Below are 72089 nucleotides of genomic sequence, written 5' to 3'. Positions count from 1 at the left end.
TTTTGATTTGTTAATTTTCTGTCCAGTACTTCTTGACCCTGACATAATTAATACTGAAATTAATTATTCGGAGGCCTAAACAAAGAAGTTTGGCTAAAATCCCGTGATCCCGGGTCTGTGCCACTAGTCTAATTTCACGGGTCGTTTCCAATCAACCTGCCAAATTTCGGCCCATTTCGACACCGTAACGACAAATGACAAAATTGCCCTAGTGCGATTTTTCTTTGTTAATTTTCTGTCCAACACTTTTTCTACCTGACATAATTAATAAGGAAATTAATTATTCGGAGGCCCAAACGAAGGAATTTGGCTAAAATCCTGTGATCCCAGGTCTGTGCCTCGAGTCCAATTTCGCGGGCCGTTTCCAATCAACCTGCTAAATTTCGGCCCATTTCGACACCACCACGACAAATGACAAAATTACCCCTGGTACGGTTTTTCTTTGTTAATTTTCTGTCCAACACTTCTTCAACCTGACATAATTAATGAGGAAATTAATTATTCGGAGGTCCAAACGAAGGAATTAGACTAAAATCCCGTGATCCGGGGTCCGTGCCCCGAGTCCAATTTCGTGGGCTGTTTGCAATCAACCTACCAACTTTGGCCCGTTCCGGCACCGTCGCGACAAATGACAAAATTCCCCTTGGTACGATTTTGCTTTTTTAATTTTCTGTCCAGCACTTCTTCAACCTGACATAATTAATACCGAAATTAATTATTCGGAGGCCAAACAAGGAAGTTTGGCTAAAATCCTATGATCCCGGGTTTGTGCCCCTAGTCCGATTTCGCGGGCCATTTCCAATCAACCTGCCAAAAATTTCGGCCCATTCCGACACCGTCACAAAAAATGACAAAATTGCCCCTGGTGCGGTTTTGCCTTGTTAATTTTTTGTCCAGCACTTCTTCAACCTGACATAATTAATAAGGAAACTAATTATTCGAAGGCCCAAACGAAGGAATTTGGCTAAAATCCCGTGATCCCGAGTCTGTGCCCCGAATCCAATTTCGCGGGCCATTTTCAGTCAACCTGCCAAATTTCGGGCAATTTCGACACCACGGCGATAAATGACAAAATTGCCCCTGGTGCAGTTTTTTTTAATTTTCTGTCCACTACTTCTTCAACCTGACATAATTAATAAGGAAATTAATTATTCGGAGGCCCGAATGAAGGAATTCGGCTAAAATCCCGTGATCCCGGGTCTATGCCCCGAGTCCAATTTCACGTACCATTTCCAATCAACAAGCCAAATTTCGGCCCATTCCGACACCGTCGCGACAAATGACAAAATTGCCCCCGGTGCGGTTTTCCTTTGTTAATTTTCAGTCCAGCGCTTCTTCAGCCTGACATAATTAATAAAGAAATTAATTATTCGAAGGCCCAAACGAAGGAATTTGGTGAAAATCCCGTTATCTCGAGTCTATGCCCCGAGTCCTATTTCGCGGGCCGTTTCCAATCAACCTGCCAAATTTTGGCCCATTTCGACACCGTCGTGACAAATGACTAAATTGCCCTTGGTGCGGTTTTTCTTTCTTATTTTTCTGACGAGCACATCTTCAACCTAACATAATTAATAAGGAAATTAATTATTTGGAGGCCCAAACCAAGGAATTTGGCTAAAATCCCGTGATCCCGAGTTTGTGCCCCGAGTCCAATTTCACGGGCCATTTCCAAACAACCTACCAAATTTCGACCCATTCTGACACCGTCGGGACAAATGACAAAATTGCCCCTGGTGCGGTTTTTCTTTGTTAATTTTCTGTCCAGCACTGCTTCAACCTGACATAATTATAAGGATATTAACTATTCAGAGGCCCAAACAAAGGAATTTTGCTAAAATCCCATGATCTCGGGTCTGTACCCCAAGTCCAATTTCGCAGGTCGTTTCTAATCAACCTGCCAAATTTCAGCCCATTCTGACACCGTCGCGAAAAATGACAAATTTGCCCCTTGTGCGATTTTGCTTTGTTGATTTTCTCTCCTGCACTTCTTTAACCCGACATAATTAATAAGGAAATTAATTATTTGGAGGCTCAAACGAAGGAATTTTACCAAAAACCCGTGATCCCGGGTCTATGCCCGAGTCCAATTTCGCAGGCCATTTCCAATCAACCTTCCAAATTTCGACACCGTCGCGAAAAATGACAAAATTGACCCTGGTGGGGTTTTTCTTTTTTAATTTTCTGTCCAGCACTTCTTCAACCTGAAATAATTAATAAGGAAATTAATTATTCGTAGGCCCAAACAAAGGAATTTTGCTAAAATCTCGTGATCTCGGGTCTGTGCCCTGAGTCCAATTTCGCAGGCCGTTTCCAATCAACCTTCCAAATTTTGGCCCATTCTGACACCATCGCGAAAAATGACCAAATAGCCCCTGGTGCAATTTTTCTTTTTTAAATTTCTTTCCCGCACTTCTTCAACCAGACATAATTAATTCCGAAATTAATTATTCGGAGGCCCAAACGAAAGAATTTTACTAAAATCCCGTGATCCCGGGTTTGTGCCCCGAGTCCAATTTCGCGGGTCGTTTCCAATCAACCTGCCAAATTTTAGCCCATTTCAACACCGTCGCGACAAATGACAAAATTGCCCCTGGTGCGGTTTTTCTTTGTTAAATTTCTGTGCAGCACTTCTTCAACCTGACATAATTAATAAGGAAATTAACTATTCGGAGGCCTAAACGAAGGAATTTGGCTAAAATCCCATGATCCCGGGTCTGTGCCCTGAGTCCAATTTCGCGAGCCCTTTCCAATCAACCTGCCAAATTTCGGCCCCTTTCGACACCGCCGCGACTAATGACAATTGCCCCTGGTTCGGTTTTTCTTTTTAATTTTCTGTGTAGCACTTCTTCAACCTGACATAATTAATAAGGAAATTAATTATCCGGAGGCCCAAACGAAGGAATTTGGCTAAAATCCCGTGATCCTAGGTCTGTGCGCCGAGTCCAATTTCGCAGGCCGTTTCCAATCAACCTGCCAAATTTGGGCCCATTTCGACACCGTCGCGACAAATGACAGAATTGCCCCTGTTGTAGTTTTTCATTGTTAATTTTTTGTCCAGCACTTCTTCAACCTGACATACATAATAAAGAAATTAATTATTCTGAGGCCCAAACGAAGGAATTTGACTAAAATCCCAAGATCCCGGGTCTATGCCTCGAGTCCAATTTCGCAGGCCGTTTCCAATCAACCTGCCATATTTCGGCCCATTCCGACATCGTCGTGAAAAATGATAAAATTGTCCCTGGTGCGGTTTTTCTTTTTTAAATTTCTTTCCCGCACTTCTTCAACCTAAAATAATTAATAAAGAAATTAATTATTCGTTGGCCCAAACGAAAGAACCCGTGATCCTGGGTCTGTGCCCCGAGTCCAATTTCGCGGGCCGTTTCCAATCAACCTACCAAATTTTGGCCCATTTCGTCACCGTCGCAACAAATGACAAAATTGCCCCTGGTGCAGTTTTTCTTTGTTAATTTTTTGTCCAGCACTTCTTTAGCCTGACATAATTAACAAGGAAATTAATTATTCGAAGGCCCAAACGAAGGAATTTGGCTAAAATCCCGTGATCTCGGGTCTGTGCCCCGAGTCCAATTCCGCGGGCCGTTTCCAATCAATCAGCCAAATTTCGGCCCGTTTCGACACTGTCGCGACAATTGACAAAATTGCCCCTGGTGCAGTTTTTCTTTGTTTATTTTCTATGCAGCACTTCTTCAACCTGACATAATTAATAAGGAAATTAACTATTCGGAGGCCCAAATGAAGGAATTTGGCTAAAATCCCGTGATCCCGGGTCTGTGCCTCGAGTCCAATTTTGAGGTCCTTTTCCAATCAACCTACCAAATTTCGGCCCATTCCGACACCGTCGCGATAAATGACAAAATTGCCCCAGGTGTGGTGTTGCTTTGTTAATTTTCTGTCCAGTACTTCTTCGACTTGAAATAATTATTAAGGAAATTATTTATTCGTAGGCCCAAATGATGAAATTTTGCTAAAGTCCTGTGATCCCGAGTTTGTGCCCAGAGTCCAATTTCGAAGGTCGTTTCCAATCAACCTACCAAATTTCGGCCCATTTCGACACGGTCGCGAAAAATGACAAAATTACCCCTGGTGCGATTTTGATTTGTTAATTTTTTGTCTAGCACTTCTTCAACCTAACATAATTAATACCGAAATTAATTATTTGGAGGCCCAAAAAAGAAGTTTGGCTAAAATCCCATGATCCCGGGTCTGTGCCCTAAGTCCAATTTCGCGGGCCGTTTCCAATCAACCTGCCAAAAATTTCGGCCCATTCCGACACCGTCGCAAAAATGACAAAATTGCCCCCATTGAGGTTTTGCCTTGTAAACTTTTTGTCCAGCTCTTCTTCAACCGGACGTAATTAATAAGGAAATTAATTATTCGGAGGCCCAAACGAAGGAATTGAGCAAAAATTCCCTAATCCCGAGTCCAATTTTGCGGGTCGTTTCCAATCAATCTGCCAAAAATTTTGGCCCATTTTGACACCATCGCGACAAATATCAAAATTGCCCCAGGTGCGGCTTTTTTTGGTAATTTTCTGTCCAGCACTTCTTCAACCTGACATAATTAATAAGGAAATTAATTATTCGGAAGCCCAAACGAAAGAATTTGGCTAAAATTCAGTGATCCCGGGTCTGTGCATCGAGTCCAATTTTGCGGGCCGTTTCCTATCAACCTGCTAAATTTCGGCCCATTCCGACACCGTTGCGACAAACGACAAAATTTCCCCTGGAGCGGTTTTTTTTGTTAAATTTCTGTCCAGCACTTCTTCAACCTAACATAATTAATGAGGAAATTAACTATTCGGAGGCCCAAATGAAGGAATTTGGCTAAAATCCCGTGATCCTTCCCGGCTCTGTGCCCCGAGTCCAATTTCACAGATCGTTTCTATTCAACCTACAAAATTTCGGCCCATTCCAACACCGTCACGAAAAATGACAAAATTGCCCCTGGTGCAATTTTGCTTTGTTAATTTTTGGTCCAGCGCTTCTTCAAACTGACATAATTAATAAGGAAATTAATTATTCGGAGGCCCAACAAAGAAGTTCGGCTGAAATCCCATGATCTCGGGCCTGTGCCCCTAGTCCAATTTCGTGGGGCTTTTCCAATCAACCTGCCAATTTTTGGCCCATTTCAACACCTTCGTGAAAAATGATTAAATAGCCCCTGGTACGGTTTTTCTTTGTTAATTTTTTGTCCAGCACTTCTTCAAACTGACATAATTAATAAGTAAATTAATTATTCGAAGGCCCAAATGAAGGAATTTGGCTAAAATCCTGTGATCCTGGGTCTGTGCCCCGAGTCCAATTTAGCAGGCTGTTTCCAACCAACCTGCCAAATTTCGGCCCATTTCGATACCGTCGCGACAAATGACAAAATTGCCCCTGGTGCGGTTTTGCTTTGTTAATTTTTTGTCCAGCACTTCTTCAATCTGACATAATTAACAAGGAAATTAATTATTAGGAGGCCCAAACGAAGGAATTTTGCCAAAATCCCGTGATCCTGGGTCTGAGCCCTAAGTCCAATTTAGCGGGCCGTTTCCAATCAACCTGCCAAATTTCGGCCCATTCCCTCACCGTCGCAACAAATGACAAAATTGCCCCTGGTGCGATTTTTTTTTTGTTAATTTTCTGTCCAGAACTTCTTCAACCTGACAAAATTAATGAGGAAATTAATTATTCGGAGGCCCAAACAAAGGAATTTGGCTAAAATCCTGTGATCCTGGGTCTGTGCCCCGAGTCCAATTTAGCGGGCCTTTTCTAATCAACCTGCCAAATTTGGGCCCATTTCGACATCGTTGCGATAATCGACAAAATCGCCCCTTGTGTGATTTTGCTTTGTTAATTTTTTGTCCCGCACTTCTTCAACCTAACATAATTAATAACGAAATTAATTATTCAGAGGCCCAAATGAAGGAATTTGGCTAAAATCCCGTGATCCTGGGTCTGTGCCCCGAGTCAATTTAGGAGGCCGTTTCCAATCAACCTGCCAAATTTCGGCCCATTTTGACACCGTCGCGACAAATGACAAAATTGCCCCTGGTGCGGTTTTTCTTTATTAATTTTCTGTCCAGCACTTCTTCAACCTGACATAATTAATAAGGAAATTAATTATTCGGAGGCCCAGACGAAGGAATTTTGCTAAAATCCCTTGATCCCGAGTCTGCACCCCGAGTCCAATTTCGAGGGCCGTTTCCAATCAACCTGCCAAATTTCGGCCCATTCCGACACTGTCGCGACAAATGACAAAATTGCCCCAAGTGCGGTGTTGCTTTGTTAATTTTCTGTCCAGCGCTTCTTCAACCTGACATAATTAATAATTAAATTAATTATTCGGAGGCCGAAACGAAGGAATTTGGCTGAAATTCAGTGATCCTGGGTCTATGCACCGAGTCCAATTTCGCGGGCCGTTTCGAATCAACCAGCTAAATTTTGGCCATTCCGACACCGTCACGACAAATGACAAAATTGCCACTGGTGCGGTTTTTTTTTGTTAAATTTCTGTCCAACACTTCTTCAACTTGACATATTTAATGAGGAAATTAACTATTCGGAGGCCCAAATGAATGAATTTGGCTAAAATCCAGTGATCCATCCCGGCTCTGTGCCTCGAGTCTAATTTCACAAGTCGTTTCTTATCAACCTACCAAATTTCGGACATTCCGACACCGTCACGAAAAATGACAAAATTGCCCTTGGTGCGATTTCGCTTTGTTAATTTTCTGTCCAGCACTTCTTCAACCTGACATAATTAATAAGGAAATTAATTATTCGGGGGCCCAAACGAAGGAATTTGGCTAAAATCCAGTGATCCTGGGTCTGTGCCCCGAGTCCAATTTAGCGGGCCGTTTCCAATCAACCTGCCAAATTTCAACCCATTTTGACACCATATCGACAAATGACAAAATTGCCCCTGGTGTGGTTTTTCTTTCTTAATTTTCTATCCAGCACTTCTTCAACTTGACATAATTAGTAAGGAAATTAATTATTTGGAGGCCCAAACAAAGGAATTTAGCTAAAATCCCGTGATCCCGGGTTTGTGCCCCGAGTCCAATTTCGCGGGCCATTTCCATTCAACCTACATAATTTCGGCCCATTCTGACACCGTTGCGACAAATGACAAAATTGCCCTAGGCGCGGTTTTTCTTTGTTAATTTTCTGTCCGACACTGCTTCAACCTGACATAATTAATATGGAAATTAATTATTCAGAGGTCCAAACGAAGGAATTTGGCTAAAATCCCGTGATCCCGGGTCTGTGCTCGGAGTCCAATTTCGCGGGGCGTTTCCGTTAAACCTGCCAAATCTTGGCCCATTCCGACACCGTCGCGACAAATGACAAAATTGCCCCAGGTGCGGTTTTTCTTTGTTAATTTTTTGTCCAGCACTGCTTGAACCTCACATAATTAATGAGGAAATTAATTATTCAGAGGCCCAAACGAAGGAATTTGACTAAAATCCCATGATCCAGGTTCTGTGCCCCGAGTCCAATTTCGTAGGTCGTTTCTAATAAACCTGCCAAATTTCGGCCAATTTCGACACTGTCGAGAAAAATGACAAAATTGCCCTTGTTGCAGTTTTGCTTTATTAATTTTTTGTCGAGCACTTTTTTAACATGACATAATTAATAAGGAAATTAATTATTCGGTGGCCCAAACGAAGGAATTTGGCTAAAATCCCGTGATCCCGGGTCTGTGCCCCAAGTCCAATTTCGGAGGCCGTTTCCAATCAACCTGCCATATTTCGGCCCATTCCGACACCGTCGGGAAAAATGACGAAATTGCCCCTGGTGCCATTTTGCTTTGTTAATTTTCTATCTAGCACTTCTTCAACCTGACATAATTAATAAGGAAATTAATTATTCGGAGGCCCAAACGAAGGAATTTGGCTAAAATCACATGATCCCAGGTCTGCGCGTCGAGTCCAATTTCGCGGGCCGTTTTCGATCAACCTGCCAAACTTTCGCCCGTTCCGACACCGTCGCGACAAATGACAAAATTGCCCTTGGTGCGATTTTCCTTTGTTAATTTTCTGTCCAGCACTTCTTCAACTTGACATAATTAATAAGGAAATTAGTTATTCGGAGGCCCAAACGAAGGAATTTGGCTAAAATCACATGATCCCAGGTCTGCGCGTCGAGTCCAATTTCGCGGGCCGTTTTCGATCAACCTGCCAAACTTTCGCCCGTTCCGACACCATCGCGACAAATGACAAAATTGCCCTAGGCGCGGTTTTTCTTTGTTAATTTTCTATCCAGCACTTCTTCAACTTGACATAATTAGTAAGGAAATTAATTATTTGGAGGCCAAAACAAAGGAATTTAGCTAAAATCCCGTGATCCCGGGTTTGTGCCTCGAGTCCAATTTTGCGGGCCGTTTCCATTCAACCTACATAATTTCGGTCCATTCTGACACCGTTGCGACAAATGACAAAATTGCCCTAGGCGCGGTTTTTCTTTGTTAATTTTCTGCCCGGCACTGCTTCAACCTGACATAATTAATAAGGAAATTAATTATTCGGAGGCCCAAACGAAGGAATGTGGCTCAAATCCCATGATCCCGGGTCTGCGCCCCGAGTCCAATTTCGCGGGCCGTTTCCAATCAACCTGCCAAATTTCGGCCCATTCCGACACCGTCGCGACAAATGACAAAATTGCCCCAGGTACGGTTTTTCTTTGTTAATTTTTTGTCCAGCACTACTTCAACCTGACATAATTAATAAGGAAATTAATTATTCAGAGGCCCAAACGAAGGAATTCGGCTAAAATCCCACGATCCAGGGTCTGTGCCCTGAGTCCAATTTCGCTGGACGTTTCTAATAAACCTGCCAAATTTTGGCCCATTCCGACATCGTCGCGATAAATGACAAAATTGCCCCTGGTGCAGTTTTTCTTTATTAATTTTCTGTCCAGCACTTATTTAACATGACATAATTAATAAGGAAATTAATTATTCGGCGGCCCAAACGAAGGAATTTGGCTAAAATTCCGTGATCCCGGATCTGTGCCCCGAGTCCAATTTCGCAGGCCGTTTCCAATCAACCTTCCATATTTCGGCCCATTCCGGCACCGTCGCGAAAAATGACAAAATTGCCCCTGGTGCGATTTTTCTTTGTTAATTTTCTATCCAGCACTTGTTCAACCTGATATAATTAATAAAGAAATTAATTATTCGGAGGCACAACCAAAGGAATTTTGGTAAAATCCCGTGATCCTGGGTCTATGCCCCAAGTCCAATTTCGCTGGCCGTTTCCAATCAACCTGCCAAATTTTGGCCCATTCTGACTTCGTCGTGACAAATGATAAAATTGCCCCAGGTACGGTTTTCCATTGTTAATTTTCTGTTCAACACTGCTTCAACTTGACATAATTAATAAGGAAATTAATTATTTGGAGGCCCAAACGAAGGAGTTTGGCTAAAATCCCGTGATCCAGGGTCTATGCCCCGAGTCCAATTTCGCAGCTCGTTTCTAATCAACCTGCCAAATTTCGGCCATTTTCGACACCGTCGCGAAAAATGTCAAAATTACCCCTGGTGCGGTTTTGCTTTATTAAATTTCTGTCCATCACTTCTTTAGCCTGACAAAATTAACAAGGAAATTAATTATTCGGAGGCCCAAACGAATGAATTTGGCTAAAATCCTGTGATCCCAGGTCTGTGCCCCGAGTCCAATTTCGAAGTGTGGTTTTCCTTTTTAATTTTCTGTCAATCACTTCTTCAACCTGAAATAATTAATAAGGAAATTAATTATTCATAGGCCCAAACGAAAGAATTTTGCTAAAATCCCGTAATCCCGAGTCTGTGCCCCGAGTCCAATTTCGAAGGTCGTTTCCAATCAACCTACCAAAAATCGCACCTTTTCTATACCGTCGCGAAAAATTAAAAAATTGCCCTTGGTACGTTTTTGATTTGTTAGTTTTCTGTCCAGCACTTCTTCAACCATACATAATTAATATCGAAATTAATTATTCGGAGGCCCAAACGAAGGAATGTGGCCTAAATCCCATGATCCCGGGTCTGCGCCCCGAGTCCAATTTCACGGGTCGTTTCCAATCAACCTGCCAAATTTCGGCCCATTTCGACACCGTCGCGACAAATGACAAAATTGCCCCAGGTACGATTTTTCTTTGTTAATTTTTTGTCCAGCACTGCTTCAACCTGACATAATTAATAAGGAAATTAATTATTCAGAGGCCCAAACGAAAGAATTCGGCTAAAATCCCGCGATCCAGGGTCTGTGCCCTGAGTCCAATTTCGCTGGACGTTTCTAATAAACGTGCCAAATTTTGGTCCATTCCGACACCGTCGCAATAAATGACAAAATTGCCCCTGGTGCAGTTTTTCTTTATTAATTTTCTGTCCAGTGCTTCTTTAACATGACATAATTAATAAGGAAATTAATTATTCGGCGGCCCAAACGAAGGAATTTGGCTAAAATCCCGTGATCCCGGGTCTGTGCCCCGAGTCCAATTTCGGAGGCCGTTTCCAATCAACCTGCCATATTTCGGCCCATTCCGGCACCGTCGCGAAAAATGACAAAATTGCCCCTGGTGCGATTTTTCTTTGTTAATTTTCTATCCAGCACTTGTTCAACCTGATATAATTAATAAAGAAATTAATTATTCGGAGGCACAACCAAAGGAATTTAGGTAAAATCCCGTGATCCCGGGTCTATGCCCCAAGTCCAATTTCGCTGGCCGTTTCCAATCAACCTGCCAAATTTCGGCCCATTCCGACTTCGTCGTGACAAATGATAAAATTGCCCCAGGTACGGTTTTCCATTGTTAATTTTCTGTTCAACGCTGCTTCAACCTGACATAATTAATAAGGAAATTAATTATTTGGAGGCCCAAATGAAGGAATTTGGCTAAAATCCCGTGATCCAGGGTCTATGCCCCGAGTCCAATTTCGCAGCTCGTTTCTAATCAACCTGCCAAATTTCGGCCGTTTTCGACACCGTCGCGAAAAATGACAAAATTACCCCTGGTGCGGTTTTGCTTTATTAAATTTCTGTCCATCACTTCTTTAGCCTGACAAAATTAACAAGGAAATTAATTATTCGGAGGCCCAAACGAATGAATTTAGCTAAAATCCCGTGATCCCAGGTCTGTGCCCCGAGTCCAATTTCGAAGGGTGGTTTTCCTTTTTTAATTTTCTGTCTATCACTTCTTCAACCTGAAATAATTAATAAGGAAATTAATTATTCATAGGCCCAAACGAAAGAATTTTGCTAAAATCCCGTAATCCCGAGTCTGTGCCCCGAGTCCAATTTCGAAGGTCGTTTCCAATCAGACTACCAAATTTCGCACCTTTTCGATACCATCGCGAAAAATTAAAAAATTGCCCTTGGTACGTTTTTGATTTGTTAGTTTTCTGTCCAGCACTTCTTCAACCATACATAATTAATATCGAAATTAATTATTCGGAGGCCCAAACGAAGGAATGTGGCTTAAATCCCATGATCCCGGGTCTGCGCCCCGAGTCCAATTTCACGGGTCGTTTCCAATCAACCTGCCAAATTTCGGCCCATTCCGACACCGTCGCGACAAATGACAAAATTGCCCCAGGTACGATTTTTCTTTGTTAATTTTTTGTCCAGCACTGCTTCAACCTGACATAATTAATAAGGAAATTAATTATTCAGAGGCCCAAACGAAGGAATTCGGCTAAAATCCCACGATCCAGGGCCTGTGCCCTGAGTCCAATTTCGCTGGACGTTTCTAATAAACCTGCCAAATTTTGGCCCATTCCGACACCGTAATAAATGACAAAATTGCCCCTGGTGCAGTTTTGCTTTATTAATTTTCTGTCCAGCGCTTCTTTAACATGACATAATTAATAAGGAAATTAATTATTCGGCGGCCCAAACGAAGGAATTTGGCTAAAATCCCTTGATCCCGGGTCTGTGCCCCGAGTCCAATTTCGGAGGCCGTTTCCAATCAACCTGCCATATTTCGGCCCATTCCGACACCGTCGGGAAAAATGACGAAATTGCCCCTGGTGCCATTTTGCTTTGTTAATTTTCTATCTAGCACTTCTTCAACCTGACATAATTAATAAGGAAATTAATTATTCGGAGGCCCAAACGAAGGAATTTGGCTAAAATCACGTGATCCCTGGTCTGTGCTCCGAGTCCAATTTCTCGGGCCGTTTCCGATCAACCTGCCAAACTTTGGCCCGTTCCAACACCGTCGCGACAAATGACAAAATTGCCCTTGGTGCGATTTTCCTTTCTTAATTTTCTGTCCAGCACTTCTTCAACTTGACATAGTTAATAAGGTAATTAATTATTCGTAGGCCCAAACGAAGGAATTTTGCTAAAATCCCGTGATCTCGGATCTGTGACCCGAGTCCAACTTCGCGGACCGTTTTCAATCAACCTGTCAAATTTCGGTCCATTCCAACACCGTCGCGGCCAACGACAAAATTGCCCTAGGTGCGGTTTTTCTTTGTTAATTTTCTATCCAGCACTTCTTCAACTTGACATAATTAGTAAGGAAATTAATTATTTGGAGGCCAAAACCAAGGAATTTAGCTAAAATCCCGTGATCCCGGGTTTGTGTCTTGAGTCCAATTTCGCGGGCCGTTTCCATTCAACCTACATAATTTCGGTCCATTCTGACCCAGTTGCGACAAATGACAAAATTGCCCTAGGCGCGGTTTTTCTTTGTTAATTTTCTGCCCGGCATTGCTTCAACCTGACATAATTAATAAGGAAATTAATTATTCGGAGGACCAAACGAAGGAATGTGGCTCAAATCCCATGATCCCGGGTCTGCGCCCCGAGTCCAATTTCGCCGGCCGTTTCCAATCAGCCTGCCAAATTTCGGCCCATTCCGACACCGTCGCGACAAATGACAAAATTGCCCCAGGTACGGTTTTTCTTTGTTAATTTTTTTGTCCAGCACTGCTTCAACCTGACATAATTAATAAGGAAATTAATTATTCAGAGGCCCAAACGAAGGAATTCGACTAAAATCCCACGATCCAGGGTCTGTGCCCTGAGTCCAATTTCGCTGGACGATTCTAATAAACGTGCCAAATTTTGGCCCATTCCGACATCGTCGCGATAAATGACAAAATTGCCCTTGTGCAGTTTTGCTTTATTAATTTTCTGTCCAACACTTCTTTAACATGACATAATTAATAAGGAAATTAATTATTCAGCGGCCCAAACGAAGGAATTTGGCTAAAATCCCGTGATCCTGGATCTGTGCCCCGAGTCCAATTTCGCAAGCCGTTTCCAATCAACCTGCCATATTTCGGCCCATTCCGGCACCGTCGCGAAAAATGACAAAATTTCCCCTGGTGCGATTTTTCTTTGTTAATTTTCTATCCAGCACTTGTTCAACCTGATATAATTAATAAAGAAATTAATTATTCGGAGGCACAACCAAAGGAATTTGGGTAAAATCCCGTGATCCCGGGTCTATGCCCCAAGTCCAATTTCGCTGGCCGTTTCCAATCAACCTACCAAATTTTGGCCCATTCCGACTTCGTCGTGACAAATGATAAAATTGCCCCAGGTACGGTTTTCCTTTGTTAATTTTCTGTCCAACACTGCTTCAACCTGACATAATTAATAAGGAAATTAATTATTTGGAGGCCCAAACGAAGGAATTTGGCTAAAATCCCGTGATCCAGGGTCTATGCCCCGAGTCCAATTTCGCAGCTCGTTTCTAATCAACCTGCCAAATTTCGGCCATTTTCGACACCGTCGCGAAAAATGACAAAATTACCCTTGGTGCGGTTTTGCTTTATTAAATTTCTGTCCATCACTTCTTTAGCCTCACAAAATTAACAAGGAAATTAATTATTCGGAGGCCCAAACGAAGGAATTTGGCTAAAATCCCGTGATCCCAGGTCTGTGCCCCGAGTCCAATTTCGAAGTGTGGTTTTCCTTTTTTAATTTTCTGTCAATCACTTCTTCAACCTGAAATAATTAATAAGGAAATTAATTATTCATAGGCCCAAACAAAAGAATTTTGCTAAAATCCCGTAATCCCGGGTTTGTGCCCCGAGTCCAATTTCGAAGGTCGTTTCCAATCAACCTACCAAATTTCGCACCTTTTCGATACCGTCGCGAAAAATTAAAAAATTGCCCTTGGTATGTTTTTGATTTGTTAGTTTTCTGTCCAGCACTTCTTCAACCACACATAATTAATATCGAAATTAATTATTCGGAGGCCCAAACGAAGGAATGTGGCTCAAATCCCATGATCCCGGGTCTGCGCCCCGAGTCCAATTTCACGGGTCGTTTCCAATCAACCTACCAAATTTCGGCCCATTCCGACACCTTCGCGACAAATGACAAAATTGCCCCAGGTACGATTTTTCCTTGTTAATTTTTTGTCCAGCACTGCTTCAACCTGACATAATTAATAAGGAAATTAATTATTCAGAGGCCCAAACGAAGGAATTCGGCTAAAATCCCACGATCCAGGGTCTGTGCCCTGAGTCCAATTTGGCTGGACGTTTCTAATAAACCTGCCAAATTTTGGCCCATTCCGACACCGTCGCAATAAATGACAAAATTGCCCCTGGTGCAGTTTTGCTTTATTAATCTTCTGTCCAGCACTTCTTTAACATGACATAATTAATGAGGAAATTAATTATTTGGAGGCCCAAACGAAGGAATTTGTCTAAAATCCCGTGATCCCGGGTCTGTGCCCCGAGTCCAATTTCGGAGGCCGTTTCCAATCAACCTGCCATATTTCGGCCCATTCCGACACCGTCGGGAAAAATGACGAAATTACCCCTGGTGCCATTTTGCTTTGTTAATTTTCTATCTACCACTTCTTCAACCTGACATAATTAATAAGGAAATTAATTATTCGGAGGCCCGAACGAAGGAATTTGGCTAAAATCACGTGATCCCAGGTCTGTGCTCCGAGTCCAATTTCGCGGGCCGTTTCCGATCAACCTGCCAAACTTTGGCCCGTTCCGACACCGTCGCGAAAAATGACAAAATTGCCCTTGGTGCGATTTTCCTTTGTTAATTTTCTGTCCAGCACTTCTTCAACTTGACATAGTTAATAAGGTAATTAATTATTCGTAGGCCCAAACGAAGGAATTTTGCTAAAATCTCGTGATCTCAGATCTGTGACCCGAGTCGAACTTTGCGGACCGTTTTCAATCAACCTGTCAAATTTCGGCCCATTCCAACACCGTCGCGGCCAACGACAAAATTGCCCTAGGTGCGGTTTTTCTTTGTTAATTTTCTATCCAGCACTTCTTCAACTTGACATAATTAGTAAGGAAATTAATTATTTGGAGGCCCAAACGAAGGAATTTAGCTAAAATCCCGTGATCCCGAGTTTGTGCCTCGAGTCCAATTTCGCGGGCCGTTTCCATTCAACCTACATAATTTCGGTCCATTCTGACACCGTTACGACAAATGACAAAATTGCCCTAGGCGCGATTTTTCTTTGTTAATTTTCTGCCCGGCACTGCTTCAACCTGACATAATTAATAAGGAAATTAATTATTCGGAGGCCCAAACGAAGGAATGTGGCTCAAATGCCATGATCCCGGGTCTGCGCCCCGAGTCCAATTTCGCGGGCCGTTTCCAATCAACCTGCCAAATTTCGGCCCATTCCGACACCGTCGCGACAAATGACAAAATTGCCCCAGGTATGGTTTTTCTTTGTTAATTTTTTGTCCAGCACTGCTTCAACCTGACATAATTAATAAGGAAATTAATTATTCAGAGGCCCAAACGAAGGAATTCGGCTAAAATCCCACGATCCAGGGTCTGTGCCCTGAGTCCAATTTCGCTGGACGTTTCTAATAAACGTGCCAAATTTTGGCCCATTCCGACATCGTCGCGATAAATGACAAAATTGCCCCTGGTGCAGTTTCGCTTTATTAATTTTCTGTCCAGCACTTCTTTAACATGACATAATTAATAAGGAAATTAATTATTCGGCGGCCCAAACGAAGGAATTTGGCTAAAATCCCGTGATCCCGGATCTGTGCCCCGAGTCCAATTTCGAAGTGTGGTTTTCCTTTTTTAATTTTCTGTCAATCACTTTTTCAACCGGAAATAATTAATAAGGAAATTAATTATTCATAGGCCCAAACGAAAGAATTTTGTTAAAATCCCGTAATCCCGGGTCTGTGCCCCGAGTCCAATTTCGAAGGTCGTTTCCAATCAACCTACCAAATTTCGCACCTTTTCGATACCGTCGCGAAAAATTAAAAAATTACCCTTGGTACTTTTTGATTTGTTAGTTTTCTGTCCAGCACTTCTTCAACCATACATAATTAATATCGAAATTTATTATTCGGAGGCCTAAACGAAGGAATGTGGCTCAAATGCCATGATCCCGGGTCTGCGCCCCGAGTCCAATTTCACGGGCGTTTCCAATCAACCTGCCAAATTTCGGCCCATTCCGACACCGTCGCGACAAATGACAAAATTGCCCCAGGTACGATTTTTCTTTGTTAATTTTTTGTCCAGCACTGCTTCAACCTGACATAATTAATAAGGAAATTAATTATTCAGAGGCCCAAACGAAGGAATTCGGCTAAAATCCCACGATCCAGGGTCTGTGCCCTGAGTCCAATTTCGCTGGACGTTTCTAATAAACCTGCCAAATTTTGGCCCATTCCGACATCGTCGCGATAAATGACAAAATTGCCCTTGGTGCAGTTTTGCTTTATTAATTTTCTGTCCAGTGCTTCTTTAACATGACATAATTAATAAGGAAATTAATTATTCGGCGGCCCAAACGAAGGAATTTGGCTAAAATCCCGTGATCCCGGGTCTGTGCCCCGAGTCCAATTTCACGGGCCGTTTCCGATCAACCTGCCAAACTTCGGCCCGTTCCGACACCGTCTCGACAAATGACAAAATTGCCCCAGGTACGATTTTTCTTTGTTAATTTTTTGTCCAGCACTGCTTCAACCTGACATAATTAATAAGGAAATTAATTATTCGGAGGCCCAAACGAAGGAATTTGGCTAAAATGATGTGATCCCAGGTCTGTGCTCCGAGTCCAATTTCACGGGCCGTTTCCGATCAACCTGCCAAACTTTGGCCCGTTCCGACACCGTCTCGACAAATGACAAAATTGCCCTTGGTGCGATTTTCCTTTGTTAATTTTCTGTCCAGCACTTCTTCAACTTGACATAGTTAATAAGGTAATTAATTATTCGTAGGCCCAAACGAAGGAATTTTGCTAAAATCCCGTTATCTCGGATCTGTGACCCGAGTCCAACTTCGCGGACCGTTTTCAATCAACCTGTCAAATTTCGGCCCATTCCAACACCGTCGCGGCCAACGACAAAATTGCCCTAGGTGCGGTTTCTCTTTGTTAATTTTCTATCCAGCACTTCTTCAACTTGACATAATTAGTAAGGAAATTAATTATTTGGAGGCCCAAACGAAGGAATTTAGCTAAAATCCCGTGATCCCGGGTTTGTGCCTCGAGTCCAATTTCGCGGGCCATTTCCATTCAACCAACATAATTTCGGTCCATTCTGACACCGTTGCGACAAATGACAAAATTGCCCAAGGCGCGGTTTTTCTTTGTTAATTTTCTGCCCGGCACTGCTTCAACCTGACATAATTAATAAGGAAATTAATTATTCGGAGGCCCAAACGAAGGAATGTGGCTCAAATCCCATGATCCCGGGTCTACGCCCCGAGTCCAATTTCGCGGGCCGTTTCCAATCAACCTGCCATATTTCGGCCCATTCCGGCACCGTCGCGAAAAATGACAAAATTGCCCCTGCTGCGATTTTTCTTTGTTAATTTTCTATCCAGCCCTTGGTCAACCTGATATAATTAATAAAGAAATTAATTATTCGGAGGCACAACCAAAGGAATTTGGGTAAAATCCCGTGATCCCGGGTCTATGCCCCAAGTCCAATTTCGCTGGCCGTTTCCAATCAACGTGCCAAATTTTGGCCCATTCCGACTTCGTCGTGACAAATGATAAAATTGCCCCAGGTACGGTTTTTCTTTGTTAATTTTCTGTCCAACACTGCTTCAACCTGACATAATTAATAAGGAAATTAATTATTTGGAGGCCCAAACGAAGGAATTTGGCTAAAATCCCGTGATCCAAGGTCTATGCCCCGAGTCCAATTTCGCAGCTCGTTTCTAATCAACCTGCCAAATTTCGGCCATTTTCGACACCGTCGCGAAAAATGACAAAATTACCCCTGGTGCGGTTTTGTTTTATTAAATTTCTGTCCATCACTTCTTTAGCCTGACAAAATTAACAAGGAAATTAATTATTCGGAGGCCCAAACGAAGGAATTTGGCTAAAATCCCGTGATCCCGGATCTGTGCCCCGAGTCCAATTTCGCAGGCCGTTTCCAATCAACTTGCCAAATTTCGACCCATTCCGACATCGTCGCGAAAAATGACTAAATTGCCCCTGGTGCGATTTTTCTTTGTTAATTTTCTATTCAGCACTTGTTCAACCTGATATAATTAATAAAGAAATTAATTATTCGGAGGCACAACCAAAGGAATTTGGGTAAAATCCCGTGATCCCGGGTCTATGCCCCAAGTCCAATTTCGCGGGCCGTTTCCGATCAACCTGCCAAATTTTGGCCCATTCCGACTTCGTCGTGACAAATGATAAAATTGCCCCAAGTACGGTTTTCCTTTGTTAATTTTCTGTCCAGCACTGCTTCAACCTGACATAATTAATAAGGAAATTAATTATTTGGAGGCCCAAACGAACGAATTTGGCTAAAATCCCGTGATCCAGGGTCTATGCCCCGAGTCCAATTTCGGAGCTCGTTTCTAATCAACCTGCCAAATTTTGGCCATTTTCGACACCGTCCCGAAAAATGACAAAATTACCCCTGGTGCGGTTTTGCTTTATTAAATTTCTGTCCATCACTTCTTTAGCCTGACAAAATTAACAATGAAATTAATTATTCGGAGGCCCAAACGAAGGAATTTGGCTAAAATCCCGTGATCCCAAGTCTGTGCCCCGAGTCCAATTTCGAAGTGTGGTTTTCCTTTTTTAATTTTCTTTCAATCACTTCTTCAACCTGAAATAATTAATAAGGAAATTAATTATTCATAGGCCCAAACGAAAGAATTTTGCTAAAATCCCGTAATCCCGGGTCTGTGCCCCGAGTCCAATTTCGAAGGTCGTTTCCAATCAACCTACCAAATTTCGCACCTTTTCGATATCGTCGCGAAAAATTAAAAAATTGCCCTTGGTACGTTTTTGATTTGTTAGTTTTCTGTCCAGCACTTCTTCAACCATACATAATTAATATCGAAATTAATTATTCGGAGGCCCAAACGAAGGAATGTGGCTCAAATCCCATGATCCCGGGTCTGCGCCCCGAGCCCAATTTCACGGGTCGTTTCCAATCAACCCACCAAATTTCGGCCCATTCCGACACCGTCGCGACAAATGACAAAATTGCCCCAGGTACAATTTTTCTTTGTTAATTTTTTGTCCAGCACTGCTTCAACCTGACATAATTAATAAGAAAATTAATTATTCAGAGGCCCAAACGAAGGAATCCGGCTAAAATCCCACGATCCAGGGTCTGTGCCCTGAGTCCAATTTCGCTGGACGTTTCTAATAAACCTGCCAAATTTTGGCCCATTCCAACACCGTCGCAATAAATGACAAAATTGCCCCTGGTGCAGTTTTGCTTTATTAATTTTCTGTCCAGCACTTCTTTAACATGACATAATTAATAAGGAAATTAATTATTTGGCGGCCGAAACGAAGGAATTTGGCTAAAATCCCGTGATCCCGGGTCTGTGCCCCGAGTCCAATTTCGCAGGCCGTTTCCAATCAACTTGCCAAATTTCGACCCATTTCGACACCGTCGCAAAAAATGACTAAATTGCCCCTGGTGCGATTTTTCTTTGTTAATTTTCTATCCAGCACTTGTTCAACTTGATATAATTAATAAAGAAATTAATTATTCGGAGGCACAACCAAAGGAATTTGGGTAAAATCCCGTGATCCCGGGTCTATGCCCCAAGTCCAATTTCGCGGGCCGTTTCCGATCAACCTGCCAAATTTTGGCCCATTCCGACTTCGTCGTGACAAATGATAAAATTGCCCCAGGTACGATTTTCCTTTGTTAATTTTCTGTCCAACACTGCTTCAACCTGACATAATTAATAAGGAAATTAATTATTTGGAGGCCCAAACGAACGAATTTGGCTAAAATCCCGTGATCCAGGGTCTATGCCCCGAGTCCAATTTCGCAGCTCGTTTCTAATCAACCTGCCAAATTTTGGCCATTTTCGACACCGTCGCGAAAAATGACAAAATTACCCCTGGTGCTGTTTTGCTTTATTAAATTTCTGTCCATCACTTCTTTAGCCTGACAAAATTAACAAGGAAATTAATTATTCAGAGGCCCAAACGAAGGAATTTGGCTAAAATCCCGTGATCCCAGGTCTGTGCACCGAGTCCAATTTCGAAGTGTGGTTTTCCTTTTTTAATTTTCTGTCAATCACTTCTTCAACCTGAAATAATAAATAAGGAAATTAATTATTCATAGGCCCAAACGAAGGAATTTGGCTAAAATCCCATGATCCAGGGTCTGTTCCCTGAGTCCAATTTCGCTGGATGTTTCTAATAAACCTGACAAATTTCGACCCATTCCAACACCGTCGCGATAAATGACAAAATTGCCCCTGGTGCAGTTTTACTTTATTAATTTTCTGTCCAGCACTTCTTTAGCCTCACAAAATTAACAAGGAAATTAATTATTCGGAGGCCCAAACAAAGGAATTTGGCTTAAATCCCGTGATCCCGGGTCTGTGCCCCGAGTCCAATTTTGAAGTGTGGTTTTCCTTTTTTAATTTTCTGTCAATCAGTTCTTCAACCTGAAATAATTAATAAGGAAATTAATTATTCATAGGCCCAAACGAAAGAATTTTGCTAAAATCCCGTAATCCCGGGTCTGTGCACCGAGTCCAATTTCGAAGGTCGTTTCCAATCAACCTACCAAATTTCGCACCTTTCCGATACCGTCGCGAAAAATGAAAAAATTGCCCCTGGTACGTTTTTTATTTGCTAGTTTTCTGTCCAGCACTTCTTCAACCATACATAATTAATACCGAAATTAATTATTCGGAGGCCCAAACAATGAAGTTCGGCTAAAATCCCATGATCCCGTGTCTATACCCCTAGTCCAATTTCGCGGGCCGTTTCCAATCAACCTGCCAAATTTTGGCCCATTCCGACATCGTCGCGAAAAATGACAAAATGGCCCCTGGTGCGGTTTTGCTTTGTTAATTTTTTGTCCACTACGTCTTCAACCTGAAATAATTAATGAGGAAATTAATTATTCGAAGGCCCATATTGAGGAATTTGGCTACAATCCCATGATCTCGAGTCTGTGCCCCGAGTCTAATTTCATAGGCCGTTTCCAATCAACCTGCCAAATTTCATCCCATTCTGACACCGCCGCGAAAAATGATAAAATTGCCCATGGGGCGGTTTTTCTTTTTTAATTTTTTTCCCAGCGCTTCTTTTTACCTGACATAATTAATAAGGAAATTAATTATTTGTGGGCCCAAACGAAGGAATTTTGCTAAAATCTCGTGATCCCAGGTCTGTGCCCTGAGTCCAATTTCGAATGTCGTTTCCAATCAACCTACAAATTTCAGCCCATTCCGACACCGTCGCAAAAAATGACAAATTCCCCCGGGTGCGGTTTTGATTTGTTAATTTTCTATCCGGCACTTCTTCAACCTGACATAATTAATACCGAAATTAATTATTCGGAGGCCCAAACAAAGAAGTTTGGCTAAAATCCCATGATCCCGTGTGTGTGCCCCTAGTCCAATTTTGCGGGCCGTTTCCAATCAACCTGGCAAAAATTTCGGCCCATTCCGACACCGTCGCGAAAAATGACAAAATTGCCCTCGGTGCAGTTTTGCTTTGTTAATTTTCAGTCCAGCGCTTCTTCAACCTGACATAATTAATAAAGAACTTAATTAGTCGGAGGCCCAAAAGAAGAAATTTGGCTAAAATCCCGTTATCCCGGGTCTGTGCCCCGTGTCCAATTTCGAATGTCGTTTCCAATCAACCTACAAATTTCAGCCCATTCCGACACCGTCGCAAAAAATGACAAATTCCCCCTGGTGCGGTTTTGATTTGTTAATTTTCTATCCGGCACTTCTTCAACCTGACATAATTAATACCGAAATTAATTATTCGGAGGCCCAAACAAAGAAGTTTGGCTAAAATCCCATGATCCCGTGTCTGTGCCCCTAGTCCAATTTTGCGGGTCGTTTCCAATCAACCTGGCAAAAATTTCGGCCCATTCCGACACCGTCGCGAAAAATGACAAAATTGCCCCAAGTGCAGATTTGCCTTGTTAATTTTTTGTCCAGTACTTCTTCAACCTGACATAATTAATAAGGAAATTAATTATTTGGAGGCGCAAACGAAGGAATTTGGCTAAAATTCCGTGATCCCGAGTCTGTGCCCCGAGTCCAATTTCGTGGGCCGTCTCCAATCAACCTGCCAAATCTCGAGCCATTTCGACACCATCGCGACAAATGACAAAATTGCCCCTGGTGCGATTTTTTGTTAATTTTCTGTCCAACACTTCTCCAACCTGACATAATTAATAAGGAAATTAATTATTCTGAGGCCCAAACGAAGGAATTTGGCTAAAATTCCGTGATCTCGGGTCTATGTCCCGAGTCCAAATTCGCGTACCGTTTCCAATCAACCTGCTAAATTTCGGCCCATTCCGACACCGTCACGACAAATGACAAAATTGCCCTCGGTGCAGTTTTGCTTTGTTAATTTTCAGTCCAGCGCTTCTTCAACCTGACATAATTAATAAAGAACTTAATTAGTCGGAGGCCCAAACGAAGAAATTTGGCTAAAATCCCGTTATCCCGGGTCTGTGCCCCGTGTCCAATTTCGCGGGCCGTTTTCAATCAACCTTCCAAATTTTGGCCCATTTCGACACCGTCGTGACAAATGACAAAATTGCCCTTGGTGCGGTTTTTGTTTGTTAATTTTCTGTCCAGCACTTCTTCAGCCTGACATAATTAAAAAGGAAATTAATTAATTGGAGGCCTAAACGAAGGAATTCAGCGATAATCCCGTGATTCCGTGTCTGTGCTCCGAGTCCAACTTCGCGAGCCATTTCTATTCAACCTGCCAAACTTTGGCCTGTTCAGACATCGTCGCGACAATGACAAAATTGCCCTTGGTGCGGTTTTGCTTTTTTAATTTTCTTTCCAGCACTTCTTCAACCTGGCATAATTAATAAGGAAATTAACCGACAAAATTTCGAAGGTCGTTTCCAATCAACCGACAAAATTTCAGCCCATTCCGACACCGTCGCGAAAAATGACAAAATTGCCCCTGGTGCGGTTTTTATTTGTTATTTTTCTGTCCAGCACTTCTTCAACCTGACACACTTAATACCGAAATTAATTATTTGGAGGCCCGAACAAAGAAGTTTGGCTAAAATCCCATGATCCCGGGTCTGTGCCATTTGTCCAATTTCGCGGGCCGTTTCCAATCAACCTGCCAAACTTTGGCCCGTTCCGACACCTTCGCGAGAAATGACAAAATTGCCCCTGGTGCGGTTTTGCTTTGTTAATTTTCTGTCCAGCACTTCTTTAACCCGACATAATTAATAAAGAAATTAATTATTCAGAGGCCCAAACGAAGGAATTTGGCTAAAATTCCGTGATCCCGGGTATGTGCCTCGATTCCAATTTCGCAGGTCGTTTCCAATCAACCTGCCAAATTTCGACCCATTCCGACACCATTGCGAAAAATGATAAAATTGCCCCTGGTGCAGTTTTTCTTTTTTATTCTTCTGTCCAGCACTCCTTCAGCCTGAAATAATTAATAAGGAAATTAATTATTCGTAGGCCCAAATGAAGGAATTTTGCTAAAATCTTGTGATCCTGGGCCTGTGCCCTTAGTCCAATTTAGAAGGTCGTTTCCAATCAACCTACCAAATTTCGGCCCATTCCAACAACTTCGCGAAAAATGACCCAATTGCCCCTGGTGCTATTTTGATTTGTTAATTTTCTGTCCAGCACTTCTTGAGCCTGACATAATTAATACCGAAATTAATTATTCGAAGGCCCAAACAAAGAAGTTTGCCTAAAATCCCGTGATCCCGGGTCTGTGCCCCTAGTCCAATTTCGAAGGCCATTTCCAATCAACCTGCCAAATTTCGGCCCCTTTTGACACCATGGCGACAAATGACAAAATTGCCCCTGGTGCTTTTTCTTTGTTAATTTTCTGTCCGGCACTTCTTCAACCTGACATAATTAATAAGGAAATTAATTATTCGGAGGCCCAAATGAAGGAATTTGGCTAAAATCCCGTGATCCCAGGTCTGTGCCTCGAGTCCAATTTCGCAGGCCATTTCCAATCGACCTGCCAAATTTCGGCCCATTTGGACACTGCCATGACAAATGACAAAATTGCCCCTGGTGCGGTTTTTCTTTGTTAATTTTCTGTAGTGCACTTCTTCAACCTGACATAATTAATAAGGAAATTAATCATTCGGAGGCCCAAATGAAGGAATTCGGCTAAAATCCTATGATCCCGGGTCTGTGCTCTGAGTCCAATTTCGTGGGCCATTCGAATCAACCTGCTAAATTTCGGCCCATTACGACACCATCGTGACAAATGACAAAATTGCCCAGGTGCGATTTTTCTTTGTTAATTTTCTGTCCGGCACTTCTTCAACCTGACATAATTAATAAGGAAATTAATTATTCGTAGGCCCAGATGAAGGAATTTTTCTAAAATCTCGTGATCCCGGGTCTATGCCTTTAGTCTAATTTCGAAGGTCGCTTCCAATCAACCTACCAAATTTCGGCCCATTCCAACAACGTCGCAAAAAATGACCGAATTGCCCCCGGTGCGATTTTTGATTTGTTAATTTTCTGTCCAGCACTTCTTGAGCCTGACATAATTAATACCGAAATTAATGATTCGAAGGTCCCTGACATAATTAATAAGGAAATTAATTATTCGTAGGCCCAGATGAAGGAATTTTTCTAAAATCTCGTGATCCCGGGTCTATGCCTTTAGTCTAATTTCGAAGGTCGCTTCCAATCAACCTACCAAATTTCGGCCCATTCCAACAACTTCGCAAAAAATGACCGAATTGCCCCCGGTGCGATTTTTGATTTGTTAATTTTCTGTCCAGCACTTCTTGAGCCTGACATAATTAATACCGAAATTAATGATTCGAAGGTCCAAACAAAGAAGTTTGGATAAAATTCCGTGATCCCGGGTTTGTGCCCCTAGTCCAATTTTGAGGCCCGTTTCCAATCAACCAGCCAAATTTCGGCCCCTATCGACACTGTCGCGACAAATGACAAAATTGCCCCTGGTGCGATTTTTCTTTGTTAATTTTCTGTTCGGCACTTCTTCAACCTGACATAATTAATAAGGAAATTAATTATTCGGAGGCCCAAATGAAGGAATTTGGCTAAAATCCCATGATCCCAGGTCTGTGCCTCGAGTCCAATTTCGCAGGCCATTTCCAATCAACCTGCCAAATTTCGGCCCATTTGGACACTGCCGTGACAAATGACAAAATTGCCCCTGGTGCGGTTTTTCTTTGTTAATTTTCTGTAGTGCACTTCTTCAACCTGACATAATTAATAAGGAAATTAATCATTCGGAGGCCCAAATGAAGGAATTTGGCTAAAATCCTATGATCCCGGGTCTGTGCTCTGAGTCCAATTTCGTGGGCCATTCGAATCAACCTGCTAAATTTCGGCCCATTACGACACCATCGTGACAAATGACAAAATTGCCCCAGGTGCGATTTTTTTTATAAATTTCTGTCCAGCACTTCTTCAACCTGACATAATTAATGAGGAAATTTACTATTCGGAGGCCGAAACGAAGGAATTTGGCTAAAATCCCGTTATCCCGGGTCTGTGCCCCGAGTCCAATTTCGCAGGCCGTTTCCAATCAACTTGTCAAATTTCGACCCATTCCGACACCGTTGCGAAAAATGATAAAATTGCCCCTGGTGCGGTTTTTCTTTTTTATTTTTCTGTCCAGCACTCCTTCAACCTGAAATAATTAATAAGGAAATTAATTATTCGTAGGCCCAGATGAAGGAATTTTTCTAAAATCTCGTGATCCCGGGTCTATGCCTTTAGTCCAATTTCGAAGGTCTTTTCCAATCAACCTACCAAATTTCGGCCCATTCCAACAACTTCGCAAAAAATGACCGAATTGCCCCCGGTGCGATTTTTGATTTGTTAATTTTCTGTCCAGCACTTCTTGAGCCTGACATAATTAATACCGAAATTAATGATTCGAAGGTCCAAACAAAGAAGTTTGGCTAAAATTCCGTGATCCCGGGTCTGTGCCCCTAGTCCAATTTCGAGGCCCGTTTCCAATCATTCTGCTAAATTTCGGCCCCTATCGACACTGTCGCGACAAATGACAAAATTGCCCCTGGTGCGATTTTTCTTTGTTAATTTTCTGTTCGGCACTTCTTCAACCTGACATAATTAATAAGGAAATTAATTATTCGGAGGCCCAAACGAAGGAATTTGGCTAAAATCCTATGATCCTGAGTCTGTGCTCCAAGTCCAATTTCGCGGGCCATTCGAATCAACCTGCTAAATTTCAGCCCATTACGACACTGTCGTGACAAATGACAAATTGCCCTAGGTGCGATTTTTTTGTTAAATTTCTGTCCAGCACTACTTCAACCTGACATAATTAATGAGGAAATTAACTATTCGGAGGCCGAAACGAAGGAATTTGGCTAAAATCTTGTGATCCTTCCCGGGTCTGTGCCTCGAGTCCAATTTTGCAGGTTGTTTCTAATCAACCTGCCAAATTTTGGCCCATTCCAACACCGTCGCAAAAAATGATGAAATTGCCCCTGGTGCGGTTTTGCTTCGTTAATTTTCTGTCCAGCACCTCTTCAACCTGACATAATTAATAAGGAAATTAATTATTTGAAGGCCGAAACGAAGGAATTTGTCTAAAATCACGTGATCCCAGGTTTGTTCTCTAAGTCCAGGTTTGCGGGCTGTTTCCAAACCTGCCAAACTTTGGCCCGTTCCGACATCTTCGCGACAAATGACAAAATTGCCCCTGGTGCGGTTTTGCTTTGTTAATTTTCTGTCTAGCACTTCTTTGACCCGGCATAATTAATAAGGAAATTAATTATTCAGAGGGCCAAACAAAGGAATTTGGCTAAAATCCCATGATCCCGGGCCAGTGCCCTGAGTCTAATTTCGCAGGCCGTTTCCAATCATACTGCCAAATTTTGGCCCATTCCGACACCATCGTGAAAAATGATAAAATTACCCCTGGTGCGGTTTTTCTTTTTTAGTTTTCTATCCAGCACTTCTTCAACCTGACATAATTAAAAAGGAAATTAATTAATCGGAGGCCCAAACGAAGGAATTTGGCTAAAATCCCGTGATCCCGGTTTTGTGCTCCAAGTCCAACTTCGCGGGCCATTTCCAATCAACCTGCCAAACTTTGGCCCGTTCCGACACCATTGCAACAATGACAAAATTGCCCTTGGTGCGATTTTGCTTTGTTAATTTTCCGTCCAGCACTTCTTCAACCTGACTTAATTAATAAGGAAATTAATTATTCGTAGGCCCAAACGAAGGAATTTTTCTAAAGTCCCGTGATCCCGGTTATGTGCCCAGAGCCCAATTTCGAAGGTCGTTTCCAATCAACCTGCCAAATTTCGACCCATTCCGACACCAACGCGACAAATGACAAAATTTCCCCTGGTGCGGTTTTGATTTGTTTTTCTTCGGTCCAGCACTTCTTCAGCCTGACACAATTAATACCGAAATTAATTATTCAAAGGCCCAAACAAAGAAGTTTGGCTAAAATCCCATGATCCCGGGTCTCTCTGCCTCTAGTCCAATTTCGCGGGCCGTTTCCAATAAACCTGCTAAACTTTGGCCCGCTCTGACACCTTCGCGACAAATGACAAAATTGCCCTCGGTGCGGTTTTGCTTTTTTCTAATTTTATGTCCAGCACATCTTTAACCCGATATAATTAATAAGGAAATTAATTATTCGGAGTCCCAAACGAAGGAATTTGGCTAAAATCCCGTGATCCCGGGTCTGTGGCCCGCGTCCAATTTCGCAGGCCGTTTCCAATCAACCTGCCAAATTTCGGCCCATTCTGACACCGTCGCGAAAAATGATAAAATTTTCCCTGGTGCTATTTTTCTTTTTTAATTTTCTGTCCAGCACTTCTTCAACCTGAAATAATTAATAAGGAAATTAATTATTTGTAGTCCCTAACGAAGGAATTTTGCTAAAATCCCATGATCCCGGTCTGTGCCCTGAGTTCAATTTTGAAGGTCGTTTCCAATCAACCTACCAAATTTCGGCCCATTTCGACAACCTCGCGAAAAATGAGCAAATTGCCCCAGGTGCGGTTTTGATTTGTTAATTTTCTGTCTAGCACTTCTTCAACCTGACATAATTAATAAGGAAATTAATTATTCGGAGGCCCAAACGAAGGAATTTGGCTAAAATTCCGTGATCCCGGGAATGTGCCCCGATTCCAATTTCGCAGGTCGTTTCCAATCAACCTACCAAATTTCGACCCATTCTGTCACCGTTGCGAAAAATGATAAAATTGCCCCTGGTGCAGTTTTTCTTTTTTATTCTTCTGTCCAGCACTCCTTCAGCCTGAAATAATTAATAAGGAAATTAATTATTCGTATGCCCAAATGAAGGAATTTTGCTAAAATCTCGTGATCTCGGGTCTGTGCACTTAGTCCAATTTCGAAGGTCGTTTCCAATCAACCTACCAAATTTCGGCCCATTCCAACAACTTCACGAAAAATGACCCAATTGCCCCTGGTGTTGTTTTGATTTGTTAATTTTCTGTCCAGTACTTCTTGAGCCTGACATAATTAATACCGAAATTAATTATTCGGAGGCCCAAACAAAGAAGTTTACCTAAAATCCCGTGATCCCGGGTCTGTGCCCCTAGTCCAATTTCGAGGGCCATTTCCAATCAACCTGCCAAATTTCGGCCCCTTTTGACACCGTGGAGACAAATGACAAAATTGCCCCTGGTGCGATTTTTCTTTGTCAATTTTCTGTCTGACACTTCTTCAACCTGACATAATTAATAAGGAAATTAATTATTCGAAGGCCCAAACAAAGGAATTTGGCTAAAATCCCGTGATCCCAGGTCTGTGCCCCGAATCCAATTTCGCGGGCCTTTTGCAATCAACCTGCTAAATTTCGGCCCATTTTGACACTGCCGTGACAAATGATAAAATTGCCCCTGGTGCGATTTTTCTTTTTTAATTTTCTGTAGAGCACTTCTTCAACCTGACATAATTAATAAGGAAATTAATCATTCGGAGGCCCAAATGAAGGAATTCGGCTAAAATCCTATGATCCCGGGTTTGTGCTCTGAGTCCAATTTCGTGGGCCATTCGAATCAACCTGCTAAATTTCGGCCCATTACGACACCGTCGTGACAAATGACAAAATTGCCCAGGTGCGATTTATTTTTATAAATTTCTGTCCAGCACTTCTTCAACCTGACATAATTAATGAGGAAATTAACTATTCGGAGGCCGAAACGAAGGAATTTGGCTAAAATCCCGTGATCCCGGGTCTGTGCCCCGAGTCCAATTTCGCAGGCCGTTTCCAATCAACTTGCCAAATTTCGACCCATTCCGACACCGTCGCGAAAAATGACAAAATTACCCCTGGTGCGATTTTTCTTTGTTAATTTTCTATCCAGCACTTGTTCAACCTGATATAATTAATAAAGAAATTAATTATTCGGAGGCACAACCAAAGGAATTTGGGTAAAATCCCGTGATCCCGGGTCTATGCCCCAAGTCCAATTTCGCGGGCCGTTTCCAATCAACCTGCCAAATTTTGGCCCATTCCGACTTCGTCGTGACAAATGATAAAATTGCCCCAGATACGGTTTTCCTTTGTTAATTTTCTGTCCAACACTGCTTCAACCTGACATAATTAATAAGGAAATTAATTATTTGGAGGCCCAAACAAAGGAATTTGGCTAAAATCCCGTGATCCAGGGTCTATGCCCCGAGTCCAATTTCGCTGCTTGTTTCTAATCAACCTGCCAAATTTCGGCCATTTTCGACATCGTCGCGAAAAATGACAAAATTACCCCTGGTGCGGTTTTGCTTTATTAAATTTCTGTCTATCACTTCTTTAGCCTGACAAAATTAACAAGGAAATTAATTATTCGGAGGCCCAAACGAAGGAATTTGGCTAAAATCCCGTGATCCCAGGTCTGTGCCCCGAGTCCAATTTCGAAGTGTGGTTTTCCTTTTTTTATTTTCTGTCAATCACTTCTTCAACCTGAAATAATTAATAAGGAAATTAATTATTCATAGGCCCAAACGAAAGAATTTTGCTAAAATCCCGTAATCCCGGGTCTGTGCCCCGAGTCCAATTTCGAAGGTCGTTTCCAATCAACCTACCAAATTTCGCACCTTTTCGATACCGTCGCGAAAAATTAAAAAATTGCCCTTGGTACATTTTTGATTTGTTAGTTTTCTGTCCAGCACTTCTTCAACCATACATAATTAATACCGAAATTAATTATTCGGAGGCCCAAACGAAGGAATGTGGCTCAAATCCCATGATCCCGGGTCCGTGCCCCGAGTCCAATTTCGCGGGCCGTTTCCAATCAACCTGCCAAATTTCGGCCCATTCCGACACCGTCGTGACAAATGACAAAATTGCCCTAGGTGCGGTTTTTCTTTGTTAATTTTTTGTCCTGCACTGCTTCAACCTGACATAATTAATAAGGAAATTAATTATTCAGAGGCCCAAACGAAGGAATTTGGCTAAAATCCCATGATCTAGGGTCTGTTCCCTGAGTCCAATTTCGATGGACGTTTCTAATAAACCTGCCAAATTTCGGCCTATTCGAACACCGTCGCGATAAATGACAAAATTGCCCCTGGTGCAGTTTTGCTTTATTAATTTTCTGTCCAGCACTTCTTTAGCCTCACAAAATTAACAAGGAAATTAATTATTCGGAGGCCCATACGAAGGAATTTGGCTAAAATCCCGTGATCCCGGGTCTGTGCCCCGAGTCCAATTTCGAAGTGTGCTTTTCCTTTTTTAATTTTCTGTCAATCACTTCTTCAACCTGAAATAATTAATAAGGAAATTAATTATTCATAGGCCTAAACGAAAGAATTTTGCTAAAATCCCATAATCCCGGGCCTGTGCCCCGAGTCCAATTTCGAAGGTCGTTTCCAATCAACCTACCAAATTTCGCACCTTTTCGATACCGTCGCGAAAAATTAAAAAATTGCCCTTGGTACGTTTTTGATTTGTTAGTTTTCTGTCCAGCACTTCTTCAACCATACATAATTAATACCGAAATTAATTATTCGGAGGCCCAAACGAAGGAATGTGGCTCAAATCCCATGATCCCGGGTCTGCGCCCCGAGTCCAATTTCACGGGCCGTTTCCAATCATCCTGCCAAATTTCGGCCCATTCCGACACTGTCGCGACAAATGACAAAATTGCCCCAGGTACGGTTTTTCTTTGTTAATTTTTTGTCCAGCACTGCTTCAACCTGACATAATTAATAAGGAAATTAATTATTAAGAGGCCCAAACGAAGGAATTCGGCTAAAATCCCATGATCCAGGGTCTGTGCCCTGAGTCCAATTTCGCTGGACGTTTCTAATAAATCAGCCAAATTTTGGCCCATTCCGACACCGTCGCAATAAATGACAAAATTGCCCCTGGTGCAGTTTTGCTTTATTAATTTTCTGTCCAGCACTTCTTTAACATGACATAATTAATAAGGAAATTAATTATTCGGCGGCCCAAACGAAGGAATTTGGCTAAAATCCCGTGATCCCGGGTCTGTGCCCCGAGTCCAATTTCGCAGGCCATTTCCAATCAACTTGCCATATTTCGACCCATTCCGGCACCGTCGCAAAAAATGACAAAATTGCCCCTGGTGCAATTTTTCTTTGTTAATTTTCTATCCAGCACTTGTTCAACCTGATATAATTAATAAAGAAATTAATTATTCGGAGGCCCAAACGAAGGAATTTGGCTAAAATCCCGTGATCCAGGGTCTATGCCCCGAGTCCAATTTCGCAGCTCGTTTCTAATCAACCTGCCAAATTTTGGCCCATTCCGACACCGTCGCAATAAATGACAAAATTGCCCCTGGTGCGATTTTTTTTTGTTAATTTTCTGTCCAACACTGCTTCAACCTGACATAATTAATACCGAAATTAACCCAAACGAAGGAATTTGGCTAAAATCCCGTGATCCAGGGTCTATGCCCCGAGTCCAATTTCGCAGCTCGTTTCTAATCAACCTGCCAAATTTTGGCCCATTCCGACACCGTCGCAATAAATGACAAAATTGCCCCTGGTGCGATTTTTTTTTGTTAATTTTCTGTCCAACACTGCTTCAACCTGACATAATTAATAAGGAAATTAATTATTCGGAGGCCCAAACGAAGGAATTTGGCTAAAATCCCGTGATCCCAGGTCTGTGCCTCGAGTCCAATTTCGAAGTGTGGTTTTCCTTTTTTAATTTTCTGTCAATCGCTTCTTCAACCTGAAATAATTAATAAGGAAATTAATTATTCATAGGCCCAAACGAAAGAATTTTGCTAAAATCCCGTAATCCCGGGTCTGTGTCCCGAGTTCAATTTCGAAGGTCGTTTCCAATCAACCTACCAAATTTCATCCCATTCTGACACCGTCGGAAAAAATGACAAATTTCCCCTGGTGCGGTTTTGATTTGTTAATTTTCTATCCAGCACTTCTTCAACCTGACATAATTAATACCGAAATTAATTATTCGGAGGCCCAAACAAAGAAGTTTGGCTAAAATCCCATGATCCCGTGTCTGTGCCCCTAGTCCAATTTTGCGGGCCGTTTCCAATCAACCTGGCAAAAATTTCGGCCCATTCCGACACCATCGCGAAAAATGACAAAATTGCCCCAGGTGCGGATTTGCCTTGTTAATTTTTTGTCCAGTACTTCTTCAACCTGACATAATTAATAACGAAATTAATTATTCGGAGGCGCAAATGAAGGAATTTGGCTAAAATTCCGTGATCCCGAGTCTGTGCCCCGAGTCCAATTTCGTGGGCCGTCTCCAATCAACCTGCCAAATTTCGAGCCATTTTGACACCATCGTGACAAATGACAAAATTGCCCCTGGTGCGATTTTTTTGTTAATTTTCTGTCCAACACTTCTTCAACCTGACATAATTAATAAGGAAATTAATTATTCGGAGGCCCAAACGAAGGAATTTGGCTAAAATGCCGTGATCTCGGGTCTGTGCCCTGAGTCCAAATTCGCGTACCGTTTCCAATCAACCTGCTAAATTTCGGCCCATTCCGACACCGTCACGACAAATGACAAAATTGCCCTCGGTGCAGTTTTGCTTTGTTAATTTTCAGTCCAGCGCTTCTTCAACCTGACATAATTAATAAAGAACTTAATTAGTCGGAGGCCCAAAAGAAGAAATTTGGCTAAAATCCCGTTATCCCGGATCTGTGCCCCGTGTCCAATTTTGCGGGCCGTTTTCAATCAACTTTCCAAATTTTGGCCCATTTTGACACCGTCGTGACAAATGACAAAATTGCCCTTGGTGCGATTTTTGTTTGTTAATTTTCTGTCCAGCACGTCTTCAGCCTGACATAATTAAAAAGGAAATTAATTAATCGGAGGCCTAAACGAAGGAATTTAGCGATAATCCCGTGATTCCGTGTCTGTACTCCGAGTCCAACTTCGCGAGCCATTTCTAATCAACCTGCCAAACTTTGGCCTGTTCCGACACCGTCGCGACAATGACAAAATTGCCCTTAGTGTGGTTTTGCTTTTTTAATTTTCTTTCCAGCACTTCTTCAACCTGGCATAATTAATAAGGAAATTAATTACTCATTGGCCCAAACGAAGGAAATTTTCTAAAGTCCCGTGATCCCGGATCTGTGCCCAGAGCCCAATTTCGAAGGTCGTTTCCAATCAACCTACAAAATTTCAGCCCATTCCGACACCGTCGCGAAAAATGACGAAATTGCCCCTGGTGCGGTTTTTATTTGTTATTTTTCTGTCCAGCACTTCTTCAACCTGACACACTTAATACCGAAATTAATTATTCGGAGGCCCGAACAAAGAAGTTTGGCTAAAATCCCATGATCCCGGGTCTGTGCCATTAGTCCAATTTCGCGGGCCGTTTCCAATCAACCGGCCAAACTTTGGCCCGTTCCGACACCTTCGCGACAAATGACAAAATTGCCCCTGGTGCGGTTTTGCTTTGTTAATTTTCTGTCCAGCACTTCTTTAACCCGACATAATTAATAAGGAAATTAATTATTCAGAGGCCCAAACGAAGGAATTTGGCTAAAATTCCGTGATCCCGGATATGTGCCCCGATTCCAATTTCGCAGGTCGTTTCCAATCAACCTGCCAAATTTCGACCCATTTCGACACCGTTGCAAAAAATGATAAAATCGCCCCTGGTGCAGTTTTTCTTTTTTATTCTTCTGTCCAGCACTCCTTCAGCCTGAAATAATTAATAAGGAAATTAATTATTCGTAGGCCCAAATGAAGGAATTTTGCTAAAATCTTGTGATCCCGGGTCTGTGCCCTTAGTCCAATTTTAAAGGTCGTTTCCAATCAACCTACCAAATTTCGGCCCATTCCAACAACTTCGCGAAAAATGACCCAATTGCCCCGGGTGCTGTTTTGATTTGTTAATTTTCTGTCCAGCACTTCTTGAGCCTAACATAATTAATACCAAAATTAATTATTCGGAGGCCCAAACAAAGAAGTTTGCCTAAAATCCCGTGATCCCGGGTCTGTGCCCCTAGTCCAATTTCGAGGGCCATTTCCAATCAAACTGCCAAATTTCGGCCCCTTTTGACACCATGGCGACAAATGACAAAATCGCCCCTGGTGCGATTTTTCTTTGTTAATTTTCTGTCCGGCACTTCTTCAACCTGACATAATTAATAAGGAAATTAATTATTCGGAGGCCCAAACGAAGGAATTTGGCTAAAATCCCGTGATACTAGGTCTGTGCCCCGAGTCCAATTTCGCGGGCCATTTCCAATCAACCTGCCAAATTTCGGCCCATTTGGACACTGCCGTGACAAATGACAAAATTGCCCCTGGTGCGGTTTTTCTTTGTTAATTTTCTGTAGAGCACTTCTTCAACCTGACATAATTAATAAGGAAATTAATCATTCGGAGGCCCAAATGAAGGAATTCGGCTAAAATCCTATGATCCTGGGTCTGTGCTCCAAGTCCAATTTCGTGGGCCATTCGAATCAACCTGCTAAATTTCGGCCCATTACGACACCGTCGTGACAAATGACAAAATGCCCCAGGTGCGATTTTTTTTATAAATTTTTGTCCAGGACTTCTTCAACCTGACATAATTAATGAGGAAATTAACTATTCGGAGGCCGAAACGAAGGAATTTGGCTAAAATCCCGTTATCCCGGGTCTGTGCTCCAAGTCCAATTTCGCAGGCCGTTTCCAATCAACTTGTCAAATTTCAACCCATTCCGACACCGTTGCGAAAAATGATAAAATTGCCCCTGGTGCGGTTTTTCTTTTTTATTTTTCTGTCCAGCACTCCTTCAACCTGAAATAATTAATAAGGAAATTAATTATTCGTAGGCCCAGATGAAGGAATTTTTCTAAAATCTCGTGATCCCGGGTCTATGCCTTTAGTCCAATTTCGAAGGTCGTTTCCAATCAACCTACCAAATTTCGGCCCATTCCAACAACTTCGCAAAAAATGACCGAATTGTCCCCGGTGCGATTTTGATTTGTTAATTTTCTGTCCAGCACTTCTTGAGCCTGACATAATTAATACCGAAATTAATGATTCGAAGGCCCAAACAAAGAAGTTTGGCTAAAATTCCGTGATCCCGTGTCTGTGCCCCTAGTCCAATTTCGAGGCCCGTTTCCAATCAACCTGCCAAATTTCGGCCCCTATCGACACTGTCGCGACAAATGACAAAATTGCCCCTGGTGCGATTTTTCTTTGTTAATTTTCTGTTCGGCACTTCTTCAACCTGACATAATTAATAAGGAAATTAATTATTCGGTGGCCCAAACGAAGGAATTTGGCTAAAATCCTATGATCCTGAGTCTGTGCTCCGAGTCCAATTTCGCGGGCCATTCGAATCAACCTGCTAAATTTCAGCCCATTACGACACTGTCGTGACAAATGACAAAATTGCCCCAGGTGCGGTTTTTTTGTTAAATTTCTGTCAGCACTTCTTCAACCTGACATAATTAATGAGGAAATTAACTATTCGGAGGCCGAAATGAGGGAATTTGGCTAAAATCCTGTGATCCTTCCCGGGTCTGTGCCTCGAGTCCAATTTTGCAGGTCGTTTCTAATCAACCTGCCAAATTTTGGCCCATTCCAACACCGTCGCGAAAAATGACGAAATTGCCCCTGGTGCGGTTTTGCTTCGTTAATTTTCTGTCCAGCACCTCTTCAACCTGACATAATTAATAAGGAAATTAATTATTTGAAGGCCGAAACGAAGGAATTTGGCTAAAATCACGTTATCCCAGGTTTGTTCTCTAAGTCCAATTTTGCGGGCGGTTTCCAAACCTGCCCAACTTTGGCCCGTTCTGACATCTTCGCGACAAATGACAAAATTGCCCCTGGTGCGGTTTTGCTTTGTTAATTTTCTGTCCAGCACTTCTTTAACCCGACATAATTAATAAGGAAATTAATTATTCAGAGGGCCAAACAAAGGAATTTGGCTAAAATCCTATGATCCCGGGCCTGTGCCCTGAGTCTAATTTCGCTGGCCGTTTCCAATCATACTGCCAAATTTTGGCCCATTCCGACACCATCGTGAAAAATGATAAAATTACCCCTGGTGCGGTTTTTCTTTTTTAATTTTCTATTCAGCACTTCTTCAACCTGACATAATTAAAAAGGAAATTAATTAATCGGAGGCCCAAATGAAGGAATTTGGCTAAAATCCCGTGATCCCGATTTTGTGCTCCGAGTCCAACTTCGTGGGCCATTTCCAATCAACCTGCCAAACTTTGGCCCGTTCCGACACCATTGCAACAATGACAAAATTGCCATTGGTCCGATTTTGCTTTGTTAATTTTCCGTCCAGCACTTCTTCAACCTGACATAATTAATAAGGAAATTAATTATTCGTAGGCCCAAACGAAGGAATTTTTCTAAAGTCCCGTGATCCCGGTTATGTGCCCAGAGCCCAATTTCGAAGATCGTTTCCAATTAACCTACCAAATTTCGACCCATTTTGACACCAACGTGACAAATGACAAAATTTCCCCTGGTGCGGTTTTGATTTGTTTTTTTTCGGTCCAGCACTTCTTCAGCCTGACACAATTAATACCGAAATTAATTATTCAAAGGCCCAAACAAAGAAGTTTGGCTAAAATCCCATGATCCCGGGTCTCTCTGCCACTAGTCCAATTTCGTGGGCCGTTTCCAATAAACCTGCCAAACTTTGGCCCGTTCCGACACCTTCGCGACAAATGACAAAATTGCCCTCGGTGCGGTTTTGCTTTTTTCTAATTTTATGTCCAACACATCTTTAACCCGATATAATTAATAAGGAAATTAATTATTCGGAGTCCCAAACGAAGGAATTTGGCTAAAATCCCGTGATCCCGGGTCTGTGGTCCGAGTCCAATTTCGCAGGCCTTTTCCAATCAACCTGCCAAATTTCGGCCCATTCTGACACCGTCCCGAAAAATGATAAAATTTTCCCTGGTGCTATTTTTCTTTTTTAATTTTCTGTCCAGCACTTCTTCAACCTGAAATAATTAATAAGGAAATTAATTATTTGTAGTCCCTAACGAAGGAATTTTGCTAAAATCCCGTGATCCCGGTCTGTGCCCTGAGTTCAATTTTGAAGGTCGTTTCCAATCAACCCACCAAATTTCGGCCCATTTCGACAACCTCGCGAAAAATGAGCAAATTGCCCCTGGTGCGGTTTTGATTTGTTAATTTTCTGTCTAGCACTTCTTCAACCTGACACAATTAATACTGAAATTATTTATTCGGAGGCCCGAACAAAGAAGTTTGGCTAAAAATCCCATGATCCTGGGTCTGTGCCATTAGTCCAATTTCGCGGGCCGTTTCCAATCAACCTGCCAAACTTTGGCCCGTTCCGATACCTTCGCGACAAATGACAAAATTGCCCCTGGTGCGGTTTTGCTTTGTTAATTTTCTGTCCAGCACTTCTTTAACCTGACATAATTAATAAGGAAATTAATTATTCGGAGGCCCAAATGAAGGAATTTGGCTAAAATTCCGTGATCCCGGGTATGTGCCCCGATTCCAATTTCGCAGGTCGTTTCCAATCAACCTGCCAAATTTCGACCCATTCCGTCACCGTTGCGAAAAATGATAAAATTGCCCCTGGTGCAGTTTTTCTTTTTTATTCTTCTGTCCAGCACTCCTTCAGCCTAAAATAATTAATGAGGAAATTAATTATTCGGAGGCCCAAATGAAGGAATTTTGCTAAAATCTCGTGATCCCGGGTCTGTGCCCTTAGTCCAATTTCAAAGTTCGTTTCCAATCAACCTACCAAATTTCGGCCCATTCCAACAACTTCGCGAAAAATGACCCAATTGCCCCTGGTGCTGTTTTGATTTGTTAATTTTCTGTCCAGCACTTCTTGAGCCTGACATAATTAATACCGAAATTAATTATTCGGAGGCCCAAACAAAGAAGTTTGCCTAAAATCCCGTGATCCCAGGTATGTGCCCCTAGTCCAATTTCGAGGGCCATTTCCAATCAACCTGCCAAATTTCGGCCCCTTTTGACACCGTGGCGACAAATGACAAAATTGCCCCTGGTGCGATTTTTCTTTGTTAATTTTCTGTCCGGCACTTCTTCAACCTGACATAATTAATAAGGAAATTAATTATTCGGAGGCCCAAACGAAGGAATTTGGCTAAAATCCCGTAATCCCAGGTCTGTGCCCCGAGACCAATTTCGCGGGCCATTTCCAATCAACCTGCCAAATTTCGGCCCATTTCGACACCGCCGTGACAAATGACAAAATTGCCCCTGGTGCGGTTTTTCTTTGTTAATTTTCTGTAGAGCGCTTCTTCAACCTGACATAATTAATAAGGAAATTAATTATTCAGAGGCCCAAACAGAGGAATTTGGCTAAAATCCTATGATCCTGAGTCTGTGCTTCGAGTCCAATTTTGCGGGCCATTCGAATCAACCTGCTAAATTTCAGCCCATTACGACACTGTCGTGACAAATGACAAAATTACCCCAGGTGCGATTTTTTTGTTAAATTTCTGTCCAGCACTACTTCAACCTGACATAATTAATGAGGAAATTAACTATTCGGAGGCCGAAACGAAGGAATTTGGCTAAAATCCTGTGATCCTTCCCGGGTCTGTGCCCCGATTCCAATTTCACAGGTCGTTTCTAATCAACCTGCTAAATTTTGGCCCATTCCAACACTGTCGCGAAAAATGACGAAATTGCCCCTGGTGCGATTTTGCGTCGTTAATTTTCTGTCCAGCACCTCTTCAACCTGACATAATTAATAAGGAAATTTATTATTTGAAGGCCAAAACAAAGGAATTTGGCTAAAATCACGTTATCCCAGGTTTGTTCTCTAAGTCTAGTTTTGCGGGCTGTTTCCGATCAACCTGCCAAACTTTGGCCCGTTTCGACATCTTCGCGACAAATGACAAAATTGCCCCTGGTGCGGTTTTGCTTTGTTAATTTTCTGTTCAGCACTTCTTTAACTCGACATAATTAATAAGGAAATTAATTATTCAGAGGGCCAAACGAAGGAATTTGGCTAAAATCCCATGATCCCGGGCCTGTGCCCTGAGTCTAATTTCGCAGGCCGTTTCCAATCATACTGCCAAATTTTGGCCCATTCCGACACCATCGTGAAAAATGATAAAATTACTCCTGGTGCGATTTTTCTTTTTTAATTTTCTATCCAGCACTTCTTCAACCTGACATAATTAAAAAGGAAATTAATTAATCGGAGGCCCAAACGAAGGAATTTGGCTAAAATCCCGTGATCCCGTTTTGTGCTCCGAGTCCAACTTCGCGGGGCATTTCCAATCAACCTGCCAACTTTGGCCCGTTCCGACACCATTGCAACAATGACAAAATTGCCCTTGGTGCGATTTTGCTTTGTTAATTTTCCGTCCAGCACTTCTTCAACCTGACATAATTAATAAGGAAATTAATTATTCGTAGGCCCAAACGAAGGAATTTTTCTAAAGTCCCGTGATCCCGGTTATGTGCCCAGAGCCCAATTTTGAAGGTCGTTTCCAATCAACCTACCAAATTTCGGCCCATTCCGACACCAACGCGACAAATGACAAAATTTCCCCGGGTGCGATTTTGATTTGTTTTTTTTCGGTCCAGCACTTCTTCAGCCTGACACAATTAATACCGATATTAATTATTCGAAGGCCCAAACAAAGAAGTTTGGCTAAAATCCCATGATCCCGGGTCTCTGCCTCTTGTCCAATTTCGCGGGCCGTTTCCAATAAACCTGCCAAACTTTGGCTCGTTCCGACACCTTCGCGACAAATGACAAAATTGCCCTTTGTGCGGTTTTGCTTTTTTCTAATTTTATGTCCAGCACATCTTTAACCCGATATAATTAATAAGGAAATTAATTATTCGGAGTCCCAAACGAAGGAATTTCGCTAAAATCCCGTGATCTCGGGTCTATGGCCCGAGTCCAATTTCGCAGGCCGTTTCCAGTCAACCTGCCAAATTTCGGCCCATTCCGACACCGTCCCGAAAAATGATAAAATTTTCCCTGGTGCTATTTTTCTTTTTTAATTTTCTGTCCACCTCTTCAACCTGAAATAATTAATAAGGAAATTAATTATTTGTAGTCCCTAACGAAGGAATTTTGCTAAAATCCCGTGATCCCGATCTGTGCCCTGAGTTCAATTTCGAAGGTCGTTTCCAATCAACCTACCAAATTTCGGCCCATTTCGACAACCTCGCGAAAAGTGAGCAAATTGCCCCTGGTGCGGTTTTGATTTGTTAATTTTTTGTCTAGCACTTCTTGAACCTGACATAATTAATACCGGAATTAATTATTTGGAGGCCCAAACAAAGAAGTTTGGCTAAAATCCCGTGATCCTGGGTCTGTGCCCCTAGTCAAATTTCGAGGGCCGTTTCCAATCAACATACCATATTTCGGCCCATTTCGACATCGTCGCGACAAATGGCAAAATTGCCCCTGTTGCGGTTTTGATTTGTTAATTTTCTGTCCAGCACTTCTTCAACCTGACATAATTAATACCGAAATTAATTATTCAGAGGCCCAAACGAAGAAGTTTGGCTAAAATCCCGTGATCCCGGGTCTGTGCCCCGAGTCCAATTTCGCGGGCAATTTCCAATCAACCTGCCAAATTTCGGCCCATTTCGACACCGCCACGGCAAATGAAAAAATTACCCCTAGTGCGATTTTTCTTTGTTAATTTTCTGTACAACACTTCTTCAACCTAACCTAATTTATATGGAAATTAATTATTCGGAGGCCCAAACAATGGAATTTGGCTAAAATTCCGTGATCCTGGGTCTGTGCCCCGAGTCCAATTTCGCGGGCCATTTCCTATCAACCTGCCAAATTTTGGCCCATTTCGACACCGTCACGGCAAATGACAAAATTGCCCCTTGTGCGGTCTTTCTTTATTAATTTTTTGTCCACCACTTCTTCAACCTAACATAATTAATTAGTAAATTAATTATTCGGAGCCCCAAACGATGGAATTTGGCTAAAATCTCGTGATCCTGAGTCTGTGCCCCGAGTCCAATTTTCCAGGCCGTTTCCAATCAACTTGCCAAATTTCGGCCCATTCCGACACCGTCACAAAAAACGATAAAATTGCCCCAGGCGCGGTTTTTCTTTTTTAATTTTCTGTCCTGCACTTCTTCAACCTAAAATAATTAATAAGGAAATTAATTATTCGTAGGCCCAAACGAAAGAATTTGGCTAAAATCCCGTGATCCCTGGTCTGTACCCCGAGTCCAATTTCGCGGGCGATTTCCAACCGGCCTGCCAAATTTCGGCCCATTCCGACACTGTCGTGAAAAATGACAAAATTGCCCCTGGTGCGGTTTTTCTTTGTTAATTTTTTGTCCGGCACTTCTTCAACATGACATAATTAATAAGGAAATAAATTATTCGAAGGCCCAAACAAAGAAGTTTAGCTAAAATCCCTTGATCCCGGGTCTGTGCCCCGAGTCCAATTTCGCGGGCCGTTTCCAATCAACCAACCAGATTTCGGCCCATTCCGACATCGTCGCGAAAAATGACAAAATTGCCCCTGGTGCGGTTTTGCCTTGTTAATTTTTTGTCCAGCACTTCTTCAACCTAACGTAATTAATAAGGAAATTAATTATTCAGAGGCCCAAACGAAGGAATTTGGCTAAAATCCAAAGATCCCGAGTCTATGCTCCGAGTCCAATTTCGCAGGACGTTTCCAATCAACTTGCCATATTTCAGCCCATTCCGGCACCGTCGCAACAAATGATAAAATCGCCCCTGGTGCGATTTTTCTTTTTTAAATTTCTGTCCCGCACTTCTTCAACCTGAAATAATTAATAGGGAAATTAATTATTCGTAGGCCCAAACGAAGGAATTTGGCTAAAATCTCATTATCCCATGTCTGTGCCCCGAGTCCAATTTCGTGGGCCGTTTCCAATCAACCTGCAAATTTTGGCCCATTCCGACACCGTCGCGACAAATGACAAAATTGCCCTAGGTGCGATTTTTCTTTGTTAATTTTCTGTCCAGCACTGTTTCAACCTGACATAATTAATAAGGAAATTAATCATTCAGAGGCCCAAATGAAGGAATTTGGCTAAAATCCCGTGATCCAGGGTCTGTGCCTCGAGTCCAATGTCCTAGGTCATTTCTAATCAACCTGCCAAATTTCGGCCCATTTCGACGTCGCGAAAAATGACAAAATTGCCCCGGGTGCGATTTTGCTTTATTAATTTTCTGTCCAACACTTCTTTAACCTGACATAATTTATAAGGAAATTAATTATTCGGTGGCCCAAATGAAGGAATTTGGCTAAAATCCCGTGATCCTGGGTCTGTGCCCCAAGTCCAATTTTACGAGCCGTTCCCAATCAACCTGCCATATTTCGGCCCGTTCCGGCACCGTCGCGAAAAATGATAAAATTTCCCCTAGTGCGGTTTTTCTTTTTTTTTTTTGTCTTCTGTCCAGCACTTCTTCAACTTGAAATAATTAAAAAGGAAATTAATTATTCGTAGGCCCAAACGAAAGAATTTTGCTAAAATCCCATTATCCCAGGTTTGTACCCTGAGTCCAGTTTCACATGTCGTTTCCAATCAACCAACTAAATTTCGGCCCATTTCGATACCATCGCGACAAATGACAAAATTGTACCTGGTGCAGTTTTTCTTTATTAATTTTCTATCCAGCACTTCTTCAACCTGACATAATTAATAAGGAAATTAATTATTCGGAGGCCCAAACAATGGAATTTGGCTAAAATCCTGCGATCCCAGGTCTGTGCCCTGAGTTCAATTTTGCGGGCCATTTCCAATCAACCTGCTAAATTTCGGCCCATTCCGACACCATCGCGACAAATGACAAAATTGCCCCCGGTGCGGTTTTCCTTTGTTAATTTTATGTCCAACACTGTTTCAACCTGACATAATTAATAAGGAAATTAATTATTTGGAGGCCCAAATGAAGGAATTTGGCTAAAATACCGTGATCCAGGGTCCGTGCTCCGAGTCCAATTTCGCAGGTCGTTTCTAATCAACCTGCCAAATTTCGGCCCATTCCGAGACCGTCGCAAAAAATGACAAAATTGCCCCTGGTGCGGTTTTGTTTTATTAATTTTCTGTCCAGCACTTCTTTAACCTGACATAATTAATAAGGAAATTAATTATTTGGAAGCCCAAATGAAAGAATTTTGCGAAAATCCCGTGATCTCGGGTCTGTGCCCCGAGACCAATTTCGAAGGTCGTTTCCAATCAACCTACCAAATTTCGCACCTTTTCGACACCGTCGTGAAAAAATGACAAAATTGCCCTTGGTACGGTTTTGATTTGTTAATTTTCTGTCCAGCACTTCTTCAACCTAACGTAATTAATATCAAAATTAATTAGTCGGAGCCCCAAACAAAGATGTTTGGCTAAAATCCCATGATCCCGGGTCTGTGCCCCAAGTCTGATTTCGCAGGCCATTTCCAATCAACCTGCCAAAAATTTCGACCCATTCCGACTCCGTCGCGGAAAATGACAAAATTGCCCCTGGTTTGGTTTGCCTTTTTAATTTTCTGTCCAGCACTTCTTCAACCTGACGTAATTAATAAGGAAATTAATTATTTGGAGGCTCAAATGAAGGAATTTGGCTAAAATCCCTTAATCCCGAGTCTGTGCCCCAAGTCCAATTTTGCGGGCAGTTTCCAATCAACCTGCCAAATTTCGGGCAATTTTGAGAGCATCGCGACAAATGACAAAATTAGCCCTGGTGCGATTCTTTTTTGTTAATTTTCTGTCCAGCACTTCTTCAACCTGACATAACTAATAAGGAAATTAAATATTCAGAGGCCCAAACGAAGGAATTTGGCCAAAATCCCTTGATCCCAGGACTATTCCCTGAGTCCAATTTTCTGGGCTGTTTCGAATCAACCCGCCAATTTTCGGCCCATTCCGACACCGTCGTGACAAATGACAAAATTGCCCCTGGTGCGGTTTTTCTTTGTTAATTTTTTGTCCTGCACTTCTTCAACCTGATATAATTAATGAGGAAATAAACCATTCGAAGGCCCAAACGAAGGAATTTGGCTAAAATCCCATGATCCTTCCTAGTTCTGTGGCCCAAGTCCAATTTCACTGGTTGTTTCTAATTAACCTGCCAAATTTCGGCCCATTCCGACACCGTCGCAAAAAATGACAAAATTGATCCTGGTGCGATTTTGCTTTATTAATTTTCTGTCCAGTATTCATTATTCGGAGGCCCAAACAAAAGAATTTGGCTAAAATCCTATGATCCTTCCCGGGTCTGTGCCCCGAGTCCATTTTCGCAAGTCGTTTCTAATCAACCTGCAAAATTTCAACCCATTCCGGCGCCGTCGCGAAAAATGACGAAATTGCTCCTGGTGCGATATTGCTTCGTTAATTTTTTTGTCCAGCACTTCTTCAACCTAACACAATTAATAAGGAAATTAATTATTCGGAGGCCCAAACGAAGGAATTTGACTAAAATCCCGTGATCTCGGGTCTGTGCTCCGAGTCCAATTTTGCGGGCCGTTTCCAATCAACCTACCAGACTTTGGCCCATCCCGACACCATCGCGACAAATGACAACCCTTGGTGCGATTTTGCTTTGTTAATTTTCTGTCCAGCAGTTCTTCAACCTGACACAATTAATAAGGAAATTAATTATTCGTAGGCCCAAACGAAGGAATTTTGCTAAAATCCTGTGATCCCGGGCCTGTGCCCCGAGTCCAATTTCGCGAGCAGTTTCCAATCAACCTGCCAAATTTCGGCCCATTCCGACACCGTCGCGACGAATGACGAAATTACCCTAGGTGCGGTTTTTCTTTGTTAATTTTCTGTCCAGCAATTTTTCAACCTGACATAATTAATAAGGAAATTAATTATTCGAAGGCCCAAACGAAGGAATTGGGCTAATATCCCGTGATCCCGGGCCTGAGCCCCAAGTCCAATTTCGTAGGCCGTTTCTAGTCAACCTGCCAAATTTCGGCCCATTCCGACACCGTCGTGAAATATGACAAAATTGCCCCTGGTGCGGTTGTACTTTGTTAATTTTCTGTCCTGCACTTCTTCAACCTGACATAATTAATAAGTAAATTAATTAGTAGAAGGCTCAAACGAAGGAATTAGGCTGAAATCTTGTGATCTCGGGTCTATGCCCCGAGTCCAATTTCGTGGGCCGTTTCCAATCGACCTGCCAAATTTTGACCCATTCCGACACCGTCTCGAAAAATCACAAAATTGCCCCCGGTGCGATTTTGGTTTGTTAATTGTCTGTCCAACACTTTTTCAACCTGACATAATTAATAAGGAAATTAATTAATCGGAGGCCTAAACAAAGGAATTTGGCTAATATCTCGTGATCCCGAGTCTGTGTCCCGAGTTTGATTTCGCGGGCCGTTTCCAATCACCCTCCCAAATTTCGGCCCATTCCGACACCGTCACGCCAAATGACAAAATTGCCCCTGGTACGGTTTTTATTTGTTAATTTTCTGTCCAGCACTTCTTCAACCTGACATAATTAATACGGAAATTAATTATTCGGAGCCATTATCTCGGGTCTATGCCCCGAGTCCAATTTCGTGGGCCGTTTCCAATCGACCTGCCAAATTTTGACCCATTCCGACACTGTCTCGAAAAATCACAAAATTGCTCCTTCAACCTGACATAATTAATACGGAAATTAATTATTCGGAGGCCCAAACGAAGGAGTTTGGTTAAAATCCCGTGATCCCGGGTCTGTGCCCCGAGTCTAATTTCGCGGGCCGTTTCCAATCAACCTGCTAAATTTCGGCCCATTTCGACATCGTTGCGACAAATGACGAAATTGCCCCTGGAGCGGTTTCTCTTTGTTAACTTTCTATTCGGCACTTCATCAACCTGACATAATTAACACTAAAATTAATTATTCGGAGGCCCAAACGAAGGAGTTTGGCTAAAATCCCGTGATCTCGGGTCTGTACCCCGAGTCCAATTTCGCGGGTTGTTTCTAATTAACCTGCAAAATTTCGGTCCATTCCTACACCGTCACGACAAATGACAATATTGCCCCTGGTGTGGTTTTGCTTTGTTAATTTTCTGTTCAACAGTTCTTCAACTTGACATAATTAATAAAGAAATTAATTATTCAGAGGCCCAACCGTACGTATTTAGCTAAAATCTCGTGATCCCGGTTTGTGTCCCTAGCCCAATTTCGCAGGCCGTTACCAATCAACCTACCAAATTTCGGCCTATTCCGACACCGTCGCGACAAATGAAAAAATTGCCCCTGGTGGGGCTTTGTTGTGTTAATTTTCTGTCTAGCACTTCTTCAACCTGATATAATTAATAAGGAAATTAATTATTTGTAGGCCCAAACGAAAGAATTTTGCTAAAACCCCGTGATTCGGGGTCTATGCCCCGAGTCCAATTTCGTGGGCCGTTTCCAATCAACCTGCCAAATTTCGGCCCATTTCGACACCGTCGTGACGAACGACAAAATTGCCCTAGGTGCGGTTTTTCTTTGCTAATTTTCTGTCCAGGACTTTTTTAACCTGACATAATTAATAAGGAAATTAATTATTCAGAGGCCCAAACGAAGGAATTTGGCTAAAATACCGTGATCCCGGGTCTATGCCCGGAGTTCAATTTTACCGGGATGTTTCCAATCAACCACCAAATTTTGGCCCATTCTGACACCGTCGCGAAAAATGACAAAATTGCCCCTAGTGCAATTTTGCTTTGTTAATTTTTTATCCAACACTTCCTCAACCTGACATAATTAATAAGGAAATTAATGATTCGGAGGCCGAAACGAAGGAATTTGGCTAAAATCCCATGATCCCAGTTCAATTTTGCGGGCCGTTTCCAATCAACTTGCCAAACTTTGGCCCATTCTGACACCGTCGCAACAAATGATGAAATTGCCCTTGGTGCGGTTTTGCTTTCTTAATTTTCTGTCCAGCAGTTCTTCAACCTGACATAATTAATAAGGAAATTAATTATTTGTAGGCCCAAACGAAGGTATTTTGCTAATATCCCGTGATCCCAGGTCTGTGACCTGAGTCCTATTTCGCAAGCCGCTTCCAATGAATTTGCCAAATTTCGGCCCATTCCGACACCGTCACGATGAATGACAAAATTGCCCTAGGTACGATTTTTCTTTCTTAATTTTCTGTCCAGCACTTCTTCAACCTAACATAATTAATAAGGAAATTAATTACTCGGAGGCCCAAACGAAGGAGTTTGGCTAAAATGTAGTGATCCTGGGTCTGTGCCCCGAGTCCAATTTCGCGGGCCGTTTCCTATCAACCTACCAAATTTCGGTCCAATCCGACACCGTCACGACAATTAACAAAATTGCCCCTGGTTTGGTTTTGCCTTTTTAATTTTTTGTCCAGCACTTCTTCAACCTGATGTAATTAATAAGGAAATTAATTATTCGGAGGCGCAAACGAAGGAATTTAGCTAAAATCCCTTAATCCTGAGTTTGTGCCCCAAGTCCAATTTCGTGGGCCGTTTCCAACCAACCTGCCAAATTTCGGGCAATTTTGAGACCATCGTGACAAATGATAAAATTGCCCCTGGTGCGATTTTTTTTTTAATTTTCTATCCAGTACTTCTTCAACCTGACATAATTAATAAGGAAATTAAATATTCAGAGGCCCAAACGAAGGAATTTGGCCAAAATCCCGTAATCCCAGGACTGTTCCCTGAGTCCAATTTCGTGGGCCGTTTCAAATCAACCTGCCAATTTTCGGCCCATTTCGACACCGACGCGAGAAATGACAAAATTACCCCTGGTGCTGTTTTTCTTTGTTAATTTTTTGTCCTGCACTTCTTCAACCTGACATAATTAATGACGAAATAAACCATTAGGAGGCCCAAACGAAGGAATTTGGCTAAAATCCCGTGATCCTTCCTGGTTCGGTGCCCCAAGTCCAATTTTACTGGTCGTTTCTTATTAACCTGCCAAATTTCGGCCCATTCCGACACCGTCGCGAAAAATCACAAAATTGCTCCTGGTGCGGTTTTGCTTTATTAATTTTCTGTCCATCACTTCTTCAACCTGACATAATTAATAACGAGATTAATTATTCTGAGGCCTAAATGAAAGAATTTGGCTAAAATCCTGTGATCCTTCTCGGGTCTGTGCCCCGAGTCCAATTTCGCAGGTCGTTTCTAATCAACGTGCAAAATTTCGGCCCATTCTGGCGCCGTCACAAAAAATGATGAAATTGCTCCTGGCACGATTTTGCTTCGTTAATTTTCTATCCTGCACTTCTTCAACCTAACATAATTAATAAGGAAATTAATTATTTGGAGGCCCAAACGAAGGAATTTGACTAAAATCCAGTGATCTCGGGTTTGTGCTTCAACTCCAATTTTGTGGGCCGTTTCCAATCAACCTACCAGACCTTGGCCCATTCCGATACCGTCGCGACAAATGACAAAATTACCCTTGGTGCGATTTTGCTTTGTTAATTTTCTGTCCAACTGTTCTTCAACCTGACATAATTAATAAGGAAATTAATTATTCGTAGGCCCAAACGAAGGAATTTTGATAAAATCCTATGATCCCGGGCCTGTGACCCGAGTCCAATTTCGCGAGCAGTGTCCAATCAACCTGCCAAATTTCGACCCATTCCGACACCGTCGCGACGAATGACGAAATTGCCCTAGGTGCGATTTTTCTTTGTTAATTTTCTGTCCAGCAAATTTTCAACTTGACATAATTAATAAGGAAATTAATTATTTGAAGGCCCAAACAAAGGAATTTGGCTAATATCCCGTGATCTCGGGTCTGAGCCCTGAGTCCAATTTTGTAGGCCGTTTCCAGTCAACCTGCAAAATTTTGATCCATTCCGACACCGTCGCGAAATATGACAAAATTGCCCCTGGTACGGTTATACTTTGTTAATTTTTTGTCCTGCACTTCTTCAACCTGACATAATTAATAAGGAAATTAATTAGTAGAAGGCTCAAACGAAGGAATTAGGCTGAAATCTCGTGATCCCGGGTCTATGCCCTGAGTCCAATTTCGTGGGCCGTTTCCAATCGACCTGCCAAAATTTGACCCATTCCAACACTGTCTTAAAAATTCAAAAAATTGCCCCCGGTGCAGTTTTGCTTTGTTAATTGTCTATCCAATACTTCTTCAACCTGACATAATTAATAAGGAAATTAATTAATCGGAGGCCCAAAGGTAGGAATTTGGCTAATATCTCGTGATCCCGAGTCTGTGTCCCGAGTTCGATTTCGCGGGCCGTTTCCAATCAACCTCCCAAATTTCGGCCCATTCCGACACTGTCACGCTAAATGACAAAATTGCCCCTAGTACGATTTTTCTTTATTAATTTTCTGTCCAGCACTTCTTCAACCTGACATAATTAATACGGAAATTAATTATTCAGAGGCCCAAACGAAGGAGTTTGGTTAAAATCCCGTGATCCCGGGTCTGTGCCCAGAGTCTAATTTCACGGGCCGTTTCCAATCAACCTGCTAAATTTTAGCCCATTTCGACATCGTTTCGACAAATGAAAAAATTGCCCCTGGAGCGATTTCTCTTTGTTAACTTTCTGTCTGGCACTTCATCAACCTGACATAATTAATACGAAAATTAATTATTCGGAGGCCCAAACGAAGGAGTTTGGCTAAAATCCTGTGATCTCAGGTCTGTGCCCCGAGTCCAATTTCTCGGGCTGTTTCTAATCAACCTGCAAAATTTCGGTCCATTCCTACACCGTCGCGACAAATGACAATATTGCCCCTGGTGTGGTTTTGCTTTGTTAATTTTCTGTTCAACAATTCTTCAACCTGACATAATTAATAAAGAAATTAATTATTCAGAGGCCCAACCGCAGGAATTTGGCTAAAATCTCGTGATCCCGGGTCTGCGCCCCTAGCCCAATTTCGCAGGCCGTTACCAATCAACCTACCAAATTTCGGCCTATTCCGACACCGTAGCGACAAATGACAAAATTGCCCCTGGTGGGGCTTTGTTGTGTTAATTTTCTGTCTAGCACTTCTTCAACCTGATTTAATTAATAAGGAAATTAATTATTCGTAGGCCCAAACGAAAGAATTTGCTAAAACCCCGTGATCCGGGGTCTGTGCCCCGAGTCCAATTTCGTGGGTCATTTCCAATCAACCTGCCAAATTTCGGCCCATTTCGACACTGTCGCGACGAACAACAAAATTGCCCTGGGTGCGGTTTTTATGTCCAGCACTTCTTTAACCTGACATAATTAAAAAGGAAAATAATTATTCAGAGGCCCAAACGAAGGAATTTGGCTAAAATACCGTGATCCCAGGTCTGTGCCCGGAGTCCAATTTTACCTGGCTGTTTCCAATCAACCGCCAAATTTTGGCCCATTCCGACACCGTCGCGAAAAATGACAAAATTGCCCCTAGTGCGATTTTGCTTTGTTAATTTTATGTCCAACACCTCCTCAACCTGACATAATTAATAAGGAAATTAATTATTCGGAGGCCGAAACGAAGGAATTTGGCTAAAATCCCATGATCCCGGGTCTGTGCTCCGGGTACAATTTTGCAGGCCGTTTCCAATCAACTTGCCAAACTTTGGCCCGTTCTGACACCGTCGCAACAAATGACAAAATTGCCCTTGGTGCGATTTTGCTTTGTTAATTTTCTATCCAGCAGTTCTTCAACCTGACATAATTAATAAGGAAATTAATTATTCATAGGCCCAAACATAGGTATTTTGCTAATATCCCGTGATCCCTGGTCTGTGACTTGAGTCCTATTTCGCTAGCTGTTTCCAATGAACCTGCCAAATTTCGGCCCATTCCGACACCGTCGCACAATTGACAAAATTGCCCTAGGTGCAGTTTTTCTTTGTTAATTTTCTATCCAGCACATCTTCAACTTGACATAATTAATAAGGAAATTAATTATACGGAGGCCCAAACGAAGGAGTTTGGCTAAAATGTAGTGATCCTGGGTCTGTGCCCCAAGCCCAATTTCGCGGGCCGTTTCCAATCAACCTACCAAATTTTGGTCCAATCCGACACCGTCACGACAAATGACAAAATTGCCCCTGGTGCGGTTTTTATTTTTTAATTTTCTGTCCAGCACTTCTTCAACCTGACATAATTAATACGGAAATTAATTATTCGGAGGCCCAAACGAAAGAATTTGGCTAAAATCCCGTGATCCTGGGTCTGTGCCCCGCGTTCAATTTCGTGGGCCATTTCCAATCAACCTGCCATATTTCGGCTGATTTCGACACCGTCACGACAAATGACAAAATTGCCCCTGGTGTGATTTTGCTTTGTTAATTTTCTTTTCAGCATTTCTTCAACCTGACATATTAATAAGGAAATTAATTATTCGGAGACCCAAACGAAGGAATTTGTATAAAATCCCGTGATCCCGAGTCTGTGCCCCGAGTCCAATTTCGTGGGCCATTTCCAATCAACCTACCAAATTTCGGCCCATTCCGACACTATCGTGAAAAATGACAAAATTACCCCTAGTGCGATTTTGCGTTGTTAATTTTCTGTCCAGCACTTCTTCAACCTGACATAATTAATACGGATATTAATTATTCGAGGGCCCAAACAAAGGAGTTTGGCTAAAATCCAGTGATCCCAGGTCTGTGCCCTGAGTCCAATTTCGCGGGCCGTTTCCAATCAACCTGCCAGATTTCGGCCCATTCCGACACCGCCGCAACAAATGACAATATTGCCCCTGGTGCGGTTTCGCTTTATCAATTATCTGTCCAAGACTTCTCAAACCTGACATAATTAATAAGGAAATTAATTATTCGGAGGCACAAATGAAAGAATTTGGCTAAAATCCCATGATCCCGGGTCTGTGCCTCTAGTCCAATTTCGTGGGCCATTTCCAATCAACCTACCAAATTTCGACCCATTCCGACACCATCGCGAAAAATGACAAAATTGCCCCTAGTGCGGTTTTACGTTGTGAATTTTCTGTCAAGCACTTCTTCAACCTGACATAATTAATAAGGTAATTAATTATTTGGAGGCCCAAACGAAGGAATTTGGCTAAAATCCTGTGAACCCGGGTCGGTGCCCCGAGTCCAATTTCGCAGGCCGTTTCCAATCAACCTGCTAAATTTTGGCCCATTCCAACACCGTCGCGTGGAATGACAATATTGCCCCTAGTGTGGATTTCCTTTGTCAATTTTCTGTCCAACACTTCTCAAACCTGACATAATTAATAAGGAAATTAATTATTCGGAGGCCCAAACGAAGGAATTTGGCCAATATCCCATGATCTGGGGTCTGTGCTCCGAGTCCAATTTCGCGGTCCGTTTCCAATCAACCTGGCAAATTTCGCCCTATTCCGAAACCGTCGTGACAAATGACAAAATTTCCCCTGTTGTAGTTTTTCTTTGTTAATATTCTGCCTAGCACTTCTTCAACCTGACATAATAAATATGAAAATTAATTATTCGGAGGCCCAAACGAAGGAGTTTGGCTAAAATCCCGTGATCTTGTGTCCGTTCCCGAATCCAATTTCGTGAGCCGTTTCCAATAAACCTGCCAAATATCTGCCGATTCCAACACCGTCGCGACAAATGACAAAATTGCCCTTTGTGCGATTTTTCTTTGTTAATTTTCTGTCCAGCACTTCTTCAACCTGACATAATTAATACGAAAATTAATTATTCGGAGGCCCAAACGAAGGAGTTTGGCTAAAATCCCGTGATCTCGGGTCTATGCCCCGAGTCCAATTTCGCGGGCTGTTTCCAATCAACCTGCCAAATTTGGGTCCATTCATACACCATCGCGACAAATGACAATGTTGTCCCTGGTGCGGTTTTGGTTTGTTAATTTTATGTTCAACTGTTTTTCAACCTGACATAATTAATAAGGAAATTAATTATTCAGAGGCCCAAACATAGGAATTTGGCTAAAATCTCGTGATCCCGGGTTTGCACCCTGAGCCCAATTTCGTGGGCTGTTTCCAATCAACCTACCAAATTTCGGCTCATTCCAACACCGTCACGAAAAATGAAAACATTGCCCCTGGTGTGGTTTTACTTTGTTAATTTTATGTCCAGCTCTTCTTCAACCTGACATAATTAATTAGGAAATTAATTATTCGGAGCCCAAATGACGGAATTTAGCTAATATACCGTGATCCCGGGTCTGTGCCCTGTGTCCAATTTCACAGGCCGTTTCCAATCAACCTGCCAAATTTTGGCCCATTCGGACACCGTCGCGACAAATGACAAAATTGCCCCTTGTGAGGTTTTTCTTTGTTAGTTTTCTGTCCAGCAGTTCTTCAACCTGACTTAATTAACAAGGAAATTAATTATTCGGAGTCCCAAACGAAGGAATTTGGATAAAATCTTGTGATCCCGGGTCTGTGCCCTGAGTCCAATTTCGTAGGTCGTTTCCAATCAACCTGCCAAATTTCGGCCCACTCCGACACCGTCGCGAAAATGATAATTAATAAGGAAAATTAATTATTCGGTGGCCCAAACAAAGGGATTTGGCTAAAATCTCGAGATCCCGGGTCTGTGCCCCATGTCCAGTTTCGCGGGCCGTTTCCAATCAACCTGCCATATTTTGGCTGATTTCGACACCGTCGCGGCAAATGACAAAATTGCCGCTAGTGGGGTTTTGCTTTGTTAATTTTCTATCCAGTACTTCTTCAACCTGATATAATTAATAAGGAAATTAATTATTCGTAGGCCGAAATGAAGGAATTTTGCTAAAATCCCGTGATCCCGGGTCTGTGCCTCGAGTCCAATTTCGCAGGCTGTTTCCAATCAACCTGTCAAATTTTGGCCCATTTCGACACCGTCACGACGAACGATAAAATTGCCCTAGGTGTGGTTTTTCTTTGTTAATTTTTTTTACAGCACTTCTTCAACCTGACATAATTAATAAGGAAATTAATTATTCGAAGGCCCAAACGAAGGAATTTGGCTAAAATCCCGTGATCCCAGGTCTGTGCCCTGAGTCCAATTTCGTAGGCGGTTTCCAATCAACCTGCCAAATTTCGGCCCATTCCAACACCGTTGCGAAAAATGACAAAATTGCCCTTAGTACGGTTTTGCTTTGTTAATTTTCTGTCCAACACTTCTTCAACCTAACATAATTAATAAGGAAATTAATTATTCGGAGGCCCAAACGAAGGAATTTTGGCTAAAATCCCGTGATCCCGGTTCTGTGCCCCGAGTCCAATTTCACGGGCCGTTTCCAATCAACCTACCAAGTTTCGGCCCACTTCGACACCATTGCGAAAAATGACAAAATTTCCCCTGGTGTGATTTTTCTTTGTTAATTTTCTATCCTGCACATCTTCAACCTGACATAATTAACATGGAAATTAATTATTCGGAGGCCCAAGCGAAGGAATTTGGCTAAAATCCCGTGATCCTAGGTTTGTTCCCCGAGTCCAATTTCGCGGGCCGTTTCCAGTCAACCTGCCAAATTTCGGCCTATTCCGACATCGTCGCAAAAAATGACAAAATTGCCCCTGGTGCAGTTTTGCTTTGTTAATTTTCTATCCAGCATTTCTTCAATCTGACATAATTAATAAGGAAATTAATTATTCGGAGGCCCAAACGAAGGAATTTGGCTAAAATCCCATGATCCCGAGTTTGTGCCTCGAGTCCAATTTCGTGGGTCATTTCTAATCAACCTACCAAATTTCGGCCCATTCCGACACCATCGCGAAAAATGACAAAATTGCCCCTAGTGCGGTTTTGCGCTGTTAATTTTCTATCCAGTACTTCTTCAACCTGACATAATTAATACGGATATTAATTATTCAAGGGCCCAAATGAAGGAGTTTGCCTAAAATCCAGTGATCCCAGATCTGTGCCCCGAGTCCAATTTCGCGGGCCGTTTCCAATCAACCTGCCAAATTTCGGCCCATTCCGACATCGTCGCGAAAATTGACAATATTGCCCCTGGTGTGGTTTTGCTTTATCAATTTTCTATCCAAGACTTCCCAAACCTGACATAATGATTAAGGAAATTAATCATTCGGAGCCCCAAACGAAGGAATTTAGCTAAAATCCCGTGATCCCGGGTCTGTGCTTCGAGTCCAATTTCGTGGGCCATTTCCAATCAACCTGACAAATTTCGACCCATTCTGACACCATCGCGAAAAATGATAAAATTACCCCTGGTGCGGTTTTGCGTTGTTAATTTTCTGTCCAACACTTCTTCAACCTAACATAATTAATAAGGTAATTAATTATTTGGAGGCCCAAACGAAGGAATTTGGCTAAAATCCTGTGATCCCGGTTCGGTGCCCCGAGTCGAATTTTCCAGGCCGTTTCCAATCAACCTGCCAAATTTCAGCTCATTCTGATACTGTCGCGAGGAATGACAATATTGCCCCTGGCGTGGCTTTGCTTTGTCAATTTTCTGTCCAACACTTCTCAAACCTGACATAATTGATAAGAAAATTAATTATTCGGAGACCCAAACAAAGGAATTTGGCTAATATCCCGTGATCCCGGGTCTGTGGCCCGAATCCAATTTCGCGGGCACTTTCCAATCAACCTGCTAAATTTCGCCCTATTCCGACATCGTCGTGACAACTGACAAAATTGCCCCTATTGTAGTTTTTCTTTGTTGATTTTCTGCCTAGTACTTCTTCAACCTGACATAATTAATACGAAAATTAATTATTCGGAGGCCCAGACGAAGGAGTTTGGCTAAAATCCCGTGATCTTGGGTCCGTGTCCGAATCCAATTTCGCGAGCCGTTTCCAATCAACCTGCCAAATTTTGGTCGATTCCGACACCATCACTACAAATGACAAAATTGCCCCTAGTGCGATTTTTCTTTGTTAATTTTCTGTCCAGCATTTCTTCAACATGACGTAATTAATAAGGAAATTAATTATTCGGAGGCCCAAATGAAGGAATTTGACTTAAATCCCGTGTTCCTGGCTTTGTGCCTCGGGTCCAATTTTTCCCGGACCGTTTCCAATCAACCTGCCAAATTTCGGCCCATTCCAACACCATTGCGAAAAATGATAAAATTGGCCTTTGATGCAATTTTTCTTTGTTAATTTTCTGTCCAGCACTTCTGCAACCTGACATAATTAATGAGGAAATTAATTATTCGGAGGCCAAAGCGAAGGAATTTGGCTAAAATTCCGTGATCCTGGTTTTGTGCCCCGAGTCCAATTTTGCCGGCCGTTTCTAGTCAACCAGCCAAATTTCGGCCCATTCCGACACCATCGCGAAAAATGACGAAATTGCACTTGGTTCGATTTTGCTTTGTTAATTTTCTGTCCAGCTCTTCTTCAACCTGACATAATTAATTAGGAAATTAATTATTCGGAGGCCCAAACGAAGGAATTTAGCTAATATATCATGATCCCGGGTCTGTGCCCTGTGTCCAATTTCGCGGGCCGTTTCCAATCAACCTGCCAAATTTTGGCCCATTCCGATACCGTCGCGACAAATGACAAAATTGCCCCTTGTGAGGTTTTTCTTTGTTAGTTTTCTGCCCAGTAGTTCTTCAACCTGACATAATTAACAAGGAAATTAATTATTCGGAGGCCCAAACGAAGGAATTTGGATAAAATCTAGTGATCCCGGGTCTGTGCCCCGAGTCCAATTTCACAGGCCGTTTCCAATCAACCTGCCAAATTTCGGCCAACTCCGACAACGTCGCAAAAAATAATAAAATTGCCCCTTGTGCGGTTTTGCTTTGTTAATTTTCTGCCCAACACTTCTTCAACCTCGCATAATTAATAAGGAAATTAATTATTTGGAGGCCCAAACAAAGGAATTTGGTTAAAATCCCGAGATCCCGGGTCTGTGCCCCGTGTCCAATTTCGCGAGTCGTTTCCAATCAACCTGCCATATTTCGACTGATTTTGACACCGTCGCGGCAAATGACCAAATTGCTGCTGGTGGGGTTTTGCTTTGTTAATTTTCTATCCAGCACTTCTTCAGCTTGACATAATTAATAAGGAAATTAATTATTCGTAGGCTGAAATGAAGGAAATTTGCTAAAATCCCCGTGATCCCGGGTCTGTGCCTTGAGTCCAATTTCGCAGGCCGTTTCCAATCAACCTGCCAAATTTCGGCCCATTTCGACACCGTCGCGACGAATGATAAAATTGCCCTAGGTGTAGTTTTTCTTTGTTAATTTTCTTTACAGCACTTCTTCAACCTTACATAATTAATAAGGAAATTAATTATTCGAAGGCCCAAACGAAGGAATTTGGCTAAAATCCCATGATCCTGGGTCTGTGCCCCGAGTCCAATTTCTTAGGCGATTTCCAATCAACCTGCCAAATTTCGGCCCATTCCAACACCGTCGTGAAAAATGACAAAATTGCCCCTGGTGCGGTTTTGCTTTGTTAATTTTCTGTCCAACACTTCTTCAACCTGACATAATTAATAAGGAAATTAATTATTCGGAGGCCCAAATGAATGAATTTGGTTAAAATCCTGTGATCCCGGGTCTGTGCCCCGAGTCTAATTTCGCAGGCGGTTTCCAATCAACCTGCCATATTTCGGCCGATTTCGATACCATCACGGCAAAAGACAAAATTGCCCCTGTTGCGGTTTCGCTTTGTTAATTTTATGTCCAGCACTTCCTTAACCTGACATAATTAATAGGGAAATTAATTATTCGGTGGCCCAAATGAAGGAATTTGGCTAAAATCCCGTGATCTCGAGTCTGTGACCCGAATCCAAATTTGGGGGCCGTTTTCAATCAACCTGCCAAATTTCGACCCATTCCGACAACGTAGCTAGAAATGACAAAATTGCCCCTTGTGCGATTTTTCTTTGTTAATTTTCTGTCTGGCATTTCTTCGATCTGACATAATTAATAAGGAAATTAATTATTCGGAGGCCCAAATGAAGGAATTTAGCTAAAATCCCATGATCCCGGTTCTGTGCCCCGAGTCCAATTTCGCGGGCCGTTTTCAATCAACCTGCCAAATTTCGGCCCACTCCGACACCATTGCGAAAAATTACAAAATTTCCCCCTTGCGATTTTTCTTTGTTAATTTTTTGTCCAGCACTTCTTCAACCTAACATAACTAACATGGAAATTAATTATTCGGAGGCCCAAGTGAAGGAATTTGGCTAGAATCCCGTGATCCTGGGTTTGTTCCCCGAGTCCAATTTCCCTGGCCGTTTCCAGTCAACCTGCCAAATTTCGGCCCATTCCGATATCGTCGCAAAACATGACAAAATTGCCCCTAGTGCAGTTTTGCTTTGTTAATTTTCTATCCAGCATTTCTTCAACCTTTTTGCTTTGTTAATTTTCTGTCTTGCACCTCTTCATCCTGACATAATTTATAAGGAAATTAATTATTCGGAGGTCCAAACGAAGGAATTTGGCTAAAGTCCCATGATCCCAGATCTGTGCTCCGTGTCCAATTTCGCGCGCCGTTTCCAATCAACTTGCCAAATTTGGGCCCATTCCGACACTGTCGCAAAAAATGACAAAATTACCCCTGGTGCGGTTTTGCTTTGTTAATTTCCTGTCCAGCACTTCTTCAACCTAACATAATTAATAAGGAAATTAATTATTCAGAGGGCCAAACGAAGAAATTTGGCTAAAATCCCGTGATCCCAGGTCTGTGCCTCGAGTCCAATTTCGCGCACCGTTTCCAATCAACCAGCCAAATTTTGGCCCATTCCGACACCGTCGCGAAAAATGACATAATTGCCCCTGGTGCAGTTTTTCTTTATTAATTTTCTGTCCAACACTTCTTCATCCTGACATAACTAATAAGGAAATTAATTATTTGGAGGCCCAAACGAAGGAATTTGGCTAAAATCCCATGATCCTGGGTTTGAGCCACGAGTCCAATTTCATAGGCCGTTTCCATTCAACCTGCCAAATTTCGGCCGATTCCGACACTGTCGCAAAAATGACAAAATTGCCCATGGTGCAGGTTTGCTTTGTTAATTTTCTGTCCAGCATTTCTTCGACCTGACATAATTAATACATAAATTAATTATTCGGAGGCCCAAACGAAGAAATTTGGCTGAGGTCCCGTGATCCCGAGTTTGTGCCCCGAGTCCAATTTCGTGCGTCGTTTCCAATCAACCTGCCAAATTTCGGCCCATTCCAACACTGTCGCGAAAAATGACAAAATTGTACCTATTGCAGTTTTTCTTTGTTAATTTTTTGTCAAGCACTTCTTCATCCTAACATAATTAACAATGAAATTATTTATTCGGAGGCCTAAACGAAGGAATTTGGCTAAAATCACGTGATCCTGGGTTTGCGCCCTGAGTCCAATTTCGCAGGCCGTTCTACCCAATTTCTACCGATTTCGGCACTGTCACGAAAAATGATAAAATTTCCCCTGTTGCGGTATTGCTTTGTTAATTTTCTTTCCAGCACTTCTTCAACCTGACATAATTTATAAGGAAATTAATTATTCGGCGGCCCTAACGCAAGAATATGGCTAATATCCCGTGATCCCGGGTCTGTGCCCCAAGTCCAATTTCGCACGCCGTTTCCAATCAACTTGCCAAATTTTGGCCCATTCCGACACCGTCGCGAAAAATGACAAAATTGCCTCTGGTGCAGCTTTTCATTTTTAATTTTCTGTTAAGGACTTCTTCATCCTAACATAATTAATAAGGAAATTAATTATTCGGAGGCCTAAACGAAGGAATTTGGCTAAAATCACGTGATCTTGGGTTTGTGGCCCGAGTCCAATCTCACAGGCCATTTCCTGTCAACCTACCAAATTTCTGTCGATTTCGACACTGTCGCAAAAAATGACAAAATTGCCCCTGTTGCGGTTTTGCTTTGTTAATTTTCTGTCTAGCACTTCTTCAACCTGACATAATTAATAGGGAAATTAATTATCTGTGGCCCAAACGAAGGAATTTGGCTAATATCCCGTGATCTCGGGTCTGTGCCCCGAGTCCATCCTGACATAATTAATAAGGAAATTAATTATTCGGAGGCCTAAACGAAGGAATTTGGCTAAAATCACGTGATCTTGGGTTTGTGGCCCGAGTCCAATCTCACAGGCCATTTCCTGTCAACCTACCAAATTTCTGTCGATTTCGACACTGTCGCAAAAAATGACAAAATTGCCCCTGTTGCGGTTTTGCTTTGTTAATTTTCTGTCTAGCACTTCTTCAACCTGACATAATTAATAGGGAAATTAATTATCTGTGGCCCAAACGAAGGAATTTGGCTAATATCCCGTGATCTCGGGTCTGTGCCCCGAGTCCAATTTCGTGCGTCGTTTCCAATAAACCTACCAAATTTAGGCCGATTCTGACACCGTAGCGATAAATGAGCAAATTGCCCCTGGGGCGGTTTTTCTTTGATAATTTTTTGTCTAGCACTTCTTCAACCTCACATAATTAATTTGGAAATTAATTATTCAGAGGCCCAAACGAAGGAGTTTGGTTAAAATCCTGTGATCCTGTGTCTGTGCCCCGAGTCTAATTTCGCGAGCTTTTTCCAATCAACCTGCCAAATTTCGGCCCATTCTGACACCGTCGCGACAAATGATAAAATTACCCCTAGTTTGATTTTTCTTTGTTAATTTTCAGAGCAGCACATCTTCAACCTAACATAATTAATATGGAAATTAATTATTAGGAGGCCCAAACGAAGGAATTTGGGTAAAATCCCGTGATCCCGGGTCTATGCCTGGAGTCCAATTTTGCGGGCCGTTTCCAATCAACCTGCCGAATTTCGGTCCATTCCGACACCGTCGGGAAAAAAAAACCAAAATGCCCCTGGTGCGGATTTGCTTTGTTAATTTTCTATCCAGCATTTCTTCAACATGACATAATTAATAAGGAAATTAATTATTCAGAGGCCCAAACGAAGAAATTTGGCTAAGGTCCATCCCGATTCTGTGCCCAAAGTCCAATTTCGCGCGCCTTTTCTACTCAACATGCCAAATTTCGGCCCATTCCGACACCGTCGCAAAAAATGACAAAATTGCCCCTGGTGCAGTTTTTCTTTGTTAATTTTTTGTCATGCACTACTTCATCCTAACATAATTAATGCGAAAATTAATTAATTGGAAGCCCATATGAAGGAATTTGGCTAAAATCACGTGATCCTGGGTTTCTGCCCCGAGTCCAATTTCGCAGGCCGTTTCCAGTCAACCTACCAAATTTCTACCGATTCCGACACTGTCGTGAAAAATGACAAAATTGCCCCTGTTGTGGTTTTGCTTTGTTAATTTTTTTGTACAGCACTTCCTCAACCTAACATAATTAATAAGGAAATTAATTATTCGGAGGCCCAAACGATGGAATTTGGCTAAAATCCTTGATTCCGGGTCTGTGCCCTGTGTCCAATTTCACGCACCGTTTCCAATCAATCTACCAAATTTCGGCCCATTCCGTCACCGTTGCGAAAAATGACAAATTGCCCCTGGTGCAGTTTTTCTTTGTTTATTTTCTGTCCAACACTTCTTCATACTGACATAACTAATGAGGAAATTAATTATTCGGAGGCCCAAACGAAGGTATTCGGCTAAAATCCCGTGATCCTAGGTTTGGGGCACGAGTCCAATTTCACAGGCCGTTTCCAGTCAACCTACCAAATTTCGGCCGGTTCCGACACTATCGCAAAACATGACAAAATTGCCCCTGGTGCGGGTTTGCTTTGTTAATTTTCTGTCCAGCACTTCTTCGACCTGACATAATTAATACATAAATTAATTATTCGGAGGCCCAAACGAAGAAATTTGGCTGAGGACCCGTGATCACGGGTCTGTGCCTCAAGTTCAATTTCGCGCGATGTTACCAATCAACCTGCCAAATTTCGGCCTATTCCGACACCGTCGTGAAAAATGACAAAATTGCCCCTATTGCAGCTTTTCTTTGTTAATTTTCTGTCAAGCACTTCTTCATCCTAACATAACTAATCAGGAAATTAATTATTTGGAGGCCCAAACGAAGGAATTTAGCTAAAACCACGTGATCCTGGGTTTGGGCCCCTAGTCCAATTTCCCAGGCCGTCCTACCCAATTTCTGCCGATTCTGACACTGTCGTGAAAAATGACTAAATTGCCCCTGTTACGGTTTTGCTTTGTTAATTTTCTTTCCAGCACTTCTTCAACCTGACATAATTTATAAGGAAATTAATTATTCGGTGGCCCAAACGAAGGAATATGGCTAATATCCCATGATCCCGGGTCTGTGCCCCGAGTCCAATTTTGCGCACCGTTTCCAATGAACCTATCAAATTTCGACCAATTCTGACACCGTCGTGATAAATGAGTATATTGCCCCTGGTGCGGTATTTCTTTGTTAATTTTCTGTCCAGCACTTCTTCAACCTCACATAATTAATTTGAAAATTAATTATTCGGAGGCCCAAACGAAGGAGTTTGGTTAAAATCCAGTGATCCTGTGTCTGTGCCCCGAATCCAATTTCGCGGGCCATTTCCAATCAACCTGCTAAATTTTGGCCCGTTCCGACACCGTCGCGACAAATAATAAAATCACCCCTGGTGCGGTTTTTCTTTGTTAATTTTCTGACCAGCACATCGTCAACCTGACATAATTTATATGGAAATTAATTATTAGTAGGCCCAAACGAAGGAATTTGGCTAAAATCCCATGATCCCGGGTCTGTGCCTCGAGTTCGATTTCGCGAGCCAATTCCAATTAACCTATCAAATTTTGACCCCTTCCGACACCGTCGCGAAAAATGACAAAATTGCTCCTAGTGCGGTTTTGCTTTGTTAATTTTCTATCCAGTACCTCTTCATCCTGACATAATTCATAAGAAAATTAATTATTCGGAGGTCCAAACGAAGGAATTTGGCTAAAATCACATCATCCTGGGTTTGGGCCTTGAGCCCAATTTCGCAGGCCGTCCTACCAAATTCCTGCCGATTCCAACACTGTCGTGAAAAATGACAAAATTGCCCCTGTTGTGGTTTCGCTTTGTTAATTTTCTTTTCAGCACTTCTTCAACCTGACATAATTAATAAGGAAATTAATTATTCGGTGGCCCAAACGAAGGAATTTGGCTAATATCCTGTGAGCCCGGGTCTGTGCCCTGAGTCCAATTTCGCGCGTTGTTTCCAATCAACCTGCCAAATTTTGGCCCATTCCGACATCATCATAAAAAATGACAAAATTGCCCCTGGTGCAATTTTTCTTTGTCAATTTTCTGTCCAGCACTTCTTCATCCTGACATAATTAATAAGGAAATTAATTATTTGGAGGCCCAAACGAAGGAATTTGGCTAAAATCCCATGATCCTGGGTTTGAGCCATGAGTCCAATTTCATAGGCCGTTTCCAGTCAACCTGCCAAATTTCGGCCGATTCCGACACTATCGCAAAAATGACAAAATTGCCCCTGGTGCAGGTTTGCTTTGTTAATTTTCTGTCCAGCATTTCTTCGACCTGACATAATTAATACATAAATTAATTATTCGGAGGCCCAAACGAAGAAATTTGGCCGAGGTCCCGTGATCCCGGGTCTGTGCCCCGAGTCCAATTTCGAGCATCGTTTCCAATCAACCTACCAAATTTCGGCCCATTCTGACACCTTTCTGTAAAATGACAAAATTGCCCCTGGTGCAGTTTTTCTTTGTTAATTTTCTGTCCAGCATTTCTTCATCCTGACATAACTAATAAGGAAATTAATTATTTGGAGGCTCAAACGAAGGAATTTGGCTAAAATCCCGTGATCCTGGGTTTGGGCCCTGAGTCCAATTTCGCAGGCCATTTCCAGTCAACCTGCCAAATTAAGGCCGATTCCGACACTGTCGCAAAAAATGACAAAATTGCCCCTGGTACGATTTTGCTTTGTTAATTTTCTGTCCAGCACTTCTTCAACCTCACGTAATTAATACGAAAATTAATTATTCGGAGGCCCAATCGAAAGAGTTTGGCTAAAAGCACGTAATCCTGGGTCTAAGCCCCGAGTCCAATTTTGCGGTCCGTTTCCAATCAACCTGCCAGATTTCGGTAGATTCCGACACCCTCTCGAAAAATAACACTACTGCCCCTAGTGTGGTTTTGCGTTGTTAATTTTCTGTCCAGCACTTCTTCAACCTGACATAATTAATTAGGAAATTAATTATTCGATGGCCCAAACGAAGGAATTTGGCTAATACCCATGATCCCGGGTCTGTGCCACGAGTCCAATTTCGCAAGCCGTTTCCAATGAACCTGCCAAATTTTGGTCGATTCCGGCACCGTCGCGATAAATGAGCAAATTGCCCCTATTGCGGTTTTCATTTGTTAATTTTCTTTCCAGCACTTCTTCAAAATCACATAATTAATTCGGAAATCAATTATTTGGAGGCCCAAACGAAGGAGTTTGGCAAAAATCTCGTGATCCTGTGTCTGCGCCACGAGTCCAATTTCGTGGGCCGTTTCCAATCAACCCGCCAAATTTTGGCCCATTCTGGCACCGTCGCGACAAATAATACTACTGTCCCTGGTGCGATTTTGCTTCGTTAATTTTCTGTCCAGCACTTCTTCAACATGACATAATTAATAAGGAAATTAATCATTCGGTGGCCCAAACGAAGGAATTTGGCTAAAATCCCGTGATCCCAGGTTTGTACCCCGAGTCCAATTTTGAGCGCCGTTTCCAATCAACCAGCCACATTTCGGCCCATTTTGTCACCGTCGCGAAAAATGAAAAAATTGCCCCAGGTGCGGTTTTGCTTTGTTAATTTTCTGTCCAGCACTTCTTCAACCTCACGTAATTAATACAAAAATTAATTATTCGGAGGCCCAATCGAAAGAGTTTGGCTAAAATCCCGTAATCCTAGGTCTATGTCCCGAGTCCAATTTCGCAGGCCATTTCCAATCAACCTGCCAGATTTCGGTCGATTCCGACATCGTCTCAAAAAATAACACTACTGCCCCTAGTGTGGTTTTGCTTTGTTAATTTTCTGTCCAGCACTTCTTCAACCTGACATAATTAATTAGGAAATTAATTATTCGATGGCCCAAACGAAGGATTTGACTAATACCCATGATCCCGGGTCTGTGCCACGAGTCCAATTTCGCAAGCCGTTTCCAATGAACCTGCCAAATTTCGGTCGATTTCGGCACCGTCGCGATAAATGAGCAAATTGCCACTATTACGGTTTTCCTTTGTTAATTTTCTTTCCAACACTTCTTCAACCTCACATAATTAATTCGGAAATAAATTATTCGGAGGCCCAAACGAAGGAGTTTGGCTAAAATCCCGCGATCCTGTGTCTGCGCCACGAGTCTAATTTCGTGGGCCGTTTCCAATCAACCCGCCAAATTTTGGCCCATTCTGACACCGTCGCGACAAATAACACTACTGTCCCTGGTGCGATTTTGCTTCGTTAATTTTCTGTCCAGCACTTCTTCAACATGACATAATTAATAAGGAAATTAATCATTCGGTGGCCCAAACGAAGGAATTTGGCTAAAATCCCGTGATCCCAGGTCTGTACCCCGAGTCCAATTTCGAGCGCTGTTTCCAATCAACCAGCCACATTTCGACCCATTTTGTCACCGTCGCGAAAAATGACAAAATTGCCCCAGGTGCGGTTTTGCTTTGTTAATTTTCTATCCAACACTTCTTTAACCCGATATAATTAATAAGGAAATTAATTATTCGGAGGCCCAACGAAGGAATTTGCCTAAAATCCCGTGATTCTGGGTCTGTACCCCGAGTCCAATTTCGCCGGCCGTTTCCAATCAACCTGCCAAATTTTGGCCAATTTCGGCACCGTCGCGACAAATGACAAATTTGCCCCTGGTGTGGTTTTTCTTTGTTAATATTCCGTCCAGCACTTCTTCAACATGACATAATTAATACGAAAATCAATTATTCAGAGGCCCAAACGAAGGAGTTTGGCTAAAATCCCGTGATCCCGGGTCTGTGCCATGAGTCCAATTTCGCAAGCCGTTTCCAATGAACCTGCCAAATTTCGGTCGATTCCGGCACCGTCGCGATAAATGAGCAAATTGCCCCTATTGCGGTTTTCCTTTGTTAATTTTCTTTCCAGCACTTCTTCAACCTCACATAATTAATTCGAAAATCAATTATTCGGAGGTCCAAACGAAGGAGTTTGGCTAAAATCCCGTGATCCTGTGTCTGCGCCACGAGTCCAATTTCGCGGGCCGTTTCCAATCAACCCGCCAAATTTTGGCCCATTCTGACACCGTCGCGACAAATAACACTACTGTCCCTGGTGCGATTTTGCTTCGTTAATTTTCTGTCCAGCACTTCTTCAACATGACATAATTAATAAGGAAATTAATCATTCAGTGGCCCAAACGAAGGAATTTGGCTAAAATCCCATGATCCCATGTCTGTACCCCGAGTCCAATTTCGAGCGCCGTTTCCAATCAACTAGCCACATTTCGGCCATTTTGTCACCGTCGTGAAAAATGACAAAATTGCCCCAGATGCGGTTTTGCTTTGTTAATTTTCTGTCCAACACTTCTTCAACCTGATATAATTAATAAGGAAATTAATTATTCGGAGGCCCAACGAAGGAATTTGGCTAAAATCCCGTGATTCTGGGTCTGTGCCCCGAGTCCAATTTCGCCGGCCGTTTCCAATCAACCTTCCAAATTTTGGCCAATTTCGGCACCGTCGCGACGAATGACAAATTTGCCCCTGGTGTGGTTTTTCTTTGTTAATATTCCGTCCAGCACTTCTTCAACATGACATAATTAATACGGAAATCAATTATTCGGAGGCCCAAACGAAGGATTTTGGCTAAAATCCCGTGATCCCGGGTCTGTGCTCCGAGTCCAATTTTGCGCGCCGTTTCCAATCAACCTGCCAAATTTAGGCCCATTCGGACACCGTCGTGAAAAATGACATAATTGCCCCTTGTGCAGTTTTTCTTTGTTACTTTTCTGTCATGCACTACTCCATCCTAACATAATTAATGCGGAAATTAATTATTTGGAAGCCCAAACGAAAGACGGCTAAAATCACGTGATCCTGGGTTTCTGCCCCGAGTCCAATTTCGCAGGCCGTTTCCAGTCAACCTACCAAATTTCTGCCGGTTTCGACGTTGTCACGAAAAATGACAAAATTGCCCCTATTACGGTTTTGCTTTGTTAATTTTCTGTCCAGCACTTCTACAACCTCACATAATTAATAAGGAAATTAATTATTCGGAGGCCCAAATGATGGAATTTGGCTAAAATCCTTGATTCCAGGTCTGTACCCCGAGTCCAATTTCGCGCACCGTTTCCAATCAACCTGCCAAATTTCGGCCCATTCCGTCACCACCGCGAAAAATGACAAAATTACCCCTGGTGCAGTTTTTCTTTGTTAATTTTCGGTCCAGCACTTCTTCATCCTGACATAACTAATAAGGAAAATAATTATTCAGAGGCCTAAACGAAGTAATTTGGCTAAAATCCCGTGATCCTGGTTTTGGGCCCCGAGTCCAATTTCGCAGGCCGTTTTCAGTCAACCTGCCAAATTTCGACCAATTCCGACACTGTCACAAAAAATGACAAAATTGCCCCTGGTGTGGTTTTGCTTTGTTAATTTTCTGTCCTGTACTTCTTCAACCTGACATAATTAATAAGGAAATTAATTATTCGGAGTCCCAAACAAAGGAATTTGGCTAAAATCCTGTGATCCCGGGACTGTGCCCCGAGTCAAATTTCACGCGCCGTCTCCAATCAACCTGCCAAATTTCGGCCCATTCCTACACCGTCGCGAAAAATGACAAGATTGCCCCTGGTGCAGTTTTCTTTGTTAATTTTCTATCCAAAGCTTCTTTATCCTGACATAACTAATAAGGAAATTAATCATTCCGAGGCCCAAACGAAAGAATTTGCTTAGAATCCCGTGATCCTGGGTTTGGGCCCCGAGTCCAATTACGCAGGTCGTTTCCAGTCAACCTACAAAATTTTGGCCGATTCCGACACTGTCGCAAAAAGACAAAATTGCCCCTGGTGCGGATTTGCTTTGTTAATTTTCTGTCCAGCACTTCTTCAACCTCACATAATTAATATGGAAATTAATTATTCGGAGGCCCAAACGAAAGAGTTTGGCCAAAATCCCATAATCCTGGGTCTATGCCTCTGGTCCAATTTCTGGGGTCGTTTCTAATCACCCTGCTAAATTTCGGCCGATTTCGACACCGTCGTGAAAAATGAGACTAATGCCCCTAGTGTGGTTTTGCTTTGTTAATTTTCTGTCCAGCACTTCTTCAACCTGATATAATTAATAGGGAAATTAATTATTCGGTGGCCCAAATGAAGAAATTTGGCTAATATCTCATGATCCCGGGTTTGAGCCCCGAGTCCAATTTCGCGGGCCGTTTCCAATGAGCCTGCCAAATTTCGGTCCATTTCGACACCGTCACGATAAATGAGCAAATTGCCCCTGGTGCGGTTTTTCTTTATTAATTTTATGTCAAGCACTTCTTCAACCTCACATAATTAATTCGGAAAGTAATTATTCGGAGGCCCAAATGAAGGAGTTTGGCTAAAATCACATGATCCTGTGTCTTTGCCCTGAGTCCAATTTCGCGGGCCATTTCCAATCAACCTGCCAAATTTCAGCCCATTCCGACACCATCGCGACAAATAACACTATTGTCCCTGGTGTGATTTTGCTTCGTTAATTTTCTGCCCAGCACTTCTTCAACCTGACATAATTAATAGGGAAATTAATCATTCGGTGGCCCAAACGAAGGAATTTGGCTAAATTCCCGTGATCCCAGGTCTGTACCCCGAGCCCAATTTCGAGCGCCGTTTCCAATCGACCAGCCAAATTTCGGCCCATTTCGTCACCGTCGCGAAAAATGACAAAATTGCCCCTGGTGCGATTTTGCTTTGTTAATTTTCTGTCCAACACTTCTTCAACCTGACATAATTAATAAGGAAATTAATTATTCAGAGGCTCAAACGAAGGAATTTGGCTTAAATCCCGTGATATTGGGTCTGTGCCCCGAGTCCGATTTCATGGGTCGTTTCCAATCTACCTACCAAATTTCGGTCGATTTCGACACCATCGTGACAAATGACAAATTTGCCCCTAGGGCGGTTTTTCTTTGATAATTTTCTGTCCAGCGATTGTTCAACATGACATAATTAATAAAGAAAACAATTATTTTGAGAACCAAACGAAGGAGTTTGGCTAAAATCCCGTGATCCTGGGTCTGTGCCCTGAGATCAATTTCACGGGGCGTTTCCAATAAACCTGCCAAATTTTGGCCCATTTCGACACCGTCGCGACAAATGACAAAATTGCCCGAGTGCGGTTTTTCTTTGTTGTTAATTTTCTGACCAGCACATCTTCAACCTGACATAATTAATATAATTAATAAGGAAATTAATTATTAGGAGGCCCAAACGAAGTAATTTGGCTAAAATCCCGTGATCCTGAGTCTGTTCCTCGAGACCAATTTCGAGTGCCGATTCCAATCAACCTGCCAAATTTCGGTCCATTCCGACACCGCCACGAAAAATGACAAAATTGCCCCAGGTGCGGTTTTGCTTTGTTAATTTTATGTCTAGATCCTGACATAATTAATAAGGAAATTAATTATTTAGAAGCCCAAATGAAGGAATTTGGCTAAAATCCTGTGATCCCGGGTCCATTCCCCGAGTCCAATTTCATGGGCTATTTCCAATCAACCTACCAAATTTCAGCCCATTTCGACACCGTCGCGAAAATTGACAAAATTGCCCCTGGTGTGGTTTTGCTTTGTTAATTTTCTATCCAACGCTTCTTCAACCTGACATCATTAAAAAGGAAATTAATTATTCGGAGTCCCAAACGAAGGAATTTGGCTAAAGTCCCGTGATCCCGAGTATGTGCCCCGAGTCAAATTTCGCGCGCCATTTCCAATCGACCCACTAAATATCGGCCTATTTCGACACAGTCGCGAAAAATTACAAAATTGCCACTGGTGCAGTTTTTCTTTGTTAATTTTCTATCATGCAATTCTTCATCCTAACATAATTAATGAGGAAATTAATTATTCGGAGGCCCAAATGAAGGAATTTGGCTAAAATCCCGTTATCTGAGGTCTGTACCCTGAGTCCAATTTCGCGCGTCGTTTCCAATGAACCCGCCAAATTTCAGCCCATTTCGACACCGTCGCGAAAAATGTCAAAATTGCCCCTGGTGCAGTTTTTCTTTGTTAATTTTCTGTCCAGCACTTCTTCATCCCGACATAACTAATAAGGAAATTAATTATTCGGAGGCCCAAATGAAGGAATTTGGCTAAAATCTCGTGATCCTCGGTTTGGGCCCCGAGTCCAATTTCGCAGGCCGTTTCCAGTCAACTTGCCAAATTTGGGTCGATTACGACACTGTCGTAAAAAATGAAAAAATTACCTCTGGTGCAGTTTTGCTTTGTTAATTTTCTGTCCTGCACTTCTTCAACCTGACATAATTAATATGAAAATTAATTATTCGGAGGCCCAAACCAAAGAGTTTGGCTAAAATTCCATAATCCGGGATCTGTGCCCCGAGTCCAATTTCACCGGTCGTTTCCAACCAACCTGCCAAATTTTGACTAATTTAGACATCGTCACGAAAAAAGACATTACTGCCCCTAGTGCGGTTTTGCTTTGTTAATTTTCTGTACAGTACTTCTTCAACCTGACATAATTAAGAGGGAAATTAATTATTCGGTGGCCAAATGAAGGAATTTGGCTAATATCCCATGGTCCCGGGTCCAATTTCGCATGCCGTTTCCAATGAACATGCCAAATTTCGACCGATTTCGACACAGTCACGATAAATGAGCAAATTGCCTAGGGTGCAATTTTTCTTTGTTAATTTTTTGTCAAGCACTTCTTCAACCTCACATAATTAATTCGGAAATTAATTATTCGGAGGCCCAAACGAAGGAGTATGGCTAAAATCCCATGATCCTGTGTCAGTGCCCCGAGTCCAATTTCGCGGGCCGTTTCCAATCAACCTGCCAAATTTCGACCCATTCCGACACCGTCTCATCAAATAACACTACTGCCCCTGGTGCGATTTTGCTTCGTTAATTTTCTGTCCAGCACTTCTTCAACCTGACATAATTAATAGGGACATTAATTATTCGGTGGCCCAAACGAAGGAATTTGGCTAAAATCCCGTGATCCCAGGTCTGTTCCCGAGTCCAATTTCGAGCGCCATTTCCAATCAACCAGCAAAATTTCGGCCCATTCCGTCACCGTTGCGAAAAATGACAAAATTGCCCCTGGTGCGATTTTGCTTTGTTAATTTTCTGTCCAACACTTCTTCAACCTGACATAATTAATAAGGAAATTAATTATTCGGAGGCCCAAACAAAGGAATTTGGCTAAAATCCCGTGATCCTGGGTCTGTGCCCCGACTCCAATTTCGTGGCCCGATTCCGATCAACCTGCCAAATTTCGGCCCAATCCGACACCGTCGCGAAAAATGACAAAATTACCCCTGATG

This window comes from Olea europaea, unplaced genomic scaffold (genome assembly GCF_002742605.1).
Source record: "Olea europaea var. sylvestris unplaced genomic scaffold, O_europaea_v1 scaffold130, whole genome shotgun sequence".
Classification (NCBI taxonomy): domain Eukaryota; kingdom Viridiplantae; phylum Streptophyta; class Magnoliopsida; order Lamiales; family Oleaceae; genus Olea; species Olea europaea.
The sequence above is the reverse complement of the archived record's forward strand: the minus strand, read 5'-3'. Positions refer to the sequence as shown.